The sequence below is a fragment of the Heteronotia binoei genome, chromosome 1 (genome assembly GCF_032191835.1).
Source record: "Heteronotia binoei isolate CCM8104 ecotype False Entrance Well chromosome 1, APGP_CSIRO_Hbin_v1, whole genome shotgun sequence".
Taxonomy (NCBI): domain Eukaryota; kingdom Metazoa; phylum Chordata; class Lepidosauria; order Squamata; family Gekkonidae; genus Heteronotia; species Heteronotia binoei.
In genome coordinates, this window is record NC_083223.1 from 234,424,720 (window position 1) to 234,496,808 (window position 72,089).

Sequence of the window (72,089 nt, forward strand, 5' to 3'; positions counted from 1 at the left end):
AACAAGCTGGCCATACAGTAGGAATAATCACTGCAGTCCGGTTCACCCCCACCTCTCTCTCTCTCTCCTCTCTCTCTGTACAAGGCCCCAGATGATTCTGACTGCATCCTTCCATCCATAAATCATTCCCCTTATTCTATTGGTTACATGCTACATGGCAAGTATTGATTTTTTCCGTTGCCTCATCACTGGAGAACCCATGTTTTTTGTGAGGCTGTACACACACACAAAATACACACATACTACATATATATATAGTGTGAAAGTGCATTTATGCATCTGTGTGGTGTGCAGACATGCACGCATCCTGCGCACACACGTGTGTATTGTTAAAATCTTTTCAGTCAAAAAAGAAAACAATGTAAAAGTGCAGCCTATGTCACACATGTTTCTGGATGGCAAAATGCAAAAAGTGACTGAGTATACAGACAAGCGCTTCATGTTCAGACAGTTCCCATAATACAAAATGGAAAGAAGTGGCAGGGACTGAATTGGCTGATATGACAATCGGGGAACGCAGAAGCCTGGGATCCTTCTGCTGGGAACAGCAAAGGAGGGACTCTGTAGTAGAGCAGCTGCTTTGGATGGAGAACTAGACATGAGGCTGCCATTGAAAATGGTAGACCTGTGGCTAGTTTTCCTTTTTATCTCCTTTCATGCAACACACCACATCCTTTGAAATGTGAGTTCCTCTTTCCTGGCAGCCATTGCCGGTGAAGTTTAGAATAGGCAAAGACGCCTGCTGTTTAGACATGCAGTAAGTTTTATTATTTTTTTATTTACATTAGACTTTTATCCCGCCCTCTCCGCAAGCGGACTCAGATTAGACATTACAGGGGATGGGGAGAAGTAAATGTGAGGATGACACTGTTTACATCAATGATTACATCATTGTTCACATTTTCTAGTGCTGCTCCTGATATGTCTAAGGTCTTGGATCCAGATCTTGGTTTTTCCAACTGATTTATCTCAGCTAGCAAATTCAAGAAGGACCCTTGCTTGTGATCTTGGGTATCTGATGCCAGTTGAAATAGACAGTATGAGGCTCTGTTTTTAAACAGAGGCTAGATGGCCATCTGACAGCAATGAAGATCCTGTGAAGTTAGGGGGAGGTATTTGTGAGTTTCCTGCATTTTGCAGAGTTGGACTAGATGACCCTAGAGGTCCCTTCCAACTCTATGATTCTATAGATGGACAAGTGATTTGGCTTAGCACAAGGCTTATCTTCTTATTGAGCTTGCATGAATTGAGATGCTGCAACTTCTTCTAATTTCCCTGTTTGCAAAAACACTGAAATCAGTTCTCAGGGAATCCATAAACATTAAATATTGCAGAAAGACAGGGCAGCAAACAAGAAGAAAATAATCAGAAAAACAAATCTTGGGGAAAAATAGATTTCACCAGGCACCTAAATCTTAAGATTGGCTTAAGGCAAACAAGCTATGGGAAAAACATTGCAGAGTTGAGGCACCACCACAGTGAAGGCCCTGTCTCTCGGAGCCATCTACCTAACTGCTGAAGTTGGGGGCACACAGGGTATGGCTTCTGTAGATAGGGCTGCCAAGCCCCTGGTCCAGGCGGGAGTTACCTCGCCCGGAAGGTTCCCAGCCTGTCAGCCCACATTGGGTCGGCGGGGGGAACCTCCCCCGACATCGCCAGCATGATGACATCACCCGGAAGTGATGTCATTGTGCCATTGCGCAGCGACCACTCTAGGCATTTCTGGGGAAACTCTATGGTTTTGCATGTGCAAAAATCCCCCACCAGACAACACGGGGAACTTGGCAACCTTATCCGTAGAAGATCTTAACTGAAGAACAGGCTCATATATTAGCAGCCAGTCTTTCAGCTACCTTGGGCATAGGCCGTGTAAGGCTTTCAAAGTAACAACTGGCATGTTCAGTTGTGCCTGGAGGTGAAAGTGACAGATCAGCACTGTCCACAATGGCAGCACATAGCACTAGTGTGACTGAAATAGAAAGAGAAAACAAATTGTTTTCTCCTGGAAAAGCCCCCCAATGCTGTAGTGATTTAGTGATTAGTGATCGCTTGTAGTGATTAAGGAAGAGAACAAAAGGGCTGATTCTGCACATGGTCAGATACGTCATTCTTTTATTAGTGAAATTACTATCAGTAATCAATAACATAACTAGAATTAAAACAAATTTCCCCCACTCCCAATTCTCTTTAAACTCATCTTTGATTTGTAATGTTGAATATTCTTCAGATTTCCCATATTTCAGCATTTGAGTATATTTGAAAGATGACATGAAACAGTATGTAGGATTTGACAACTGTTTTTGACAGTTTTCATATTGACGCCTGCCAAATTAATCAAGAGGTGACAACAAGTATAAGGCACACAAATTTTGAAGTTAAATATCACAGTCCAAATTTCACATTCCAAAATGTAAATGTGAATGTGAAAGTCTGCATTCAGATTTTGTGGCATCCTAAGCCCCATGGTGCAGAGTGGTAAAGCTGCAGTACTGCAGTCTGAACTCTCTGCTCACGACCTGAGTTCGATCCCGGCGGAAGCTGGGTTCAGGTAGCTGGCTCAAGGTTGACTCAGCCTTCCATCCTTCCAAGTTTGGTAAAATGAGTACCAGCTTACTGGGGAGAAAGTGTAGATGACTGGGGAAGGCAATGGCAAACCACCATGGGTCAGTAATGACCTGGTGCTTGTACAGGGGCTACCTTTACTTTTTTAAGCTAAGTTACATCGTTGTACTAACACCAACTTCAATGGACTTAGAAGAGTGCAACTCTGCATAGGATGGCACTGTCAGGGACTGAAAATATCTGTCTGTTTACCATCAACATCTGGTACACAGAGATATACTGCCTCTGTGCATGAAGGTTCCATTTAGGTATCATGGCTGATAGCTGCTGATAGACCAATTTACCATGAAATCGTCTAACCTTTTTCTTGAAGTCTTTTAACCTACTCACCTCCACCACATCTTATGAGTGTTGTTGATGTTAGCAGAAATCACTGGGGAGCAGGCTGAGTGCATGGCCATAATAGCAGCTCTTGTATTTTGGATGCTGTGAATCCCTTGGAAAAACAGAGTGTTAGGCCTATTGCTAGGCATGTGTCACACTTTTAAGACATTTTGATTTCATGTTGTTATGTGGAGGAGATTTTTTTTTCAGAAATGCACTTTTTAAAATATAGCCACTGATTCCTCTTAGTCTTTGTTTTTCCTCTTTGAAAACTGGGATTTCTCTTTCATTTCTCTTGCAGAGGAATTAATGCACCCTTTTGTAACTTCAGCCCTTGCAGTTGTGTTACACGCCACAGGGTGGTGCTCTAGCAGGAAGATAGGAAGAACTGGGAAGACATTTTGTGCCTTTGAGCCACCACAGAGTGAATTTCTGGAAGTCTGCAGACCCTCCCTTCCTGCTGCTCTTCAGATTTGTCTTTGATCAAAGTGGAAATAATTAGAAACTGCCTCCAAATTCCTAAAAAGAGGAAAATGAACTGATTGTGGAATGTTAGGGAGAAACTGCATAAAGAGGGATGATGATGATATTGGATTTATATCCCGCCCTCCACTCCAAATCTCAGAGTGGCTCACAATCTCCTTTATCTTCCTTCCCTACAACAGACACCCTGTGAGGTGGGTGGGGCTGAGAGGACTCTCACAGCAGCTGCCCTTTTCAAGGACAACCTCTGCCAGAGCTTTGGCTGACCAAGGCCATTCCAGCAGGAGCAAGTGGAGGAGTGGGGAATCAAACCTGGTTCTCCCAGACAAAAGTCCGCACACTTAACCACTACACCAAACTGGGAATTTATCATAGCAACTATTTTCATTCCATTTTGCCCCATTGTCATAGCTTGCCTTATTTTAGCCAGTACACAAATCTATGTGGTCACTCTAGGGTTGCCAAGTCCAATACAAGAAATATCTGGGGACCTTGGGGGTGGAGCCAGGAGACATGGGGGTGGAGCCAGGAGCAAGGTTGAGACAAGCATAATTGAACTCCAAAGGCAGTTCCGGCCATTGCATTTAAGGGGACCGTGCACTTTTGAAATGCCTTCCTTCCATAGGAAATCATGAAGGATAGGGGCACCTTTTGGAGGGGCTCATAGAATTGGACCCCCTGGTCCAATTTTTTTTTTGAAACTTGGAGGGTTCTTTGGGGAGAGGCACTAGATGCTACACGGAAAATCTGGTGCCTCTACCTCAAAAAACAGTTCTCCCAGAGCCCCAGATATCCGCAGATCAAGTCTCCATTATTCTCTATGGGAATAAATCTCCATAGGGAATAATGAAGTTCCCAGCAGACATTTCCCTCCCCTCCCCCTGCTTTCTGATGACCCTGAAGCGGGGGGAGGGTCTCCAAACCGGGGGATCCCTTGCCCCCACGTGGGGGTTGGCAACCCTAGGTCACTCTCTCAGCCCAGCCTCTCACAAGGTTGTGTGGATAAAATGGAGGCCAATGTTGTAAGTTGCTTGGGGTCCTGGGCACAAGCAATATAGAAATAACAATTAAGCACGATTGGGCACCCCCATTTACAAGAAAAATCTCTGTACTGGTTACACTGAGATTGTGTGAAGCCCTCAGCATGATAAGGGATTTGGCATCCACCTAAGAGTTCTTACATCTCTGAATAGACAGCCAGGCTGAATAGACAGCCAGGCTGTCCAGAATAATGGACAGCTCTGGAGGTTTCCCAGAATTACTGACTGTTGTTTCCCACCCACCCCCTCCAATTTGGAATAGTTATACAATAACTATGCTAACAACTGGGGCATAGTTCATTCATGTTTTGATAATTTGACTTCTGAATGTACAGTCCTAACATGCGCCTCACTTCCTCCAGAAACTGGAGGTGCTAAACCAGCACTATCAGATCACCCACAAATATGAGATGTACTTCAAGCTTCTGTCTTTAAGATAGCTGGGCACCCGAGGACAGTGTATTTTGAAACCTGAGGAACTAAGAATTGATTGTCTCTTATATTTCCTGATCTCTGAAGAGGGAAGGCTACTAGATGGGCTGGGGGAAAGTGATAGAGCCAAACCAATCAGATGCAAAGCATTCTTTAAAAGATCCATGGAATGGATCCTTGGGAAGTAAAATGGCTGAGAAAAACAAAGAATTACTCCATTGACTTCTGGTGATGAAATGAGAGGGTAAGAGTATACAGCTGATTGTCAGTAAATGGGACTCCTTTGATTCTTGATCTCCTGACCTAGTCAATTCACACATGGGGGGTGGGGGGGTGGGGGGAGGGAGATGTCCAAAATGACTTTGAACTTCCTCTGGTAATGTTCCATGGCTCCCTAGGGTGGCCTGCCTCTCATACTGGGAACAGTTGTTCTGAACACCTGAAGGTCAGACCCCATTCAATTAAGTCATAAAATGGTGTAGTCAGGGCTGTCAATAACCACCAAGGGCCCGTGGTCAAAGATTGCCACATACCATCAACCTAGATATAATTCTGAAACAAATCACATGACTTGCTATTTTCCACAGACCCTCAGGATGACCATGTTCTAAAATGGAAAAGCACCTGGGCCAGATGGATATACAACTAAATTTTTTAAAATCTTCAAAGAGGAATAAATACCAAAGTTGCAGAAGTTGATGAATACGATAAGAATGAAAGGGAAAATACCAAACACATGGAAGTTGATACCTAAGGAAGATAGAGATGTCACGAATGTAAAAAATTATAGACCAATTTCGCTATTAAATAATGTCTATAAAATTTATACAAGAATCCTGGCAGAACGGCTTAAACAGCATTTGATAAATTTTATAAAGGAAAATCAAGCAGGTTTTCTTCCCAAAAGGCAAATAAGAGATAATATTAGAACTGTTGTAAATATTGTAGAATATTATGAAAGACATCCAGAAAAAGAAGTAGCATTATTCTTTGCAGATGCAGAGAAAGCATTTGACAATTTAAACTGGGATTTTATGTTTGCAGTAATGGAAAAAATGGAGCTTGAAGAAAGCCTTATAAGAATGATAAAAGCAATATATTCTGAACAAAGCGCAAAGTTATGTATAAATGCAGATCTTACAGAAGATATGAAAATCAGCAAAGGTACTAGACAAGGTTGTCCACTTTCACCATTGTTGTTTATAATGACTCTTGAAATATTATTGATGCAGATACAAGAAGAAAAAGATATAGAAGGATTAAGAATAAAAGGATTTACTTACAAATACAGAGCTTTTGCTGATGATATAATGTTTATAAATGAAAACCCCATACAAGTTACACCTTTGTTGTTAGCTAAAATACAAGAATATGGGGAGTTGGCGGGACTTTGTATTAATAGAGAAAAATCCAAAATTCTGTGTAAAAATATGCAGATAAATAAACAACAAGAATTGTAGAAACTAACGGGCTGCGAAGTCACCTCCAAGGTAAAATATCTGGGGGTGGAGATAACAATGAAGAATATTGATCTGTTCAAAAATAATTATGAGAAGTTATGGCATAACATGGATGAAGACATGTTAAAATGGAACAAGCTTAATTTGTCATTGTTGGGTAGAATAGCTGCAATTAAAATGAATATTCTACCAAGAATAACGTATTTGTTTCAAACTTTTCCTATTGTGAAGGATAGTAAACAATTTGATAAATGGCAAAGAAAAATTTCAGAATTTGTGTGGGTGAGGAAGAAACCAAGGATTAAAATGAAAATTTTGACAGATGCAAAAGAGAGAGGTGGATTTCAACTACCGAATCTAAGATTATACCAGGAAGCAGTTTGCTTAGTGTGGATAAAAGAATGGATAATGCTGTTAAATAGAAAACTTTTAGTGTTGGAAGGTTACGGAAATAAATTTGGCTGGCACCCATATTTGTATTATGGAAAAAAGAAGATGGACTTTTTTCCTCTCACCATTATATAAGAAATAATTTGTTAAGTACATGGATGAAATATAAGAAGTATGGAGATAAGAAAAGACTGTTAAAAATTTGCAAATCCGATGAAAGATTGGAGCTGTCTACATGTTCTTGGGGATTCCCAGTCCAATACTGATTGGATTTTTACTGGGTCCATGGCTAAGCCTTTTCCCGACACCCTGAAACCCAAGTAGTCTAGTTCTTTCTGGTGAAATTCACATTTTGACAACTTAGCATAGAGTTTGTGCTCTAGTAGGGGGTTGAGCACTTTCCTCACCAACTTTACGTGGGAGGGCAGATCTTTCGAATAGATAAAGATGTCATCCAGGTACACCTTTGTACAGGTACTCTCTCAGTGTTTCGTTAATGAAATTCATAAACACTCCTGGGGCCCCCTGTAGCCCAAACGGCATCACTAAGTACTTGAATTGTCAAAGGGGGTGTTGAATGCTGTCTTCCATTCGTCTCCTTCCTTAATTCTGACTCGGAAGTAAGCGTCCCTCAGATCTAGTTTTGTAAAGATGCACCCCTCTGATACTGTGCTTAACAAGTCTTTGATCAGGGGGATGGGGCAGGCGTTTGACATGGATATGACATTTATCCCACGAAAATCTGTGCAAAGTCTAAGCCCCCCATCCTTCTTTCTGAATAGTACTGGGGCCGCGTGCGGTGCCGTGGCTGGCCGGATGAACCCCCGATTTAAGTTTTTGTCCAAGAACTTCCTCAGTTCAGCTTTCTCTGCCCATCCCATTGAATACAGTTTTGCTTTGGGTAACTCTTGCCCCGGGATGAGCTCAATAGCACAGTCTGTGCTTCTGTGTGGGGGAAGTTTGTCCGCCTCCTTTTTGCTAAACATTTTACGTAAGTCTTGATACTCTTGTGGGATGGACCGTACTTCTTCTATGGTTAAGCACAGTCTCTCATTCTGAGGGGGAGGCAAGGGGCCCCATTTTACCGACCAGTGGTGGTGGGTGCATTTTTTGCTGTCAAAGTCTATGGTTTGCTCTGCCCACTGGATATTTGGTTGATGCCTCGCCAGCCACCCTACCCCCACTACTACGTTGAAGGATGAGGAGGGGGCAATTACAAACACTTCCATGTCCCAGTGCTCTTTGATCCCTACTGGGAAGAATTGGGTTTCTTCTACGCACGGTTCCCCCCTCATTACTGTCCCATCCATCTGCTCGAATTGTAGCGGGTGGGGTAGGGGTGTCCTGGCTAACCCTAGTGCTTCGACTAACCTCGGGGTGATGATCTCTCTAGTACACCCGGAGTCGATTAGCACCCGGGTGTGCATAAAACGCTTGGAATTGGGATTTAATAAAGTCAAAGGGACTAAAAATAGTTCTCCGGATATTCTCACCCGCAGTGGTGCCGGTGTGGCATCGACCTTAGGGCAGGTTGTGCTCGTTTCCCAACTGCTCCATCTTGTCTCCCGACTCATTCTCCCTGGTAAAATCCTTGTCAAGCACCGCCAACAGTGTGGTGTTGCCCCGACTGGGCTCCTTTGGTCTCCCCAGTGTCTTCTTCACCTTGGGACCCGCTGTCTTCGGTGCAGAGTGGGGGGGCTCGAGGTTTCTCGGGGCATTCCCCGACTAGGTGCCCCGGGTCACCACATCGATAGCATCTGCGGGTGGCGGATCCCTTTGCGGAGCTGCTCGGGGGGGGGGGTGTAGGTTTTTGGGGCTCAGTCTTTGCCCCTGACCAAGCCTCATGTCCCCCTCTGCTCCCCTCTCGCTGTCGCTGCAAGGCCACCCGATCCATGTTGGTTTCCACTTCGCCCGCTAGTTGCACCCCACCCCACCAGCGTGTTTGGCCATGCCTGGTGGAGGGCCCGATCCAGGAGGGCAGATTTGACGCCGCTCTGGTAGCCTTCGATCTTCATCACTTCGTTCCATTCTCTCACCCGGGCACAGTGGGTCTGGAATTCCGCCGTGTACTCTCTCACCGAGCAGGTTCCTTGCTTCAGGTCTTTCAGCATGTTGAGAGGGGATCCTCGTACTGGCGCAGCATAGCTTGCAAGAAGGCATGCACTCCCCAGTTCTGGGCCTCTCGATTCGTATAAACTCACGTACCATCTCCGGGCAGCTCCTGTGTGTTTCGATCCTAGATAATCCACCCGGCTTGGTTCATCTGGGAAGGAGTTCCCCCAGTAGTGCATATAGCTGGTCGCCTGGATGGTGAAGTATTCTACTTCTTCTGGGTCCCCGTCGAACTTGAGATCGAGTTCACGGGGTTTTCCTGTTTCTCGAGGTGCTGGACTTCCCGGAGGTGGTACTGGTGGTGTTGGGGCTCCTCCACTGCTGCCTCCGCTTGGATTCGGTGGTGGTGGCACGGACGGCCCCGATCCCCGAGGTTGCCGGCGTTCCATCTCTCATAGGGACTGCATGCGGTTGATCTGCCTCCCTACTTCCTGGGCGATTGCCTGGGTGTTGCTCTGGATCTCGCTTCGGAGGTCCCTTGCCAGCCCCTTCATCTGGGTTTTCACTTTCCCCAAGATTTTTTCTTCCAAGCGGGCGGCTTCATCTTCTTTCCCCGGCCCCGTCGTCCTCATCCTCCGAGTCGGGCAGGCTCACACGGGACACGTCAATTTCTTCTCCTGGCTCTCCCGTCGTGGGCCTGGTGAGGAGGGTCTTGTGTCGGGCCGGGGCTGCATCCATCAGTGCAGTGGAGGTCCTCGGTTTCCACTGCTGCGGGCTGATGAATAGGGTTTGGATATAGGACAGGGATTTGATTCCCGCGGCGCGCCTATGTCCAAGGACGTGCCAGGGGGGAGTTTTTGGTTCCCCTGGAGGTTCTCCATTATCCGGAACTTTTTCAGCCATTTGACTTCAAAGATTAGTCTCAAAATGTCAGGCGATGGAGACTCAAGGCAGTATTCATTGAGACAATACAACAAAAGGCTGTGGGTTAGTATGGAGAGTCCATTTGGTTAGTATTCTATAATTTCAGTATTCTATAATTTAGTATTCTATAATTTCAGTATGATAGAGTTACAGAGCCTGACAATAGCCAGAATTAAACTTTGTTGGTCTTAAAGGTGCCATTGGACTTGAACTTTGTTCTGTTGCTTCTGACCAAAATGGTTACCCACCTGAAATTTGTGTCGTTTTTGTGTCCCTGGTTTGTTTTATAGCTCTTTATTGATAGTTCTTATGCTGTTGCTTGTACGACTTTATTGTTTTTAGTTTTTATTGATAGTTCTTATACTGTTGTTTGTATGACTTTATTGTTTTTAGGTTTTGAGCTGCATCAAGCATCTCTGTGGAGAGGTGTCATGTACATTTTCTAAATAAACAAAATAATAAAGTTATCCAGCACTTTTGCTCATAAGGAAAATAAAATTTAAAAAAACACATAGATTCTGAGACACGGGGCTGACCTACAACTTTAGCATTACCTTTCCCTTTAATTTTATGTGTTTCATCATCTCCCATATCTAAAAGTGCTTGTCTGGCTGCAATGCTATGCAGGAGTCTGTGTGCTCCATGCCCATCTGGCTAGATGGAGTCTGATCATTCACAAGGACTCAATTTGTGCAGCAAAACACTCCTCCTGCCCAAAGCAACAGAGTCTGGAGACTCATGAGGTCTTCGAGGAGACAGAAGTTGGCTCTTCTTGTCTTGCATCACGTTGTCTGACTTCTGTCACACCTATGATGGATTGACCTCTGAGCAGATGTACAAAAAGGAAAGGATCTTGCCAACTCTGCTGAGGTTAAGGTGAGAGCTGGACTCAGAGTATATATATAAAGGTAAAGGTAATCCCCTGTGCAAGCACCAGTCATTTCTGACTCTGGGGTGACATTGCTTTCATGTTTTTACAGCAGACTTTTTACGGGTTGTTTTGCCATTGCCTTCCCCACTCATCTACACTTTTCCCCCAGCAAGCTGGGTTATATATAATGTGTGTGGGTAGGGAGGGGGAGATGGTTGAGGGAGAGAGTTCATAGCTGTGGCAGTGTGACCTCTGAAAAGCTGTCAAGGTTGGGAAGAGCTTAGTAAGCAGTTGTCATCAAAGGCATCTGAGACATCTCTAAGCACTGAATTTTCCTTGAACACTAATGCAAGAACAAACTTCTCAATGGAGGCAAGCCATTACACTTGCTTCATCATATCGGCAGAAATTAGCGTCAGAATGCCACCACTGCTGCCAGATGAAATTAAATTATGAATTTTTAAATACATTAACGGGTTTTTATGATGTTAAGTTTAAGTTTTATTGTTAAATTTAAAGTTTTTATATTTATTACTGTATATGTATAAGATGTTGTTAGCCGCCCTGAGCCTGCTTAGGCAGGGAGGGCGGGATACAAATAAAATTTTACCTTACCTTACCTTACCATCATATCTTAGATTGATTCCATGTCCCCTCTGTTCTAATGCATTCCTACAGATGAACTTCTCTGTTTATGAAGAATCCTCATTGTGCAGTCCCTCTCTGATTTTTTTTGTAGAGGAAGGATTGCGACTCACAATTTGTGAAACAGACTTCTGTCAATGGAACTCATCCTTTAGAATTTTCCCTTGAGAGACAGAGTTGGTACCTTCCCTACATAAGGTCTAATGCAGGGTTGTAGAACTCATTTGTTATGAGGGCCAGATCTGACATAAATGAGCCCTTGAGGGGCTGGGCCATGCTGGGTTGGGCCAAGCCATGTTGGGTTGGGCCATGTGTGCACCTATTTAAGATTAAATTTTATAAAGAACACAAACACAAATATATTTTTTAAAAAACTTAAAACAGGCTTAAAATGTTAGCACTTATTGGTCTTAAGGATGCTTTCTTTGTTTTTTCCCATGGGATCCAGGGAACTGGGCGAAGGAGGCTCCGGCTCTTTCCTTCCTTCCCCAGGGGACTGGGGGGTGGTGGGGGGGAGGAACCTCAGCCAATGGAGAAAATAGAGGTTTTGCTCTGTAGCTCCTGAGCAATTGAGCAAGCCTCACAAAGCAAGCTGTTATGCAGAAGGAAGCAAGAAAGAGGGAGATGGAAGCAGATGACAGCCAGTTGCTCGGGGGGCTGAAAGGAGCCTTCTGGGGGCCTAATTCAGCCCCCAAGCTGCATGTTTGACACCCCTGGTCTAATGTTTGTGAGAACAATTCTCTTTCCAAAGACATTTGGCAGTGTTTGCTGATTTGATGTCAAAAAGTTTTAATAACTTTTGTTAGGGGGGAAACCCTTTGGTTTAAATTGTAGCATTACCAACAGCCCAGGAGAAAAATGTCTTGTCCTTTTGGTAGAGGCTGAATCTGGGGGAAATAAATGGTTGAAGCCAAATGGTTCTAAATAGATAGCTAAAAAGACCAGGCTGACAAAACTTGTTATTTTAGATAAATTTTATCCCCTGAGCTGGAATAGTCCAGGCTAGCCCTGTCTTGTCAGATCATGGAAGCTAAGTAGGTCAGCCCTCATTTGTACTTGGATGGGCATCCAACAAGACGGTCTAGTGTGGCTACGCAGAATCAGGCAATGATAAACCACCTCTGTTCATCTCTTGCCTTGAAACCTCTATGGAATCACCGTAAGTCAGTTGTGACAAGTTTTCTGTTGCTTTGAATGTTCCTGGGTGAGTTAGAAATACATTTCAAACAAACCAAGCAGCCTACAATAGAAATATTCAACCCATGGGTGGGGACCCTCAAGTGGTTGTGGAACTTCAGCTTGGTGGGCTATGATCCCATATAGAGCTGCCATTTTTAGAAGGACCCTCTGCACGTGTAGAGAGCTAGGGCTCAGTGCTTCCTGCCTATTATTGAACACATGCGGAGATGATAGCAAGGCTACTCAGCAAAGGATTCCTTTTTTTTAATCAGAGGCAGGCTCAGAATTTTGAGCTCCTCTTCTTCCTTCCAGGTGTTTCCTACTATGTTGATCTCATACTCCCACATGGGGTTCCAGGTGGGTCCCACATCCAGAAAGGTTGAAGATTAGTGATCCAGTGGTCTAGACATCCAACTCGTGCATAGCAAAGGAGCATATGGGCTTAAGATTGATTCTCACTCCTGAATTTATTTACGTTTATTTATTTAGATATTTATACCACCCTGAGCCCGCCTCGGTGGGGAGGGTGGGATATAAATTGAATAAATAAATAAATATACCCTGCTTTTCTCCCCATAGCTGTTCTCTTAATCCATTTTGTCCTCACAACAATCCTGTGAGATAGGTTAGGCTGAGGGAGAAAGAGAGATAAGGAGGCTAAAAGGCAGAGAGAGAGAGAGGAAGGGGCCCAAAGTCACCCAGTGAGCTTCCATGGTACAGTGGGGATTCAAACCTAGGTCTCTCAAATCCTAACCTGACCACTACACTGTCCTGCAAAGCAGTAACAGCAGGGCACAATTACAGGGGGAAAGCAGAAGGTTGATGGGGTAATTGAATATTTCTCCCCACCCTCTGCAGCCCTTCCTCCTCAGCATTTCCCCATTTGGGCTGGAAAAAATCTCCATGATACCTGACTGCAGGGAGGGAAAGGTTGTAGGGGTGTGTGTGTGGAAACATTGGATGAGGGAAGGCTTGAGCACCAGTGGCAGACTGGGTCTAATAATATTGGTTGCCAGGAGACATAGGGGGCCCACCCACAACTATAAGGCTATCATTTAATTTTTGTAATAAATAAATTTTTCAAAAAATACATAAGTGGAAAAAAGGTACAATTAATACTTTTGAGAAATATATATATTTTTAATAATTACAGTGTACATATATTGTACATATTACTGGCAGTATACAGTAAATACTAAATGTAAATACAGATTGCATTTTCTCCAGGGGAGCTGATCTCTGCCAGCTGGAGATAAGTTGTAAAAGTGAAAGATCCCCAGGCCCCACCTGGAGGCTGGCAACCCTAAATACAACATAAATTTTAGTTGCATTACAGTAATAATACTGGAATTTCTATTATATTTTCAAGCTACTAAAAGGTCATTAACATTTTTAACATATTGTCTATTGTTTAGGGGGCCTACTTCATCAGGGGCCCACAGGGCCCACTCGCCATCAGGTAAACTGACACCCTGGCCAGTCTGCCACTGTTGAGCACATACCTTACCTTTCCTTGGAGAGCCAGTTTGGTGTAGTGGTTAAGTGTGTGGACTCTTATCTGGGAGAACCAGGTTTGATTCCCCACTCCTCCACTTGCACCTGCTGGAATGGCCTTGGGTCAGCCATAGCTCTGGCAGAGCTTGTCCTTGAAAGGGCAGCTGCTGTGAGAGCTGTTGTGAGGGAGGAAGGTAAAGGAGATTGTGAGCCGCTCTGAGACTCTTTGGAGTGGAGGGCGGGATATAAATCCAATATCATCATCTTCTTCTTCTTCTTCTTCTTCTTCTTCTTCTTCTTCTTCTTCTTCTTCTTCTTCTTCTTCTTCTTCTTCTTCTTCTTCTTCTTCTTCTTCTTCTTCTTCTTCTTCTTCTTCTTCTTCTTCTTCTTCTTCTTCTTCTTCTTCTTCTTCTTCCTTATGGCTGCCTCAACAGCAAGCATGGAATTGGTTGGCTGCTTTATATATAGTCCTGCCAGAGGTAGCAAAGATCTCACAAAGTTGTTTTCACTGCCTCTTAAAATTCTTCCTGAGTATGGGAAAAGAATATGCTAGAGCCATATTTCTTGAGTCAATACTTGCACAGAGATTGAGGAGGCTATTTTACCTGAATTTATCACTTAGCAACCAAGATTTCTACCTCTGGAGGATGCCTGAGCTCTGGGTTACAAGGAATGATGACAACTGCTAAACAGCTGCCCCTCTAATCTACATAGCCTTTAACCCCAGCCTGCTGAAGGATGAGCCTGTGGTAGTCAACAAACAATAGAAACACACCCTAATATTTTATTTAAGAGCTCTGGCAAGCCGCAGCTGTAGGGATGATCCAACCGGCCGGATTGAACTGTTTTGACTCAAGCCTCTTTGCTTTCAGGAAGAAAACTGGTCCTTAGTACAGCTGGAGACAATTGTGATAAATCACTGCACAGTTCCTGATATCCCCCCCCCCCCCCCCAGTCTTCCTCTAAGCTTTGCAGAGCCTGATTCAATACAACCCACTGAAAGACGGTGAAGCACATGGCTGCATTTTAAAACTGGGATGCAAAGCGTCTCTCTCAAGAGAGCAGATTACTTGCATAAAAAAGCAATAAAGGATGATCTGGAGGAAGTGGGATTTGCCCTCTTGATTTCCAGAATGTTGGAGCCCTTTCCTCTGATTCTGATCTCTCTGTTTCAGAGAAATTATTGCAATGGCAAAGTGTCCAGGAGGAGGCAGAAATTAGCATTAGGCGGGGAAAATGGGGAAAGGAAAAGAGGAAAAGAAGCACTGGTACTAGGGTTGCCAATCCCCAGGTGGGGGCAGGGGATCCCCCGGTTTGGAGGCCCTCCCCCCCCGTTTCAGGATCGTCAGAAAGCGGGGGAAAGGGAGGGAAATGTCTGCTGGGAACTCTGTTATTCCCTATGGAGATTTATTCCCATAGAAAATAATGGAGAATTGATCCGCGGGTATCTGGGGCTCTGGGGGGGGGGTTGTTTTTTGAGGTAGAGGCACCAAATTTTCAGTACAGCATCTAGTGCCTCTCCCCAATATATCCCCTAAGTGTCAAAACGATTGGACCAGGGGGTCCAATTCTATGAGCCCCAAAAGAAGGTGCCCCTATCCTTCATTATTTCCTATGGAAGGGAGGCATTGAAAAGGTGTGCCGTCCCTTTAATTGTGATGGCCAGAACTCCCTTTGGAGTTCAATTATGCTTGTCACAGCCCTGATCTTGGCTCTACCCCTAATGTCTCCTGGCTCCACCCCCAAAGTCCCCAGATATTTCTTAAATTGGACTTGGCAACCCTAACTGGTACACAGTGAGATGTATGAGGCTGTGGTCTTGCAATACGTTATGTACAGCAACATCATTCATTGAAAGCAGAGATGATGCAAAGCAATAGAACATGCAAGGTCAGGAGTGAGAGTCACAAGGCAGTGTTGACAAAAACCTTTGCAGGGACTGGAAATTTATGCAGAGAGATAAGCCTCTTTCAGCCATTTTGTTTGTGGAAAGAACATGCACAATTGCTATTTTGTGAAACATGTACATGTTTTCCAGCCATGCTTTGATCTACCTGAAACCTAGATTTTTGAAAGTACAAATTTGTGCTCACCAAAGCTGCAGAACACATATATTTGCCCTTTTCACTTAAATTGGCCATAATGTGTATTGAGGAGATCATACACAGCTTGGGCTGCTGTCTCCAGATTGGGAAATACCTGGAGATTTTGGGGGTGGAGCCTAAAGGAAGTGGGATTTAGGGCTGCCAAGTTCTTCCACCCTGGAGGGTTCCAACCCACCAGTCTACATTGGGCCGGTGGGAGAAACCTCCCCCGACGTCGCTGGCATGATGATGTCACCCGAAAGTGAAGTAATTGCGCTGACAACGTTGCTTGCATGATGATGGCAATTCCTGGTGACGTCATTGCACCATGCGTGCATTGCATGTGTGGAATAAGTCCCCCGCCAGAGCTCACAGGGGACTTGGCAACCCTAGTGGGATTTGGTGAGGAGACTTCAATAGGGAACAATGCCATAGAGTCCACCTTCCAAAATGGCCATGTTCTCCAGGTTAACTGATCTCTGTTGCCTGGAGATCAGCTGTAATAGCAGGAGATCTCCAGTGACCACATGGAGGTTGGCAACCCTAGCATATTCAGCCAGTCCATGAGATAGGACCAACCAGAAACAATGCCTGAGAGAAACTATAGAAGTGAATCATACACACAATGTTCTCCCCTAATTAAAAAAACTTGTCTAGGTTGAGTCCATCCTTGGAGGCTTTCAAAAGACTGAAGAGCAGCTTTGTGGTGGTTGACAAACAGTGGACAAGCCTCAGTGTGAGGGGGCTGTAGGCAGTGCTGTGGGCATGAGGGGCTGCACCTTAACACAGGGAGCCTGGCTCAGCAGCAATCTGGAGCTGCACAGAGTCTTGCATTGCCCATTTTAAGGTTACAGCAGTTTTATTTTGCTCAGGATGTGAACTGCTCCGCTCAGCAAGGGGAATTAGAGGAAACATTGGCTGTAGGCAGTCTATTTTGTTCCTTCCCCATGTAATCCATATTCCATTATTGACCTCCATCCATCCATGAGGAAGGCTGACAAGACTAATGGAGGTGGGGGTCAAATAGGGCTGAGAGGGGTCTCTACTGTCACTGGCAGGAGAACCTTGAGCTAAAGTCTGAAATGCCTACCCCTCCCTCCACTTACTGTACCCCACTAACCTCAAAAAATGCCCTCAGAATTAGCTTTGCTTGCAAGGTGCCACCTCACAGCCAAGTTGAGTACACAAGAGCTGTGAAGTTTGGCCTGTGAGGGTGTCTGAGTGCCTTTCCCCCGCCCCATGTTCTACTTTCCCTGAAAAAGCTCCTGTCATTCTTCTGGTGTCATTTCTACCTAAGAGGGATTGTAATGCAGCCTTCCAAGCAGGAAGTGTCCCTCATTTTTATTTTTAGAAGGTCCTAGCATGCATTTGGTGCCATGTGAATATTAACAAGGAGTAAATAAGGGGATGACATTCTAAAAACCAGCATTTTAGCAGCATTAACATTTCTGCTCTTGGACCCATGCTTTCTCACAGTGTGATACAAACATATAACAGATCTCCAGCCTAGCCCATGTCCATCCATAAAATCAAATGAGTCATGAAAGGGAAAAAAAACCGTTTTGTTTCTGAAATAGAAGGGAAAAGTCTGATTTAGGGTTTGTGCTGTAGCAGTGCGATTCTTCCTCAATCTCCTTTTGTTCTCAAGACCAGCTATGCGTGCGTTCTCAAAGGAAGAGACAGCCTGGTGGATGGTGTGCCTCCATGCTTTGCGATCTGAGGCTAGGTCAGACCACTGGTGATGGTTGATGCGACAGGTGCTAAGGGATTTCTTCAAGGAGTCCTTGTACCTCTTCTTTGGTGCCCCTCTATTTCGATGGCCGGTGGAGAGTTCGCCATACAGGGCAATCTTGGGAAGGCGGTGGTTTTCCATCCTAGAAATATGCCCTGCCCAGTGCAGCTGCGTCTTCAGCAGTAGTGCCTCGGTGCTGGTAACCTCTGCCCGCTTGAGGACATGTACCACCATTTTTATCTTCACAACAACCTCGTAAAGTAGAATAGGTAGAGAGATAGTAAAGCAGAACGGCCACTGGATTCATAGCTGCATACTACCAGAACCCAGCCTGGCTTCCCTGGACCTGTATTCATTTCCCTCCCCATGCTTGGACTCTGCCAGTACCTGTGCTTTCTCCCTTGGCTTTTACCTTTCCACCAGCCCTTTCTTGCTTTAATGTACCATGAAACTCCTTTGTCTTCCTCTCATAGTTACCCTTTGCAATGAGTTTTTGTGGACAACATTGCTGGGTATCAAAGTAAAGCAATCAGCACACATAGGTCTTCCCTGGCACTTGCATGTGATGGAAACCTTGCATGTGAGGAAACCTTCATGCAAAAATAGACACTTATTTAATTGCTACCTAGTTTCACATCTGTATGCTTTCCAAAAACCCTGTTCGGTAGGCCTGTATTGTTATTCTACTACTGAATACTGGGGGTTGTGAGATACTGGTTTGCTTGAGGCAACCAAGCAAATTCATGACCAAGCTTCCATTTGAAGCAAAGAGTTCTTGGCTTGGATCTTACACTCTCAGCCTCAATATTACACCTGCTGTCACCACACTGAGAGAACTATTGAACAACACTGAACTCAATCATTCGAGGAGAATGTAAAATTTGGCAGAAATCATGGCAGTTAGGAGCTCAGCAGCCTGACAGCTGGTGCCCAAGCCGCGAAGTTTTGCTGCAAATGGGTGTAGGTTGTTCCCCCCCACCCCCGCCCTGTTTTGTTTGAAAAAGCTTTCAAGGATTCAGCTGCCATTCATGCAATGACATTTATTCGAGTCTCAAGGTAATAACCACAGATGCACCCTATATAGATTCTCTCAAGATGACCTTATATTCTCCAGGTCCTACGTTTATTATTGCTAGAATTCTGAAAGCTTCTCAAGTACCCTGCGGAGAAAGGTAGCAATGAATAAACAAACAAATAAACAAAAGCATTCAATCAAGTGGGGTGCCTGCTTTTAATCTTTTGGTCTTCGTTGCCCTTGTTTATTGAGGGGAAAAAAGAGAATATTCTGCAGGAATTCTTATTGTACATGATATACCTACAGAATGACACAGCTCTAGTTTCTCTACTTGAATTATGAAGCCATAAATCAACTGTGAGATATTTACCCAACATTCAATATGTAAATAGATGTACATATGTGTTCCCAAGTTATATTTTTGGCAAATAACTCCATTTATTGTAAACCTTCTTACAGCCTTTAAAAAAACAAGAAGTGAAAAAAAGTCCTCAGTCATATTTATTTAGACATTTGTACCCTACTATTCTCCCAAACTGGTATCCAAAAGTGGTTTGTAACATCACTTTCCCTTTCTCCGTATGATTCTCATAACAACAATAACTCTGTGAAGTAGGTTGGGCCATGTGAGAAAGTTTGCCAGGCTTCCCTTTCCTTGGCCCTGCTGTTAGCAGTGGCAGCTGCTCCAAACCTGGCCTGGGCCACTCTCCAAAACTGGGGAAGGGGGAAGCAGTTGGGGGGAATTAATTTTTAAAAAGAATTTAAAAAGGACTCCCTTTGATAATCAAAATAATGAAAATGGAAATGATTTTCTCTTACTGAAAGATGGGGCTGGCTCTATAATGAGGCAAAGTGGTGTAGGGTCGCCAGGTCTGACTCAAGAAATATCTGAGGACTTTGGAAGTGGAGCTGGGCGCAAGCGTGTGACCAGGGCTTTCTTTGTAGAAAAAGCCCAGCATGAACTCATTTGCATATTAGGCCACACCCCTTGACATCACCATTGTTTCACATAGGGCTTTTTGTAGAAAAAGCTCAGCAGGACCTCATTTGCATATTAGGCCACACCCCTGGCACCAAACCAGCCAGAACTGCGTTCCTGTGCGTTCCTGCTCGAAAAAAAAAGCCCTGGGTGCGACAAGCACAACTGACCTCCAAAAGTTGTTCTGGCCATCACATTTAATGGGGCCGTGCACCTTTTAAATGCCTTCCTTCCATTTGGAAGTAATGGAGGATGGGGGCACCTTAGAATCATAGAGCTGGAAGAGGCCTCCAGGGCCATCTAGTCCAACCCCCTGCACAATGCAGGAGATTCACATATACCATACCTCCCACTAAATTCACAGGATCTGCATCATTGTCAGATGGCCATCTACCCTCTGTTTAAAAACTTCCAAGGAAGGAGAGCCAACCACCTTCTTTTGGGGCTCATAGAATTTGATCCCCTGCTCCAATCTTTTTGAAACTTGGGGCTAAAAATGTAGTGCCTCTACCTAAAAAAACAGGCCCCCCCTCCAAGCTCCAGATACCCACAGATCAATTCTCCATTATACCTTATTGGAATCAGTCTCCATAGGGTATAATGGAGTGCCCAGCAGACATTCCCTCCTCCCCCACTTTCTTCTAACCCTGAAGTGGGGGGGAGGGCCTCCAAACTGGGGGATCTCCTGCCACCAACTGGGATTGACAACCCTATGAGTGGCGTAAGGCAGTGGATTGGGAGAAGGTGGCAGGTTCCCGCCTCCTCTGCCCCTTGCCTTCATCACCTTCAGCTCTGCCCTCCCACCCTCAGAACTACAACAGCTGATGCTCTTTCTCTCCATATTCCCCAGGCATCTTTAAATGCAGCGCAGCAAGCCATGTCTGGTCAACAGGGCTTTGTGACCTATTTAGAGGCATTTCTGAGCAGGCACAGCTTGCCACACTGTATTTAAAGGTGCTCAGAGAACTTGAAGGGATGGGACCTTGACTCTTCTGGCTCCTGGAGGGGAGCAGTTGGGAGTGAGAGAGCTAGTGGCAGCAGCGGGTGGCAGTCTAAGGTGGCACCCCCTTTTTAGCTGCCACAATTCAGGATCTACTTTGGTTTTGAGTCTTGATGCCCTCTGGTTTTTCTGCTGACAGTTTCTCTTGGTGAAACTGTCATTTTCATTGCTCTAGGAAATATTCTCAATGAGATGTGAGTGACATCATAAAAAATGGCCGCTTTAGATCATGGTGAGCAAGTCAAAAGGCATGACCACAGGCAGAGGAACCCAAGGATCTTCTATGGAGAGAAACTGTTTTGGCTGTTTGTTTTTAAGCTGTTTGAGCAATCTTGCATATACATTTCCTTGCATACACATTTTACTTGTACATTGCTGTAGGTACTCCATAATAGCCATAGAGTACAAGAAGCATTCCTCTGAATTTTTTCACATCATCCCTATTTTAAACATATAAAAGAAAGATTGCTTCATATTAAGTTTTCTGGCTTTCAAATTTAAAATGTTGTGACTTTGAGAATATAACCATGCATTTGTGTATACAGAATAAATTCTTTCTTCAGGTTGGGTGAACACTGACAACCAGGATTGTATTTTCATATTTGATATTTTAACTCCTCCATTAGCTAGCCTTGTGGAGGTAATGCCTGTTTTGTGCTTCACCCCAGATAAATTAGACAGACTTCAGTCCTTTGATAAAAGGTTTGATTTTCACATCCTATTCAAATCTCATTCTGTGCACTTAATAAGATTTATCACCAGCTCTCTTCTTTAAGAAACAATAAATATCGTCTCATAAGATCACGCTCATTTTACAATGACAAATTCAGGATTCACAAAACTTAATAAAGGAAGCAAGCAGAAAGCATCTAAATGGAGAAAACTGCATATATATATATTATAGAGGAGCTACTGTATTTTTTTAAAAGAGAAACTTCACTGAATATGGACAAAAAAACCCTATCACATTTTTGGTACCTGGAGATGAGGTTACCATTCAGCCCAACAGTCTTTAGTGGCTGAATATACAGGTATGTTTAAAACTGATTGCATTCAATTCATAAATGTGCATCAGAAAAATTGATTTTAATTGTTGGTATTTGGTTCCAACCAAATTTCAGCAGCAGCCGTGGAGAAAAAAGTATGGAAAGCAGCACAGTAACCTCACCATCTGTTCCTCAGCTTTGGGTTTTGTTCCTGGAGTTCAACTTGAAATGAATTACTGGAAAATAAAGGACTAAGTCGCTGAAATTAGTGAGAACCCCTGCCGTCTTAATCCATAGGAACAGACTGATGCTTTCTGGGCTTCCCAACTTTGATTAGTCGTAGTGTAATTAAAGAAATTACTGAAGAAGACTTCTGCTTCTATCTGATTAATCCAGCTCAAATTCATACCTACCATCTCCTCAGAATCCAGTCCCATAACATTGCCAGGCTCAGTTTGCATTGATTAATTAAGGAGACAAACTGAGAATGTGAGGAAGGTCTGTAAGTGCAGGTGTGATTCATGGCCAACAGCCGGTATTCTGTCTTTTGCTTTTCCAAGGAATGTGCTGTGTCTAATCATTTATAACAATGCTTGCTTTTCAATTAAACACAGCAAATGGGATTTACATAGGACTGCCTTTCAGGAAATAAATGAAATGTAGAGAGAAAGGAATCTCAACAATACTTATTATTTATATGATACTTTTGCAAAATGTATTGAAAGTCTTTCCTATGAGTAATTTGTTTTATCCAAATTGTAACCTGCCTTGCGTCCATGGATCTTAGGGTATGTGTATGTACATTTGGCTTTGTCCTCATAGCAACCCAGTGAAATAGGCTAGCCTGAGAGATAGTGACAGATGGGCTAAGGTCAGATTTAGTAAACATTGTGCTTACTGAGAAATTTTAGACTCTGGACCTAATGATCTTATGCCTTAGATGATAATGTATACTTCAGATAAACAATCAAGTTTGTTTCTTTCCTTCTCACCATCACAACTGATAAGCACATATCCTATAACCTGATTCAGTGTATATTTACTCACACAAAAGTCCCCCTGTGCACAATGTGAGCTACAGCCTGCATTTGGGGTCCTTCCTGTTGAATTCCTGAGGTGGGACCCCTGGCTTCTGCCATCAAATCTGGCCCCAAATCTGGTTGTCAAGTCTTACCTTGGCTGTGGTGGAGGACTCCTGGTACCATAGAGTTTTTACCTCAAATGTTAGAGCATCCCCACACATGTCCAGCACAATGATGTCACTTCTAGGTGACATCATTATGATGGGCATGTGTGATGATGGAGCTCTTTGGGGGTGGGAATCCCCCTGGTGGCTCGCTGTGCTGGTGGGTTGGGGCTCCCCAAACTGGAGGAATCCCCACCCCCAGTGGGAGCTTTGGCAGCCCTACCCCAATGACACCACCAAGTAGGGGTTGGAACTCAGTCTGGTGTGCCACATGGGTGCTCACCGACTTCTGCAACAGCTCTGTAATGTGGGCCAGTATGATTCCCTTCATTTTCACAGAAGAAGGGCATAAGAAATGCAATGTTACAATTTACCAATGGCCACTAAGTGAAGTCATGCAATGACTGCAAGTGTTAATTGATTAACGATTCCCTTTGGAGCATGGAAGTAAAGTTTCTTCACATACAGTTAACTTTTTTTCTTTGTCTCCTGATATGGGGCTAACCACTCAAAAAATTTTGAGGTTGGGATAGTGGAATCAATGAATTTGCCTCCTGTTGGATTCCTGCATTTTTCTAAAGTGAAACAAGAACCAAGGCTGTCTGAGGGGGCAGCTCATTCAATTACAGGTACAGCTTAACAAATCTGAACTTAACCTTGAGTAGGGAGCAACGGGGAATGGGTGAACCCTTCACAAGGAATGAACAGGAAAGGATCAGTGCAAAAAAACCCTCTAGCAGGGTGTAAAAAAAAAGAGAGTAGATTTGGATCAGGTCATTCATTCACGTATTCTATCTCTCTAGGAACCTGCCCAAGAAGTTTTACAATATAAAAATAATAAAAATAAAACATTCAAAGATGTTAAGTAAAATCCAGCATTGAAAAGCCAGCCTACGGATAGCTTAAAATAACACCTCAACACTTTAATTAAAAGCTTCAGTGAACCAAAATGTTTCAGTCTGGTGCCTAAAAGAAAGCAACGTAGACACCAGGTGAGCATCAAGGGAAAGGGCGTTCCATAAAGAAGGCACCATTACTGGAAAAGCCCTGTCTCTTGTTGCCACCTGCTTCACCTCTGAAGGCAGAGGCACAGACAGCAGGACTTGTGAGGCAGATCTTAGCTAACAGGCTGAACAGTAGAGGAGGAGGTGGTCCCCTAAGGACCTTGGGCCCAAGCCATTTAGAGCTTTAAAGGTAAGAATTCTGCCTGGAAACAAATAGGCATTCGATGCAGTTCTTTCAGCACCAGAGTGATACGATCCCTGTATCCTGTCCCTAACATTTTGCATTTCAGATAAGCCCCAGATATAGTGCAGTACAATAATGAAATCTGTAATCAGAGTCAATGCTCCCTCTAAGCCGTGGAGTCTTGTGAGCAAAACTCCTGCTTTGTGAGCTACTGACATTAAAGTTGTGAGCTACTGCACAAATTAGTTTGCTCTGGGGCCATTTTTCCTGAGCTTGGACAAAAATGTATGAGCTGGATGCTAAACTCAGCTTAGAGGAAGCACTAATCAGAGCATGGACAACCATGGCTAGATCATGCTTTGTGAGGAACTGCTGTAGCTTGAATATCTGCTGAAGCTATTGAGAGGCACTATATGTCACAGAGGAGATATGGGCCTCCAACTGTAGGCCAGGATCCAGCAGTCCTGAATAAAGTAATGGGTTGGATGAGTGCCAATAAAATTAAGCTCAGTCCTGACAAGACTGAGGAGCTGTTGGTCAATGATGAAACTGCTCAAGGACTGAGACGTCACCCTGTCCTGTAGAGGGTTACACTCCCTCTGAAGGAACAGGTTTGTATGTACTGTAGGGTTGCCTGGTCTGACTCAAGAAATATCTGGGAACTTTGGAGGTGGAGCCAGGAGCCTTTGGGGGTGGAGCCAACAGGTGATGGCAGCTATATTGGCCACTGTGTGACACAGAGTGTTGGGCTGGATGGGCCATTGGCCTGATCCAACATGGCTTCTCTTATGTTCTTATGTTCAGTACCCTAGGATTGCCAATCCCCAGTTGTGGGTAGGGGATCCCCCGGTTTGGAGGCCCTCCCCCTGCTTCAGGGTTGTCAAAAAGTGGCGGCGGGGGGGATATCTGTTGGGTACTTCATTATTCCCCATGGAGACCAATTCCTATAGGATATAAAGGAGAATTGATCTGTGTATCTGGGGCTCTGGGGTGGGGCTGTTTTTTGAGGTAGAGGCACCAAATTTTCAGCATAGCATCCAGTGCCTCTCCTCAAAACATCTGCCAAGTTTCAAAAAGATTGGACCATTCTTCAAACCCCTTCATTATTTCTGAACGGAAGGAAGGCATTTAAAAGGCATGTGGTCCCTTTAAATGTGATTGCCAGAACTCTCTTTGGAGTTCAATCATGCTTGTCACACCCTTGTTCCTGGCTCCACCCCCAAAGGCTCCTGGCTCCACCTCCAAAGTTCCCAGATATTTCTTGAGTCAGACTGGCAATCCTACAGTACCTACAAACCTGTTCCTTCAGAGGGAGTGTAACCCTCTACAGGATAGGGTGACTTCTCTGTCCTTGAGCAGTTTCATCATTGACCAGCAGCTCTTCAGTCTTGTCAGGACTGAGCTTAATTTTATTGGCACTCATTCAACCCACTACTTTATTCAGGACTTTCACAGACCCACATGGCTCAACCATTAAGGAGAAGAAGAGCTAGTTGTATTATTGGAATGTTTTAACTATAAAGAATTTTCTCCTAATGTTCCACCCAAATTTAAGTCCTGTGATTTAAGCCCCTTAGATCTAATCTTCTCATCTGTAGCAGCAGTCTTTGCCCTTCTCTGTGTGACAGCCCTTAATTTATCTGACAAACCTGATCATGTCTCCTCTCAGTCCTCTCCAACATACCCAGTTGCTTTCTTCATAGGGCATGTTTTTCACATTCTCCAACCATCTCTGTTCACCAATGGCTATATCTCCCTGATATCAGCACTATGTCTGCAGAGAGTGCCATGAATGTAAAAGGGCATACATGTAGATTGTGTGTACATGTCACTGGACCCCTGCTTTAGTGCAGCTAGTCATGTGGAAAAACTGACATACCTACCATGTGGTTGTAAGATTCTCTATAGACATTTGGATGAATGTGTCAATACCTGAGGGCAGGGATTGTAAGTAACTGTATAAAGGGTAAAAGCAATGATGACTGTCAGTGGGAAAATGCCAGAGCAAGAAAGGATTAAAATCCCTATTCTGATCTAGTCTCCTTCTTCATATGAACTCATGTCCACATATAGCTGTCTTAAACTAAATTAGATCATTGGTCCATCAAGATATTATCTTCTCAGATGGGCAGCAGCTTGCCAGATCTTCAGGCAGAGTTATGGCCAATTTTTCCCCCTCAGATGGAAGAAAGAGGCATTCATGAGGGCAGATCACACAATCTAGACCTGGGGCCAATGGCTCTTAATGACTCTGAAGTCATCCTTGGCCTGCAGCACAAGGGCTTTTCCCTTGAGCAATCCTAGGTCATTTGCCCCCAAATGTACCACCACAACATGTGGTGGCAAAACATGAATGTTTTCAAACAATAAGGGCAACAGGCCCGACCAATGGAAACCCCGCTGTCCACGTCATTCAATGGTGGCCCACTTGCTTAGCCCCAGCTGTGACCCAGCTGAATTCCTCCTGGCCCGATGGGCAGTCCAAAACACGAAGCTGTGTCCACATATGAGGACGCATCGTCTCTCCCCACGGACCACAGCACCTGAGAAAAGAAGAAGTAAATAATATCACCTCAATAACCTGAAGTCAGCTACTGCAGCGCAAGATGGCGGACATAGCCTTTATAGGCCACGGAACGCCACCTACCAAGCTTCTGGATGGCCATCGGGGAGTATCCCAGGGTAGCAGCCGTTGATGCTGCACCTATGCAGAAAGAGTGAGTGCTGAACTTCACCGCTGACAGGCCCAGCCTAGTGAGGGCTTTGACCATCACTGCCCAAAATTGATGCTTCATCAGGGGACTGCCGTCGCCATGACGGAAAAACAGGCCAGCACCAGACCCGTGGGCTGCAAGGTAGTGTGTTACTGCCACTATGGGACAGAGCTCCTTGTCAGAACAGGAACCCAAACTAATAATGTTCCCCTGTTGCAATTGGTTGGTCTTGGAGCGACAAACTGTGATATATACAGATCCGTCAGCCAGGCAGATGTCTTGAGCCATCAGGGCCCTGCCCAAAGAATCTTTTTTTGACTGAGCCACCAGCTCACTCACCCTGAGGGCCCCAAAAAATGCCACAAGGGAGGCTGCGTGAAAGAGCAGTGTTTCATAATCTGACAAACACACCTGGCCACAGACTGACCGTAAGCCCTTCAGTGCCCGGGGGAAATCAGTTGCCTGGCATCTGGGCTGGCCCCCGCCTCTCTGGACCAGTCTTTCAGCATCTTCTTAATGCAGAAGTCACCGGTATGCTCCCGGAACCCCATGGCCTTACTTGCGAAGGCCAAAGCCGATAGTTAGCCCCTAATAGATCGGACTGCTAGGCCCCTGCACCTTAAAGACACACTGTAATGGAGTAATTGTTCCACTGGAAGAGGCCATTCCCTGTGGTAACCGGCTTTGCTCCTGAAGCTTTCAAATTGGCTTACTGCCCTGTTGTATGATTTTCTGGTGCTAGAAGCAATGGCAAGACTTATTGCCCTGCTGGCCTCGACCCGCCAATCATCCATATCTCAGGGGGGCATCCTTGTTGGAAGAAGATCTGCATCTGGGGCAAGCTGGTGAAACCTCCACTTCTGTTTGCAAGAGAGAGCATCAGCCACCCCGTTAGCCACCCCAGGCACATGCCTGGCGAAAAATAAAATATTCAGCCACAGGCAACAAAGGGTGAAAGCCCACACGAGCCTCATAACCCAGGGGGATTTGGAAGTGAGGGAGTTGATGACGTGGACCACAGCTGAATTGTCGCACCAAAAGTAAACTGTGTGGTCTGCCAGCTTGTCCCCCCCCCCACAACCAAATAGCTACCAAAATCGGGAAGAACTCCAAAAATGTCAAATCTCTGTTCCATTCTGCTGCTACCCATTCCAGAGGCCAGTCCTCCGCGCACCAGCGTCCGCAAAAGTAGACGCCAAATCCTAGGGACCCCACGCATCGGACATAATTTGAAGCTCGGCTTCCAACTGTAAATCAGTCCTCCAAAAGGAGACACTATTAAAAGACAGTAAAAACTCCTGCCATAGTAAGAGATCCTCCCGCATACTCCTGGAAATCCTAACTCTGTGATGAGGCTGGCATAACCCAGCCATTGCATCACACAGTCTCCTCAAGAAAGGGTGACTGGGAGCTACCACCTTACAGGCAAAGTTTAATTGCTGCAGTTCCCTCAAGGTTGCCTTCTGCCTCAGCACAAACTGGGCAACCACCCCCTGGAGGCCTAGAATTTTGTCCCTTGGAAGGCGCGATGTTTGCTGTACAGAATCCAGTTCCACCCCCAAGAATGTCAATTGCTGGGTAGGGCCCTCGGTCTTTTCATGGGCCAAGGGAACACCCAGCTCCTCAGACTGTGCAGCGAAGGCCACCATCAAGTCGGCACACTGACCAGAGCCCAAGGTGCCTGCAAAAAGAAAGTCATCCAGGTAATGCACCACATTGCTCAGATGAACCCTGCAGCGCACCCCCCACTCTAAAAAAGAGCTAAAGTGCTCAAAGGCAGCACAAGAAACAGAGCACTCCATGGGCAGGGCACTGTCTATATAGAACTGTCCCTCAAAGTGGAAACCCAGCAATTCAAAATCCAAAAGGTGAACCGGGAGAAGGCGAAAGGCTGACTTTATGTCGCATTTTGCCAACTCAGCACCTACCCTGCAGTACCTTACCATCTGCACTGCTTGGATGTGTACTGTACCGTGCATAAATTTTTGGGTATGGCGTCATTCACTGATTCCCCATGAGGGTAAGATAACTGATGGATCAATATGTACACCCCCAGAGTCTTTTTTGGCACAATGCCCAACAAAGAGACCCGCAAATTACTCACAGGGGGTACAGGAAATGGCCCCATAACCCTACCCTTGGCCAATTCCTTCCCAATCTTTTGGCATACTATGTGCTCCATTCCGATAACTGACTTCAGATTATTGGGCATAAATAGTTTCCTGGGGCCTTGGAACAGAATTCTGAAACCAAACTTAAAACCATTCAACAAATAAACCCTATCCTAAGCCTTCAGGTAATTTTGTAGCCAAGCCTCAAGCACTGTCACCCTTATTGGGCTGGGGCCCTTTTCCAAATGGTTTATCTGAGCCGCCTGGTCCCTGCTTGTGCTGTCCCCTCCTGGGTTTACCCCTGGAACAATTTGTAAAGGAATGAGACCCCCCGCAGAGAGGCAGTTCTTCTTACCACACACCCCCTGTGACTCAAACTCCCAGCAGACCAGGCAGGGTTGAACTGCCTGCCCCACACTACTGTGGGCACCGGAAGTAGTGGCTGCGCGCTGTACAACGTGTCCATTATCAGATCTATCTCCCAGATTCGGTCTCGCTGGAGACATAACGTGCAGCCACAGCTACGGCTGAATCTGGTTCCATTAGAGGGCGGGGTTCAAAGCCGCCCTCATCCTGAACTCTTTGTCATACTGAAGCCAGGCGGGGCCAGTAAAACTGATGTAGCTTTTGTATATTATGTTGAAATACTGAAAGAGGGAAGTGGCCCTCCACGGTTGTGACCTGGCAATAATAACAGCATAAATAATGAACCTGGGCACCCAATTTGCCCAGGTCCTATTGACCTTTCATCACTTGATTTTTTACTTTTCTCTGTCATCCAGGTCCTCCTTATTCTTCTTCTCTAGCTCCCTGTAGAGCAGAGAAAACAGGTCCACGAACTCCCCTTTCAGTATTTTATCCTTAGTGACCGCAACAAGTGGTCTCCCAGGGGAAAGGCCAAGTCCCCAAATGGTAAAGCCTTAGCCGGTACCGACAAGTATGAGGGTAAGAAAACCCCCAGCCGCCATAGGGGGCTGAGGACACTCCCGAAAACTGGCTGGGCATTCCTCCCCAAGGCCCAAAGGGGTGCCCAGGTTAAAACCCCAAGCCCAAGGCTGAGTATTATTAAAGGCTGCAGGCTGGCTATTGGGAACTGGCCCAAATGTGGCTGACTGCCCCCACGGCCTCCAAGGCCAAGCTGTGTTGGTGTACTGTGAAAACTCACCCCTACCCAATAGCGAGCCTTGCAAAGCCTACACATCAGGAACCTCTGGCGGAAGAGGTGACCCTCCAACTGTCTCGTCAGTGGCAGACCTGCTTTCAAGGGAAGACAGTCGGTTAAGAATCTCCTCTTGGAAACGCTTCTTAGCAGCCTGCTTGTCTGCCTTGGAAGCTGCACTCTTTTTACCCGCCGCGGGAGAAACAGGGTGCCCCCCCCCCGAGAACCCTCCAATGTGGCTAACCTAGCTAAAACAGATTGCTCAAAAGAATCATCCTCATCATCTGAGGAGGAAGGCTGAGGCCCCGGACGCTTAGGCACAGGTTGCTGAGGCTTTGGTGCAGGGCTTTTGCCCTTTGGTTTGCCCTTCCCCTTAGGCATGGTTGGCCCATACAAGTCACAGGAATGCCTGCCGCTAGAGAGAAAGTGAATGCCAATGCCACCCCCAAAATGGCCACCGCAGCAACAACCACAAAATGGCCTCTGAGCTCCTCCGGCAACAAAGGCAGAAAAACCCAAGCCCTTAAGATGGCCACCTGAGACCAGCACCAAAATGGCTGCTAGACAAATTCAATAAGGAGGTCCCAGAGCTGGGTAAACCCTCTCACACCCAACCACTTGGCCGGGGAAAGCCCTGGGCCTAAAAAATGAGGTGGGGGGAGAAGGGGTGGCAAACAGTATCCCCTCGGCAAAGAAAGGGGCTGTGCCTTAGTGAGGCCGGGCCGTGAGCTGAGGGGGGGGGAATTACCCAGACTCTGGCCACCCGAAAAAACCCCATGACCGAGCAGCCACTGCTCCCAGCAAGGCAAGTGCAAATTGGGAGGGGAAAGGAAGGTGGCTGGGCTGCTAACACCGGCTGTGCGAAGACGCAGCAGCCGGCTGCTGATCCTGTGGCATGAGACACGGCTGCTGGGGAATTGGGAGGGGAAAGGAAGGTGGCTGGGCTGCTAATACCGGCCATGTAAAGACGCAGCAGCCGGCCACTGATCCCGTGGCACGAGACATGGCTGCTGGGGAATTGGGAGGGGAAAGAAAGGTGGCTGGGCTGCTAACGCTGGCCACATGAAGATGCAGCAGTGTGAGATGCGGCCGTCAGGGCTCCCGCTTTCCTGCGTGGGGGAGGGGCCCCAATGCCAGCCAAGCTAAATCACCTGGACTGGCAGCAAACTGCAGCATTGGAAGATGCTCCTCCAAGCTGCCGTCTCATGTTGCTCTGCTCCCCCAACTCGCCCGCCACTGCTACTCACTGCTGCGGCCCGCCTGAAGGCAACTGCGGCAAAAAAGCAGCTTCAGGAGGCAAACCTCCCAAGCCAAAGTGGGCGAGACACGGGCCTCATGTCGGGAAGGAGCTAGCTCAATTAGCTCCTCTTCTCCTGAACACAAGCCACCAATTGGAGAGCGGGAGCGGAGCCAGCCGTTAGGGCATGGAGGCTCCACCTTCATCTCCCATACAGCCTGGCCCCCTCCTCCTCTTTTGGGGGAGGCAAAACGGCCCCCGCAGGCAAGGCTGCTGGCCTGCCTCTGGTGGGAGCCACATTATCCCAAAACTGGGTGCGTGTAGGTTAATTTTAACCTGGGTGAAAAATAGTGTTGTGGGCAAGGAAGAAGGAAACTCCTCAGCACCCTCCTTGCCTTCCCCTTGGCACTGGAATCTCAAAAGAACCATGGAACCGAGCATAATGTGTCGTTCTGCCATGGAGATTGATGCTTATTCAGTATCTCCAAATGATTCACATGATGTGAAGGTGCCTTATACCAAGTTAAACTGTTGACCTATCAAGGTCACTGTTAATTATCCTGATTGGCAGTGGCTCTTCAGAGTCTCAGGCAGAGGTCTTTCACATCATAGCCTGGAGATTGAAGCTGGGACCTTCTGCTTACAAAGGAGATGCTTACCATTGAACCATGGCCCACCTGCAGAATGAATATACTGACTGAACAGGAATGTGATCCTAGGCCTCTGTAATCCAAGGTCATAATGGCAGTCATTCTTTGTACCACATTGGCACTACTTAAAAACTCAATGCAACAACCAGTGAACACACAAGAACACACATGAAGCTGCCCTTTACTGAATCAGACCATCAGTCCATCAAGTTTAGTATTTTGGCTATCTTCTGGGTGTGGAGCAGGTGTCACTGTGTGTGTGTGTGACAGAGAGGAGGCGTGAGGGATTGAAAGCAGTTTGCCTGAGTGAGTGTAAAAAAGCATGGATACAAATGTAGCAAGTGGAAGGAGGCTAGCCGGGGTGGGGGGTGCGGAAATTGCCTCACAGGGGAGTTCAGTTGGAGATCGACTGAAGAAAGGAGCTGAGAGCAGCCTGTCAGCTCAGTTCCTTGAGGCAGAACTGGTTTGGTAGTTTCTGTCTGAGAGAAAGTTCATTTGTGAGAAGGGGCAAATCAAAGGCTCTTTCTGAGGGAAAACTCTCTGAGTTATGGCACTCTGTGTCACATAGCAGAGGAAAATATTGAGGCTCTGCTGAGGAGTCCTGTCGGTGCTAAAGGACAGATTCCTGGTTCAAACAAAGAACACAAACACACTGGGAGAGATGCAAAAGTTCTTGTGGCTGTGAAGAAATCCAAGAAGTCAGACAGGGATGTTAGCTGTGTGGGACTGAACACAGGGAATAGGACTGCCAAGCCCCTGTCTGGGCGGGGATTCCCCTGCCCGGGAGGTTCCCAACCCACCAGCTCACATTGGGCTGGAGGGGAAAACTTCCCCCAGTGTTGTCAGCGCAATGACATCACCCGGAAGTGACATTATTGCACTGGTGATGTTGCTTGCAGTCACTCTAGGTGTTTTTGGGAAAACTCTATGGTTTTCCCGGACGCTCTAGCCATTTGGGAGGGGAAACTCTATGGTACAATAGGTACCACAAAGTTTTTCCCTCCCAAATGGCTAGAGCATCCGGGAAAACCAGAGTTTTCCTGGAAATGCTTAGAGCAGCTGCAAGCGACATTGCCAGCACGATGATGTCATTTCTGGGTGATGTCATTGCATTGCGCACACACTTTGCACGCGCACAAAAGTCCCCGCCAAGGAAGGCTGGCTACTTGGCAACTCTAACAGGAAATTGAGGTGCTGGTGTGATAGCACTCAAGGTTGTTAGTTCCTAGGTATTACTCAACATCTGGAGTGTACTTGTATGCTAGTGAAAAGTGTCCATGTGGGAATAGTTCTGTCACAAGCTCAGACAGTCCTTTGAGTGAATGAAAAAGAGTGTATGGATTTTTACATATTTTAGAAAGCCTGAACCAACTTTAAAATCTTTCTCTGCCTAAGAGTGTTTTCCAGAGTTAAGGAAACACTGTTTGTTTATTGTTTATTTTATTACTTCAGCCTGCCAACATCTCTAGTGTTCAGAGATCATCAATTATTTGAATTTCTGCTTGCCAACTGATTAATAATCAAACAATAGTTATTGTTTTCCTCCCTTCCTTGCCTTCTGTATTTAATAAACATAGTATTTGGTTTTTGAATTTAAAAACATCTTGGTGCTTCGTTAATTTCTGACAAGATTTTATTCTGTGTGCCTGAGGTACTGGGTAAAGGTGACAAAAAATCACAGTGGTCACTTTTACCATGCTGACCCTGACGATTCCTCACAGAAGGTGTTTGTGAATTTCCTGCATTGTGCAGGGGGTTGGATTAGATGACCCTGAAGGTCCCTTCCAACTCTATGATTCTATGACTCCTGTTTTTTGTGTTTGTTTGTTTTTTGTGATGATCACATAAGAAACAGATAACAGTTAGTGGTAACTGGTTAATCACATTGAGAACTGACTGTGATCCTTGATGCAAAAAATTCTACAAGAGTTTGATATCCTTATGGAGGAACAGAACAACAACTGCATATAACAGCTGATATTACAGTGCCAATGTTTGGTAAAGGGATATTAAACCTTTTGGTTGGTGATTAAGCTGATCTTTAAGTATCAGAGATTAGGGTGAAAGAATTCTGGAGACTGATGATCCCACATCTGCCTCCTGAAGAATTTCTAAGTCTTCTTCCAAGGCACTGGATAGTGACCACAGTCCTAGGAAAAATATGTAATTTGAGCTGACACTTGAGGATGGTACTTTAGATATAATTGAATGAGTAGATACAACCACAGAGTTCTAGAGTTGAAAGGTATCAGAAGGCAATCCATTATACAGATTTTTGTAACTCTCGCTGAATCTCTGTAATAACAATGAAAAAAATCCAGAATAAATTAATTAAGTAAATTAATCCAGAAAAGACAGAAAATGGCCTTGAGATATAGAAACTCTGGATGGTGTGCTGAAAGTGCATGGCTGAGAACTACCTAATATGTTCATGGCTGAGTAAGAATTTGAACCACCAACATTCTGGCTCATGCTTTTTAGCTGTGAGTTTACACTTGCTTTCTTAGGCCCTCCATCTTCACACTGTCCCCATAAAATAAATTATTAACATACAGGCAAAGAGCTGGATCCTAGATTTTCTTTCACCAAATCTTCCTTCCACAGATAAAAAATTCCTCCAGTGGAGGATTACTTTTTGGCTGGAGAAAATCTTCCCCAGATGAAGAAAAGTTTTTCTTTGCTGAAGGAATTCTTATCTGTTGGAGGAAAACTTGGTGGAAAGGAGTCGTGGGATCCAACCAAAGAATTTAAAATGCAGGTTCTCTTGTTTCCTGCCTCACTTCAGAATGAAGTCATGCATTAGACTACGTTTTTAGTTATGACTAATAGGCATCATCTACAACATTCAAAGAGAAGATTATCTCATATTTACATATGTTCCCTGGAAGAATCATGTGGATGGAATGCTGTGGAAACATGGAGATCTATTTTTCCCATAGTGTGTAAAACAGCCTCGAGAGAGGACTTGGAACACCAACCAGTGAGGTAGGACTATTCCCCTCTTCAGTGTCCAACCCGCCCCCCCCCCACACACATTTGCCCTAACCTGAATAAAGCAACTTTAGGTATATATGTCTTCTGACTCCATAAAAGACTTTGTTATTGTTTCTTATTGGAAGATGGGAAAAGTGGTATACAGATTTCTTACCAAGAAATACATGGTGGCAGTTATTATGTAATCCGTGTATAAAATGCTTTACAAATAGCTAGGATTATCAACCTACAGAGATCAGTTCCTCAGGAAAAAATGGCAGCTTCAGAGGGCACACTTTATGTCATCAGATTGCTGATGAGTTCCACTCTCACAGTCTCCAGGATTTTCCCAAAATTGAGTTGGTAACCCTACAAATAGTACATAGCTAATGGAAAGTTCTCTGCCCAAATGGAGTTTATAATTTAAATTTGGATAGCAGTGAGAGTAGGCTTGCCAATTCTGGGTTGGGAAATAATTTGAGATTTTGGGAACCTAGTCTGAGGAGTGTGGGGTTTGGGAGGGGAGGGACTTCAGTGGAGTATAATGCTATCGAGTCCACCTTCCAAAGTGGGCATTTTCTCCAGCTGAACTGATTTCTATTGCCTGGAGATCAGTTGTAATAGCAGGAGATCTCCAGTTACCACCTGGAGGCTGGCAACCCTAAGTGAGAGGAAGGGGAAAACAATGAAGGGGATGGGGGAGAGAGTGATTGAGGGAGGGAGAGAAAGGCAAAAGCAAAAGGGAAGACCAGGAACAAATGTACTAGGGTTTAATTTCAGCCAGGGACAATGAATTCAGCAAAGGCTTCACAGAAGATATAGTCTTTGAGCGTGGGTTTGAAAGAAGTGAAAGAGAAGGGACACCATGCAAGAATTGTAGGGAAGAGTTCCACCCATAAGGGGCCTCAAGCCTAATGAACTCCAGTTACTCTCAAGCTCAGCGTCCTTCAAGCTTGATGAAATACCCAGGTCAAAGGCCAAGAGAGGTCAAAGGGCAATGGAAATGAAACGTATGCATAGAAACTATCAGCTCTCCCCCGGGGTGTCACAAAGACAAATGGCATTTTAAAAAATCTACCCCCCCCCTCCAAATGAACCCACATTAATTTTTTGAGGTCTCCTGGCCTGCTGTTTCTTAATGAGTTGAAGGCCTCATTGCCTCTAAGCCTGATAGTTTGAAACTAGTCCTGATCATCAGTGCAAGAGGGTGGCAAAATAGATTGATTTCCAAAGGGAGTGGACATGAGGAAATGGAAGAAGCTCTTTTTATGTATAAAGGCCACTAGGTGGGATAAGGGAGTTCAGGTGGGAAATGCAGTGAAAAGGGAAGTGGAAATTAGTAGGAGGCAGAAAAGTAACCAAATACTCTTTAAAATACGAGGAATTCTCTGCTTTCTGTTGCTTTTCTTATGATTACAATCCATTTGTATTTTAAAACTATGAAGATTCTTTCAGGGTCCCACAAGATTTTCTCATTGAGGGAAGCTTGCACAAGTTGCCAAGAAACCCCATGATTTCCTCGAGCAGAACTTGGAAACCACTAGCACAGCAGAAGAACTTTGTGTGCTTGGTATTTGCGTAGGAAGCAAGGTTTTATTGCCAGGCCAGGAAATATTAATACTGGGCATCTAAAACTGATGCTGCAGTGTTGATATCAGCAAATCCATGGTTCATAAGACTAATGCTATACTAGAGAAGGAGCAGTGTGAATGAATTGGATTGCTAGTGGCAGCTGAGTCAGAAGGATGTTGGACAGGCCCACCAATACCCCTGGGCATAAATGTCACTATGTCTAAAATGAATGACTGGTGAGTATCTCATTAGAACTCCTTCTACCACACAGCATCTTAGAATACTTGTGTCACATACAGGGCTGACAAACTGGGTTTTAAGAAGTAAAGAAGAGATGTGCTTGACTGGCCCAAAGGTCCATTTTAGCTGTCATTCTCTTGGGTTTGCCCCTGAAATCTGGTAAATACATTTATTTACAGAACATGAATATTCCATTTATTTATTTAACTTTGTTAATATCCCTCCTTTCTTCCCCAATGGGGACCGAAAGTCTCTTACACTCTTGTCCTCTCTTCCATTTTATCCTCACAACAACCCTGTAAGGTAGGTTGGGCTGAGAATGTCATCCAGCAAACTTCCATGGAGGAGTGAGGATTCAAACCTGGTTCTCCTAGATCTTAGTCTGACAGCACACTGGCTGATCATTGTTGATAGACCCCTCTTATTCCATTAAATGGTCTAATCCAGGGGTGGCCAACGGTAGCTCTCCAGATGTTTTTTGCCTACAACTCCCATCAGCCCCAGCCAGCATGGCAAATGGCTGGGGCTGATGGGAGTTGTGGACAAAAAACATCTGGAGAGCTACCGTTGGCCACCCCTGGTCTAATCCATATTTAAAAGCATTGAAATGCATAGGCATCACCACATCATAAATCTTATAAATCATTGCATGATGGAATATGGGTTTCTTTTTGGTGCATCTTGAATTTACTGCATATAAATTGAGTTGGGTAGCTCTGAGTTCGAGTACTGTAGAAGAAAAAAGGAACTAACTTGATTTATTCTCTGTATCCCAGCCTGCTTCATAGGAGGGCAAGGGGTAGAGAGGAGGTGGATTATGCAATAATCCATCTCCTAAAAGAAGGAAAAGAGGGCCAGCATTGTGACTGAAAAGAAACAGGTTTGAATGGAACAAGCTGCACATTAATGCACTGTAAAGTTGTGGTAGGGAGCCATCTGCTGGTCCAGGGAAGCTGTTGATGTGGAGGTTTATCTGTGTGCTGACAGGGACAGACTGCCCATTTACCTCACAGAGAAATTTCCCAGTGGCTCACTGCCTTTGAGGGCTGCTGGTGGCCTGGGGAAGCAGAGCCAGGTTCCAACACCTCTGGACAAGGTGAGCCTCAGGGGCTGCTTGGCTGAGACCTCACATCGGCAATGGCAGTTGGCATCAGCTCTACAGTGTCTTGTTCTACACTGCTACTAGTTTGGGGATGAAGCAACAAGTGGGCTAATGCTCATTTTTGGTCCCACTGAGACCTGTGGCCCTGCAATGCTAGCTCATAGTACTGCAGGTCCCACTTAGTGTGACTTCCACCAGGGACTTTTTCCCTTCCTAGTCTACTCCTGGTCGTAACATTTGGAGAAGTAGAAAGACAACAAGTACGAGAAACACATGCATTAGCTCAACATGCATGTTGCACTGCACTCCTGAGAGGAGACTACTGGTCTGACTAGCTGACCACAGCACTCTGTGCTAGTGTGTACGAAGCACTATTTAGAAGTTCTGTGTGAGAAGGGCAGAAAAATGATGGAAATGATGCTAAAAAATCACAAGATTCAAGATGTAGCTCAAATCTTGTCAATATTGACAGCGTGACTGGTTAGTGAATGGTTTATTGGGGGTTATATATGGCTATACCTGAAAGAGCAAGAAGAGCCCTACTGGATCAGAGCAATAGTTCATCTAGTCCAACTTCCTGGTTCACAAAATGGCCAACCACTTCTGGACGGCCAACAACAGGGCATAGATGCCAAGGCCTTCCCCTGATGTTGCCTCCTGGCTCTGGGGTGCAGAGGATAAATGCCTCTGAATCTGAGGTCCCCCTCAGTCACCATGGCTAGTAGCCATTGATAGATTTATCCCCCATTGATCTATCTAATCCCCCTTTAAAGCTGTTTAATTCTGTGGTCATCACTACATCCTCTGGCAACAATTTCCACATTTTAATAATCTCTGTGTAAAGCAGTATTTCATTTTGTCCACCCTGAACCTCCTGCCCATCAGTTTCATTGGATGCCTTTGAGTTCTAGTATTGTGAGAGAGGGAGAAAAAATTCTCTTTGTCAACTCTTTCCACTGCATGCATAATTTTATAGACCTCTATCATGTCCCCCTTAGTTGTCTCTTTTCTAAACTGAAAGTCCCAAACTCTTCAGCCTTTTCTCATAGGATAGATGCTCCAACCCCTTAATCATCTTGGTTGCCCTCCTCTGTTCTTTTTCCAGCTCTGCAATGTCTTTTTGAAGATGTGGTGACCAGAACTGTGTGCAGTATTCCAAATGAGGCCACACCATAGCTATAAGCAGAGGCATTACAATATTGGCTGGTTTAGTCTCAATCCCTTTCCAAAGGATCCCGAACATAGAGTTTGCCTTTTTCAATGCTGCAGCACACTGGATGACACTTTCATTGAGCTATTCACTATGACCCAAAGATCGTTTTCCCTCTCAGTCTCAGCAAGTTCAGACCCCATAAGCCTATACTTGAAAACTATTGTTTTTTTTGTCCTAGTGCACATCACTTTACACCTACCAACATCAAACTTCATTGTCACATTGTTACCCACTCACCCAGTTTGTGGAGGTCCTCTTGGAGCTCTTCATAGTCAGCTTTGATTTTCATCATCCTGAATAATTTTGTGTCATCTACAAACTTGGCCGCTACTCTACTCAGTCCTAGTTCTAGATCATTTATGAATAAATAGTACTGGCCCCAATACTGATCCCTGTGGGCCTCCACTGCTTATTTCCCTCCATTGTGAGAGCTTTTCATTGATTCCTACTCTTGGTCTGAAAGGCTAGAAGTGGAGCCAGGCCTTCACAGTGCTGATTCTGTCCCTTGCTGAAGCCGTGACACTTTCCATCACAACATCTTGCATCTGGCCTCTTCCTCCTTCCATTGTGGCAAACTGGCTCCTGCCCTCCATCAGTTCACCATGGAGAGTGGTAGGAACTGCATTCTCAAAGAACTCCCAAATTTGGTGAGGCAGGACTTCCCTTTGCAGAAGCCATGCTGATTTTTCTTTAGCAGGCTTTGTCCCTTTATGTGCCAAACAATTCTATTTTAGATTTAAGCTTCTAGCAATTTGTCTGGAACAGATGTTAGCAAAACTATAGGATCTTAGTGTACAGCTATGTAAATTAAAAAAAAATGCTAAGAGATACCATAAATTTTAAACAACAGAACAGTGTAATGTAGAGGTCAGTGTTGTTCTGACAAAGCTTGCATGTAGAACTTCAAATAGACAAACAGCATGTAGCAAAAAGACATTCACAGAAGACAGTTCAAAAACAGTCTTTCCAAGGAGTAACAATATCCCAGTATTTAGTTTGTGGAACTAAAAGAAGCCCTTCCAAAGATGTCTGTTCTAGATATCAAGATGTTTCATCTGTCTTTCTTCAGTTTGGAGAACCTGGAAATCTAACAGACGTGTTCTGAACCTTGCTGGTCTCCTGTGAATGTATTGTAAAGATTGGGTTCCAGTGATAAATAAGCCTCCAAACTGAAGAAAGATGGATGAAACGTCTTAATATCTAAAACAGACATCTTTGGAAGGGCTTCTTTTAGTTCCATAAACTAAATACTGGAATATTGTTACTCCTTGAAAAGACTGTTTTTGAACTGTCTTCTGTGAATGTCTTTTTGCTACATGCTCTTGTCTATATGAAGTTCTATGTGCAAGCTTTGTCAGAACACCACTGATCTCTACATTACACTGTTTTGTTGTTTAAAAATTACGGTGTCTCTTAGCATTTTTTTATTTACATGGAACAGATGTTAGACTGATTGGCCTGTAAATCTTGGTTCCCCTCTGGAGCCCTTCTTAAAAACTGATGTCACATTTGCTACTCTCCAGTCTTCTGGTACAGCAGCTGAATTTAGCGATAGGTTACATATATGGGTTAGTAGATCAACAATCTCATGTCTGAGTTCCTTAAGAATTCTTGGGTGTATGCCATCATACACTGGAGACTAATTGGTTTTTAATGTCCCCAATAGGTCTAGAATTTCATCTCTGGTCACCTCAATTTGCTCTATTCTTCAAACTCCCTTCCTAAAAACAGGGAATGTGGCATGGGTGCATTCCCCACACTTTCCACAGTGAACACAAAAGCAAAAAAGTCATTGAGCTTCTCTTCCATCTCCCCATCTTCCACTTTTAAAAAGAAGCCTCTTTGCTTTTTCTAGCTTCCTTGACTTGTGTTGTTAACTTCACAGGCCTTCTTTTAGACTTGAACAGTAATAAAACATAACACAGTAGAAAATACAAACCAAAACAACAAAGCAACTGGGTGGCCAAAAAAATCACTGAATCTTGAACAAATTTACTGCAATAACCTTCTATACAAAAGTATCTTATGCAATACAAAGTGCCACAAGGCAACACATAAATAATCTCAAAGTCCAAAGAGTCTTGTAAAAAACCATTAAGGTGTGGTCAAACCAAGATAGTTCCAAACATGAACAGAGCTCACGCTCAAGGCAAACACTCAAACAACCCAAACAAATGCCAGCAATTTACAGCACCTGCTTGGTGATTCCCACATGATCTTAAAGAAATATCAACCCTGCATCAAAGCCTGTATCTCAAATTTCTATAAAAAACAGGGTAAATCATTTTGTACATTGCTTCTAGAGATTGTAATTTGTAAATCCATTCTGCCTCCTTCTATAAAAGAATTTTATGAATGTCCTCACCAGAGGGTCTGGGTTCAATTTTTTGTAACACAAAAAATCTAATGGACTCTGGGTCATGTTTACATATTCTAAAGTGATCAGTAAGTGGAGCACCTGGCACATCATTTCTAATGTGACAAACATGCTCCAAGACCCTGGTCTTTAAAGGTCTCATTGTGCACCCAACATGGGTCCTAGGACAAGAACAAAGAGCACAATATATGGTGGCTCTAGTGGAACAATTAGAAAAATATTTAGACCTAATCCTATATCCAGTTCTAGGCTCTATGAATAAATAAGAAACTACCATATATTTGCAAGCTTTACAATTCCTACAGCAAAAATGTTCAAAAGGTTTATTGTCAACATGTATCCTGCTCCTTACATCTGCCCTTACTAGTTGCTCCTTCAGGTTCCTAGTTCGTTTGAAAACCACTAAAGGCAGAAGTTGACAACCCAGTATATGCTGGACCACATGCCAATGTTTTTGCACAATATTTCTGATAGCCGAAGCTCTAGGGGTAAAATCCAAAGACCACATGAGTCTGTTATCAGTATTCTGCCTTTCTTTGTACATAAGTAAATCAGAATGGTTCTTAACTCCAGTCCTCAATCTGGCTTGCCTCACAATTGTTTGAGGATATCCATGTTGGATAAAAAAACCACTAATCCTTCTACACCAACATCAAAATCTGCAGGTGAGGTGTTATTCCGTTTCAGCCTCAGAAAATGGCCATAAGGAATGTTATTGCACAGACCCGGTGGGTGAAAAGAAGAATAATGAAGGTAAGTGTTTACAGTCTTATGAAAATTTTTAACTGCTAAAGTATTATTAGTTGTCCTATAAATTAACGTATCAAGAAAACTAATAATGTCTAAATCATATTGGGCAGTAAATTGATGTCTCTATGAAATGTTGAGTTTCTCTTCTATCTCCCTATCTTCCACTTTTAAAAAGAAGCCTCTTCGCTTTTTCTAGCTTCCTTGACTTGTGTTGTTAACCCCACAGGCCTTCTTTTAGACTTGGCAGTGTCTTTTCCTAAACTGTGGAATGCAAGAATCTTCTAGGAATTTGATTCTCAGTTTCCTTTTTACTATTCCTCTCATTTTTGTAAAACTTACTGAATTGAATTACTGAATTGAATCTGACAATTTTGGACTGTAGGGGTAAGATTGACCTGAATGCTGAACTTAATAGCATTGTGGCTGCTTTTCCCAGTCGGTGTAACAATTTCTGCATCTTTCACCAAGTCTTGAGATCTACTCAGAACCAAGTCCAAGATGTCTTGGAATCTCATTTCTACAGCATGACTCAAGCACACATTTATCCAGTCAATATGAGAGTAGTTGAAGTCTCCCAGTATAATATGATCTGCTTTAATCACCTCCCTTATTTCCTTCTCCATCTCAAGATCAGCCTCAAGAGTTTGATCAGGTGGATAATAGGACACCCCCATTTTTAAGTAACCCTTAGGTTCTAGTATTTCCACCCATATTGTTTCTGTTGGGGAATTAATTCCCTTGATGCTAATTATTTGATTCTATGCCCTTTTTGATGTACAACACCCCCCCCCCAACAACTTGTCCTTCCCTGCCTTCCTATAGAGCTTATACCTGTCATGGACTCCTTTGCTTTGACATTGCCTGCATGCTTCAATTTCCTTTAGTGTTTGGAATGCCATGGCTGGAAACCCATAACCCAGTGATTGACTGGGCCACCAAGGTCCCAAGTCCTTATGAGTTGGGAGCTGTGAATCTCTTGGCCCCATCATTACCAGAAGAATATGTGGAGTTCCAGGATGTCTTTGAGGAGAAGGCAGCAGATTGGCTGCCCTTACATCAACCTTATGGCTGTGCAATCCATTTAGTGCCAGTGGGGTTTTTATACAACTATCTACCTCCCCAATTTCTGCCCCTGTCCTGTTTGTAAAGAAAAAAACCCTGGAGAATTGCAGCTGTGCAATGATTACCGGGGTCTCCAAATCCACCCATTTTTTCACCCTCATGGTCCTCACTCCTCATGGTATCTTCAGATCTGCTCTGGCCACCAAATCTGGCTCCTCCCCCTATCTTGGTGGATGGGCAGAAAGAATATGAAGTGGCTCAGATCCTGGACTCCAGAAGGCAATGTGGACAGCTCCAGTACCTGGTGGACTAGAAAGGCTATGGACCAGAAGACTGAACCTGTTAGCCTCTGAACAATATTCATGCATCTCCTCTGGTATGGTGATTCCACAGAACATATCCCCAGAAGCTGTGATTGACCCCATCTTGAGAGGGGGGCCCTGAGTGGGCGGATGGTGTAATGAGTCAGCCAGGGCTCAGCGATAGCAAGGACTCCTCAGGAGAAGAGGAGCCTCGTGTAGCCAGCTTTGAATTAACAGAAACTGACCAGCAGGAAGAGGAGCTGCAGGCTTATCAGGATTCACAGCCAAAAGCTGTTGCAAAGCCACCAATACCCTCCAGCCCTGAGTCAGCAGGTGAACTTCAGTTGGCCATTCCCAGCCCACTAGTATCACCTGAACCCTTAGAGCAAGGGTGGCCAACGGTAGCTCTCCAGATGTTTTTTGCATATAACTCCCATCAGCCCCAACCAGCATGGCCAAAGGCTGGGGATGATAGGAGTTGTAGGCAAAAAACATCTGGAGAGCTACCGTTGGCCACCCCCGCCTTAGAGCACTGCAGACAGAGACTGAGAACCGAGCTACAGACAAGTCAGCAAAGTGCACACCTCCTGGCCCAATGCCAGCTGCTTGCTGATGACAAAGATAAATAGTTTAAGGATTGCTTCTGAGCAGCTGGCTGCAAGCATGGCCCTTAGGCTTGGGGCTATAAAAACCAGCCAAGAGAGACTGTTAGGTATGGATGCAATGTATACAATAGATGCTAAGCCACTGCCTTGCCTGATTTCTGGACTGATTTTTGATTGAACAACTCTGCTCTGCCTGACTTCTGGACTCCTAATCTTGGACTGAACAACTGTGTTTTCTGGTACCTGACACTCAGAGCCTGCAAGCCAGTACAATATCCAGGAATGACTGTATCCCATAGATTTTCCCCATACTACCATGCTTCTGAGATAGCTACTATATCTAGATTGTCACTGAATGCTCAGAGACTTCTAGCATTGGCATACAGACACATATATGTTTCCCTCTCCGGTAACCCTCACCTCCCTCAGCCCCTTAGTTGCCCTACATGGCCCTCAGTCACCATCATGCCTTCACTCCCAAGGTCTATTGTGTTCCTATTATTATCTTGAGGGTTAACTGAGTCATCCCTTTGGATTGACTTGTCCTTAACCAGAGACTCCCTGGCTCCTGTCAGCTTCCCACCCTGGATTAGTTTAAAACAGGTCTCTGTGGGAGCTCACAGGAGCACAGCTTCTGAACCTTTCTGAGAGTTCCACCTCCTCCTTCTGAGAGTTCCACCTCCTTGTCCATTGAAGAAGAAGATGATATTGGATTTATATCCCACCCTCCACTCCGAATCTCAGAGTGGCTCACAATCTTCTTTATCTTCCTCCCCCACAACAGACACCCTGTGAGGTGGGTGGGGTTGAGAGGACTCTCATAGCAGCTGCACTTTCAAGGACAACTCCTGTGAGAGCTATGGCTGACTCCAGGCCATTCAAGCAGGTGCAAGTGGAGGAGTGGGGAATCAAACCCGGTTCTCCCAGATAAGAGTCCACACACTTAACCACTACACCAAACTGGCTCAGCTGCATAGTATGTTCAGCTGCATAACAATCCCTGGATAAGTTCCACCATCTATTTTTCTACAAAATGACCCCTGGTTTAAAAGCTGCTCTGACACCTTTTTGATATTCATCACCAGCAGCCTGGTTCCATTTTGGTTCAAGTGAGGAACACATAACAATGTCTCAAATTCAACAGAAAGCAATGTGCATGCAAAGGGATACCAATTATGTATTTCCCCCGGGGCTGAAATGCATGAATTGGAAGCCCTCATTCCCCAGTTCTTCAGCAGTGCCAATCATCTGTTTGAAAAGAAGGATATGAGGGGGCGGGGGTAGAAATGAATGTATGTTTCCCCTTGAATATATAATCCAGAATCCCTGTTCACTATGCATGTCCACTATGCCTGCACATTTGTACATCCATTTGTAAGAAAGAACATAAGAGAAGCCACGTTGGATCAGGCCAACGGCCCATCCAGTCCAACATGCTGTGTCACACAGTGGCCAAAAAACCCAAGTGCCATCAGGAGCTCCAACAGTGGACCCAGGACACTAGAAGCACTCCCACTGTGCCCCCCCAAGCACCAAGAATACAGAGCATCAGTGCCCCAGACAGAGGGCGTTTTCGCACTGACCTTCTAGTGGCGCGACCACCCTCTTCACACCGGAGGATCTGCCCGGATTTCGCACAAGAAGCGCCGGCGCACCCAAAAGAGCCGGCGACTTCCGTTGCGAAACCCGCTCAAATGGAAACCGCCAAGAAGCAGGAAAACGTTTGAGCGGGTTTCGCGACGGAAGTCGCCGGCTCTTTTGGGTGCGCCGGCGCTTCTTGTGCGAAATCCGGGCAGATCCTCCGGTGTGAAGAGGGTGGTCGCGCCACTAGAAGGTCAGTGCGAAAACGCCCAGAGAGTTCCAACAATAAGCTGTGGCTAATAGCCACTGATGGACCTCTGCTCCATATGTTTATCCAATCCCCTCTTGAAGCTGGCTATGCTTGTAGCTGCCACCACCTCCTGTGGCAGTGAATTCCATGTGTTAATCACCTTTTGGGTGAAAAAGTACTTCCTTTTATCCGTTTTAACCTGACTGCTCAGCAATTTCATTGAATGTCCATGAATTTTCGTATTGTGAGAAAGAGAGAAAAGTACTTTCTCTACCTTCTCTATCCCATGCATAATCTTATAAACCTCTATCACGTCATCCCTCAGTTGACGTTTCTCCAAGCTAAAGAGCCCCAAGCATTTTAACCTTTCTTCATAGGGAAAGTGTTCCAACCCTTTAATCATTCTAGCTGCTCTTTTCTGCACTTTTTGCAATGCTATAATATCTTTTTTGAGGTGTGGTGACCAGAAAAGCCAAGGCACTTCACAACATTTTTTATTTATTTTGCATTATTTGATTTGTATCCCACCCTCCCCACCAAGGCAGGCTTAGGGAAGCTGTTTTGTTTGTAAGAAAGAGCCAAGGTACATTACAAATGGAACTGAGGACCAGTACCTGGATATGCATGGAGTTTGTAATGGCACTCAAGCAACCAACAATAAACATACTTATGTGAATTCATTTCCAAAACATGTATGTATGTATGCAGTGTGAAGTACAAAAAGTATAAAACTCTGCTTAGGAGGACAAGAAGGTTCACTATAAAACAGAAGTTATTCTTAAGAAACCACACAATAGCAGTGATATAAGAAGATGAAAGCAACTGAAATGATGCAGAGAAATGTTTGCTGTCTCCATTGTCTAGAGGTCCCTTGTTGAGCACTTGTTCTCATCTCAAGCAGACTATCAAAGAGCCAAGGGGTGGGGGGGAGAAAGTCCTTACAAGATGTTCATGCTGGGTTGTTGACATCTGCTCATAGTGGAGGACAAGGAAAAGCTGGGACACAAAGTCTCAATCCATAAATATGCAGAAGAAAATTCACTGCACTTTGCATAATTCTTCTAAAACAGGTGTGCCCAGCAGAAGGAAGAGGGCAATATGCAACTCCCAGTAGACTCAGCATGTGTAAATAAAACTAATACTCAACAGAAAAGTGGTGAAGTCTCAGAAATGGTGAGCAAGAAGCTTTTTCCAAGCCTAAATTAAAAGAGAAATGCAATAAAATCTCTTCTAAACCCATTGATTTCAATGGACTATGAATGTAACTGATAGGCATCCCTGTACCAACAAGCAGTCATTTTCATGTGTACTCTGCTGAAATTGACAATGCATGAACTGTGGCACTGTGATTTGAAATGTGGAGTGCATAGTTTGCATGCAGAGAACCCCAGTGAACCTTATCCTTGGCATCTCCTATTGAAAGGACAGAAGAGTTGATAATGACCTCTGCCTGAGGCCTTGGAAAGGACCATACTAGGCAGGGGTCTAATGACCTGGCTCAGCGTAAGATAGGTCTGTGTGATTAAATAGAGATCACTCAATATAAATTGATAAAAAATGAACACTAATAACTGAGATCCATGCTATTTTAGCCAAATGGCAGCATGGCCCTGAGCAAGACTGAATCACTGACTATTCTGAAAAAGGACTCTGAATACAAGTCATAAATACTCCATAGAGAAGTGCAATGTTACAAATTCTAAGGAAACTAGCAGAGCTGGTGATATCTGTCTGAGAATTAGGTGGGATCTAGAGAAATAGCTCATCCTTTGGTAAAAAGTACTACTGAACTGACCCAGATGTAGTGTTTGTGACAAATTTATATACTGTACAGCCAAGGAGGTGAGGAATGAACATGGTCCTAGGAATCTAGTGTCCAGATGCAGCAGTTTGTAGGATGGCAGAAGTATGTGGTGAAAAAAGAGGCAGGTGCTACAAAGTAACTAAGTAAATTAGGTGGACAAGAACATCTTAACTCTACCTGCTAGCAGTAGGGCAATTAACAGTTTTTATTACCTTTTATTGGTTTCCCACACAAATACTGTCCAGACCAAATGTTCTTTCAATGTCTTAATATTTTGCCATTGGATTTTAACTTTATGCCATTTTGCATTCTAAACCACTGCCCACCACACTGCTCATTGTACCCCATTTCATTGTCTGATGAAGTGTGCATGCACACAAAAGCTTACATTCTGAATAAAACTTTATTGGTCTTAAAGGTGCTACTGAACTCCTACTTTGTTCTAAAGTTCCAGAACTGGAGTGTTCATTGCTGGCTTTTGCCCCATTTAAAGGAATGCTGAGGGAGAAGCATGGGATTTGGATGGGTGGGGAATTAGGGATCTAGGAAAAAAACAATGGAAGCAGGAGACTTGTCTAAACAGCTCTGGGCAGGAACAAGACATCTCAGCTGAAAGGCAAGGGGAGCCTGATGTATGCCAACACATAAGACAGATTTGATCCAATGAGGGAAGCTCAAATCATTTTAGGAGGGTAAGGAGGGTACAAGCACCCTATCTGAAACTGGGGTATTGCAAGAGACTGAGGGTACTTTTTGCTAGTCCTAATGAAGCTTCAATGGTGGAAGGAGCAGTTACAGTTAACCATGCCCACCAAAAACTCTGGCCAGGGAAATGGTATGTTTCATCACAATGCAAGATGGGCCCTCAAATCAAGTTACTGACTTTGCTTGATACACATCTTCTGACCTTGCTGACTAATGAATAGGGCAATGAGCCCATGGAGGACTGCTTCTCTAATCTAACATTCATATCCTGCTTTTGAGAAGACTATTCAGAAGTATTGGGAGAAAGTGATGGATGTGAATTATTTGAGCTGGCCGTGTCATGATGCAGCAATATGCAAAACTAGAAACCTTTCCAGATCTGAGAAGCATAATTTAAAAAAAAAAAAAAAGTGGGCCTGGAAAGACCATAATGTGGAATATGAAAATTGCCCAAGATTCTGCCAGTTATAATTTCATGGATCTTCATTTCAGATTAAAACCAGAAAAAAAACAACCCCCCCCACTGTTTAACCCAGGGGTGTCAAACATATGGCCCGGGGGCCGAATCAGGCCCCTGGAGGGCTCCTATCTGGGTCCCAGGCAACTGGTGTCATCTGCTTCCTTCCCCCTCTCTCTTGCTTCCTTCTGCATCTCAGCTTGCTTTGCAAGGCTTGCTCAATTGCACAGGAGCTACAAAACAAAATCTTGATTCTTTCCATTGGTTGAGGCTGCTCCCCCTCCTGGTCCCCTGGGGAGGGAGAGAAAGAGCCAGAGCTTCCTTTGCCCAGTTCCCTGGATCCCATGGGAGAAATACAAAGAAAGCACCTTTAAGACCAACAAGTGCTAATGTATTAAGCATGTTTTATTTTAAGTTAAAAAAAATCTTTAGTTGTGTTTGTCTGTGTCCTTTTAAAAGTTTATATCTCTGCTACCTAACCTTAAATAGGTACACACATGGCTCAGCCTGGCCCAACAAGGTCTCATTTATGTCAGATCCGGCCCTCATAACAAATAGGGAAATTCTGGGCAAAGTTAAGTTTGAAGATTGTAAGCTGGCAAGGGCAACCTTGTCTACCACAGCCTGTTGTTGAGCCCATGTACTTACAGGACTCATCAATGATACTGTAACAATGAGTAATTTAATATATTTGTGCAAGTGATCAACCATTTCATTCGGAAAAGGTCTGGTTCATGCATGTAGGACAATAAGATAGAAATACAGTATTTCATTGTTTGTTTATGCCCCTGACTTGCTTTTGTATCAATGATTTATTATGTTTTTATGGTGTTTTTACTTGTAAGTCACCTTAAGCAGGACTTTGGAAAGGTGGCACATAAATTTACTAAACACATAAATAAATAGATTATTAAGGTGATATAATTTTACTTACTTAGTTACATACTTCATTTAACCCTGTCTTTTTTTCCAGAGGTCCCCAAAAGTGGCTTATGCCATTTCCCAATGGACTTTACCATTTCATATTAAAATTGGAGGATTACATTTTGGATTCCCCACTTTGGAATGGCTCCCTTCTGTCAAAAGCTCCTTGCAAATAAAAACATTGTTCATAAGGTAGAAGAAGAAGAGAAGATATTGGCTTTATACCCTGTCCTTCACTCTGAATCTCAGAGTGGCTTACAGTCTCCTTTATCTTCCTCCCCCACAACAGACACCCTGTGAGGTAGGTGGGGCTGAGAGAGCTCTTCTAGAAGCTGCCCTTTCAAGGACAGCTCTGAAATAGCTATGGCTGACCCAAGGCCATTCCAGCAGCTGCAACTGGAGGAGTGGGGAATCAAACCTGGTTCTCCCAGATAAGAGTCTGTGCACTTAACTACTACATCAGACTGCCTTTGTCCCTGCTATACTACTTTTCTGTTTGCATTAGTTTTTTAAAATGTAAAAGAACATTCAATGCCAAAATCCACTGAGCATACGTGAACCTGGTCTTAGTGATATATTTCTCTTCCTGTTTATATCTCTGCACGAGACTTTCCCCTGCTCTGAATCTCAACTGCTTAGTTACCCCTTGCTCTCAAAACGAATCTGCCTGCACATTCTTCCTTGGATTTATCAAGCCTGCTGTGTAACGTAAGTAGTCCTTTTTGGAGCAACATTGCTTCTGTGCATGGAGCTGTCCCAGGTGCTGTACTTCTTGACACTTCACCAGAACCCTAGAATACTACCAAACTCACCATTTGGATACCTGCTTCCATGTTGTTTATTTATGTAGGGCATTTCTTATCCCCAGTGGAGACCCAAAGTGGCATATAAGAAGATATTGATACTGTTTAAACAGGCTGTGTCAACCTGGCTAAGCCTGATTTGCATACTTTCCTGTATAGTTGGTTTCCTCTCTGACTGAGTACTTTTTGAGGGTCACAACAAAAAGAAATCCATGAGTGGATCTTCCCAGCACCCTTTCAAGCTCAATTGTTTCTGCATGGGGTCTTGATTCAGATCAGAGCCACAAAGGGAGCAGAAAGGAGATTTAACACATTTCCCCCTTTCATAGCTTTACAAATCAAAACAAGGACTCCTATACAGCTCTTTAAAGAAAAAGCCAGTACTTGATCTAAATCACAGCCCCACATGGCTGTAATTTTCTTTCAAAAGATTAATAGGGATCTATCATCTCTTTAATGTTTATTTTGTCCTTTAGTGATATTGGGGCTCCCATCCCAACTGGCAAATGGCACAATTGACCTCAGAAGAAAAAGGACTATCAGGAGATACCAACATTTGATGTAAATTTTAATTGCAGCAAAATGATTGGAAGGAGTTTAAGCAAAAGCTGTAGGCAGAAAAAGAGGCTGGCTGAGTCACCAGTTCTAATCATACGCTGAGTTCATGCCCTGATTTTTAAGCTCCTTCTCTTTATTAATTAGTTAATTCCCATAAAGAGCTTTGAGGATAGAATGCTAAGTCCTCATAGCACTATCATTATCCACTGGGTTTAATTAGTACTCTTTTACTGTAATTGGATTAAGAAGATGTGATCTGAGAGATAGCAGGGGTGGACCAAATTCTATCCTCCAAAGTGCAATGAAATGAACAAGCGAAGCATCCATGCCCAACAGAAGGAGGAGTCAGTGCACAGATAGCGTACAGAATCTGCTAAGGACAGAGTCAACCCTGCTTGCAGTGGGCTTTGCTTGCAATAAGAAATGTGGGCAACATGACTCTTACTTTTTCATGAAATAAAAGGATTGTATACATATTATACTGAGACAGACTACTGGTCCAGTTCATTCCATAGGGGTAGACACATGCTAGCCTGCAGTACAAAATAAAACTAGTCCAGGGGCACCTTAAGCACTTAACTACATTTGTTTCAGCATGAGCCTTCAAGCATCCATATTGCCCTGTACTATCTACCCTGAGTAGCAGCAGCTTTCTAAGGTTCCAAGCAGGGGTCTTTCCAAAAACTTACACCAAACATTGTTTAACTGATGTGATCCAAGACTGAACAAGGAATCTTCTATATGCAAAGTCTCTCTCTCTCTCTCGGCTTGGCTTCGCGAACGAAGATTTAAGAAGGGTGCAATAGTCCACGTTTGCTGCAGGCTCGCTGGTGGCTGACAAGACCAATGTGGGACAGGCAGGTCCGGCCACAGCGGCTGCAGGGAAAAGTCTGATTTGGGGTTGGTGCTGTAGCAGTGCGATTCTTCCTCAATCTCCTTTTGTCCTCAAGACCAGCTATGCGTGTGTTCTCAAAGGAAGAGACAGCCTGGTGGATGGTGTGCCTCCATGCTTTGCGATCTGAGGCTAGGTCAGACCACTGGTGATGGTTGATGTGACAGGTGCTAAGGGATTTCTTCAAGGAGTCCTTGTACCTCTTCTTTTGTGCCCCTCTATTTCGATGGCCGGTGGAGAGTTCGCCATACAGGGCAATCTTGGGAAGGCGGTGGTTTTCCATCCTAGAAATATGCCCTGCCCAGCGCAGCTGCGTCTTCAACAGCAGTGCCTCGATGCTGGTAACCTCCGCCCGCTTGAGGACTTCAGTGTTGGTCACAAAGTCACTCCAGTGGATGTTGAGGATGGTGCGAAGGCAGCGCTGATGAAAGCGCTCAAGGAGTCGCAGGTGATGACGGTATAAAACCCACGATTCGGAGCCATAGATGAGGGTTGTCATCACAACCGCTTTGTAAACATTGATCTTTGTGCCTTTTTTCAGATGCTTGTTGCTCCACACTCTTTTGTGCAGTCGGCCAAATGCACGGTTTGCCTTTGCCAGCCTGTTGTCAATCTCCTTGTCGATCTTGGCATCTGAGGAGATGATGCACCCTAGGTAGCTGAACTGCTGGACTGTCTTCAGAACTGATTCACCCATATGCAAAGTAGTTTCTGTCTTAAAAAGCTGTAGAGATTTGGACCTAGAGTTTTTGAGAGCCATGAATATTATCTTAGAATTGTAGGGTAGAAGGCATACGAAGGTCATATGACACATTCTATTTCATCTTAATAGGTTCTCTGAGGTGGCCTGAGGGGGTCTTCAACATAAATACTGGGGCTGATTCTTCAATCCTAGATCAGGACTTCATAGACTTCAAGGTCAACTGGTATAGTCAGATTACTATTTTCTGAGGACACAGATTCCAGCCCTCCTGGAGAGCCAGTTTGGTGTAGTGGTTAAGCGTGTGGACTCTTATCTGGGAGAACCAGGTTTGATTCCCTACTCCTCCACTTGCACCTGCTGGAATGGCCTCAGGTCAGCCATAGCTCTGGCAGAGGTTGTCCTTGAAAGGGCAGCTGCTGTGAGAGCCCTCTCCAGCCCCACCTACCTCACAGGGTGTCTGTTGTGGGGGAGGAAGATAAAGGAGATTGTGAGCCGCTCTGAGACTCTTCGGAGTGGAGGGTGGGATATAAATCCAATATCTTCTTCTTCTTCCTTTCTCTTCATTGGGGTGCTGGGACAGTTATGTTGGTTTAGCCCCCAACAGGTTTCCAGAATTCTTGGGGGGGGGGGAGTTCCAGTAATCTAAAGTTATTCTACTGACGGCTACCTGATGTGAGGAACAAAGGCCTATAGCCACTGATTCATTTACTGCAAGTATGTCTTCTCCTGTCATGTTATCCATACAGATCTTGCTAGCCCTGCACCCCCTCTTCCTTCATAATGGACTATAGTTCTCTGGCTCTGATGCCAGACCCCTGTGAACTTACAGTTATAATAGAGATAAGGAGTGTGAATTTCACACGTGAATGTAGAATTGTTTATAGAACCTTTGATGTGCCATTTTAAAGCTTTATTCTGTTGTTACTAAGTATCAGTTCCAATACCTAGCTCAACTGAGCCACATGGATTATCAATAAACCAAACTTTGTTTCAAAACCCAAGGACTGGTTATTTTGAAATCTCACACTTGACAATTGCCCACTTAATTTTCTTTATTTTAACAATGGTTTGTCCTAGTAAAACCATCATCACCCATTAATCTTTTGTCAAACTCCTGAGAGTCATCTCCAGGGTGGTGTCAGGTACCACAGGTACCTTAGGACACAAATTTGGCTATAAGAAGGCCAGTTTTTGGCCAGTTCAGTGTCTCTCAGATGGTACCCCTACCCTTGCTGTCTGACCCACCCCCAATTACCTGATCAGTATTGGGCCCATTACTGCGAGATATGCTGGTCATTTCTTGCTCCCCCTTCCCTTATCATCTTCGCTATTGGACCATTCCTTCTGGAATCTTCGAGACGTATTGCCCTGTCTGTGTTTTTCCTTTATATGTTTCCCTGTCCAATCCCCCCCCCTTTTTTACTAGTTCTGTGTGATTGCTTTGTGATTTATTTTTTTCTATGCCTGAACAATTTTCTTAATAAAAACTCATTCTAGTTTATAAAAATCCCCTCGTTATTTGAGAGGGTTCCGGGGTAGACTGACTCCTGTTTACACAGGTTATTGACCTGGCTCACTTGCCATCTTTGCCCACCTAAATTAATTCCCCCATATCTCATTCAAGGGCAATTTGGCTAACAATTTTCCTGTTTTTAGAAGACCTGAGACAGATGAAGCAGTAAGAGAGACTATTAGAAGAAAGATGATTTATGACTTGTTCTTAACCAGTCTTGTTAATCTTTCAAAGATAATGCTATAGGACTCTTTCACAAAAGAGCCATCAAAGTCAATGTTTATATATTGTTTTTAAGCATTTCTGGGCATGTCTTTGAACTGGTATTGGGAAATTTTATTTTCCATATTATATGTATTTATTCATTTAAAGACTGCTTCGCCAGTACAATTAGTCAAAAGTACTGCACAATTAAAACTTTGCATTGGGAATAACCTGTTTTATTATATTTCTTCAACTGTTGCTAAAAGGCTGGAACCTTGGGAAAAGGTGGGAGATAAATGGAAATAAACACAATGTTCATTGACTAAAAGGGTTACAACAGATTCCAGGCTGCATGGCATTGCAATTGAAGCAGGCAGACAAAATGTTCTAAATGAATAAATAATGAATGCCCCCCCCCCTAGATCTGTGTGGGCTTAATTATCATATGGTTTTATTGTAGCAGATCCACATCACCTTTTTGGTACATGGAATGTATGAAGTAATAATGATGATAGTACCTATGAGCATGAGTAGAGTACATTATCCCCATCCTGAGTATCCATAAACAATTTCTGGTATTAGGAAATGATGCTTCCAAGTTAGCTATGTAACTTCTAGCCAGGCCTGAGTTCCGTAATCTCTGTAGAAACAAACAACTGAGAAACAAATACTTGTATATACTGTTCTTTTGCTGTGTGGATGAACAATATGCTATTGGCTATCCCATAAAGTGCAGAGTATTAAATAGAACCTCCATAGGGTCCAAAGCCCTGAGTCACTGTAGCAGATATCAATTCTGACAGCTGTCATAGCCACACACCTTCTAAACCTCTTTCCGTGGCCCCACTTGCTTACTTAGGAGAAAAATGGAAGTGACAATACCAGCTTTCTAATTTGCCTGTGAAGGAGGATCAAAGTTAGGACTGAGAGAAGCATTGAGGGCCACTCTCAGAGGGTGGCTGTAGCAGCTGTCAGAACCAATAGCTGCTACAATCACATGGAGGCTTCCATCAACATGGAAATTCTAATCAAGACTTCTGTGCAAACAGGACCCAAGATTCAAGGCACGCAGTAGCTTTATAATAGGATAAGTATGATAAAGGATTCCTTTGCCATGAACTGGCATGGGTTAAACGTTCCATTTTCCATTGACATTAAGGGCATGCTTCTACTTAATTTCTTAAACCTCTGAAGAATGACCCCTAATCTTCTTGGGTTGCCGATAACTTGAAGGTCGAAACCTGCAATTGCAATGTCAGCCTAGAGAATCAGACTTCTGGATGGGATCCACTTTTTATTTTCCGTAGTGCTGCTGTGGCAAGAATCCCCAATCGGGAGGTCGTGCTTTGTGTGCATTATTTATGATTGTCTGCTACAAACGCAGCAAATATTGGTCCCCCTTAGAGCTTATTTTTCTTTGCTCTTAGATGTTTTCTTGGGTGGAACAGTTGTTTGTATTGTACAGCCTTCATTTCTGTCTCATCCTGCAGCTAGCCATTGATGATCCTTGTGCAAGATATGGAAAGAACAGAATGTAACACAGTTGCAAAGGTTGATGAGTCCTACTTTCCTAATTTTGGAGGAAGACAAGAGGGGCATTTGCAAAGCTCCCCAGAAGTGTGAACCAGATGTAGCTGGGGTATTTGGGGATGGTAAACAGGATTTTATATAACTCTATAAAAATACCCTGTATAGCTCTGGCTGCCCCATGTTGAAGAGGCTGTACATGCATTTTCATTGCATTACTTTTCTTCCTATCTAGGATTCAAAGCTACATAGAATGTTGTCTCCCTCCTGTTTTCTCACTGTGAGGTTGGCTAGGCTGAGAGTTTGTGACAAGCCCAAGGTCACCCAGTGGGCTTCTGTGATAGAACTGGGAATTCATGCCCTAATCTCCCAGGATCCTAGTCTGCCACTCTATCTATACACCACACTGGCATTCAAGTACTGTTTGTGCAGCTGCAGCTATGCTGCCCCTTTTGGACTGGGCTGCCCATGTAAAAAGAATGGGCAGGGTGATTCTATAAGACTATTTGCAGTCTTGAAACCCTTTACCTGCAGTCATCACATCTGTCAGTTTTATGTTATTTATGTCTCTGATCTATTGCGGCCCATCCAGGAATGTGAACTCTGTGCTCAGTTTTTCTAGAAGCCATGGATTCCCCCCCCCCCCTTACCTTAATCCCTCTGAGGCTGTATTTTTCACTCTCTACAATGCCCTTGTTATTTAAGACAGCACGCTTGCTTTCCTCAGTCATTTAACATCACTAAAGCTCCCCACGAATTCTCTGATCTCCAGCATGGGTTCCTTTTAAATGTCATCAGCTTGTCCCTTATTATCTTGGTGGCAGCTGGAAAGCCCAGCAGCCACCACAGTCCCTGCCGCTTCCTGATCGCCTCCCATATTGACAGTGGCAGGAGGAGCTGGACTTATTTCTACAAACAGGCCTACTGAAGTATTTCTCTTTTGTGTAATTGGGAAGCCTGTAACTCCTAGAAACTAGAGATGCTGCTGAAATTCACCTCAGTCAATTTTCTCCTGGGATTTTTGGAGCTCATAATGAGCTGGCCTTGTTTCAGGACTGAGAGTGATGTGCTGGCAACCTCACAGTCCATTTATATTTCCATATATTCTAAAGAGCTCAGGAGTGGAAAAAGTTCAGAAGATACGTAGAAAAAGAGTGGAAAATAAAAGGACATTGGACAATTTTTGATAATGACTAAGTACAAGAGGGAGGAGGATATTAATTTTGGTTTTTATTAATTAAGGGTACCTTTAATATTAATATTTTAAGTATATAACACTGGCGGGGGTCAAGTAATGAGGGAAGGGGTGGGTAGAAAGTAATATATGGGATAGATAAAAAAGTAGTTATTAATGATGTAAGAAATTGAAATTTATTACCATATGTTGCTAATAAAATTGTTTGAAACATATATTCTAAAGAGCTCTGGTCATGTGCTCTCTCTCTCTCTCTCTCTCTCTCTCTCTCTCTCTCTCTCTCATATAAGCACATATAAACTGATTCCTCCAAGGAGCTCTGTTCAGCACACGATTTCCCCCGTCATCCTCACAACAACCCTGTCATGTGTGTGAGTGAGTGAGTGTGACTGGCCCAGGTTCACCCAGCAAGCTTCCATGGCAGAGTGAGGATCTGAAACTAGGCTTCCTAAATTCTAGCCTGATGCTCCAACCACTGAAATCACACTGATGTGCATGTACACATTAATATTACTGACATGCATGTACACATTACTGTACACATTATTAAAACACTGCAAAATATCAATACAGAAACTCTTTGCCATGTGAATCAGCTTTGATAGGATGGCATGTATAATTATAACAGGATTCTTTGTGTGCTCAACAAGCAACGCTCAACTACAATCTTGACGCAATCATGTGTCAAGGACTGCCCCCTCTTTGCAGCATTTTACCATCAAAACTGAGTATGTCATAATCTTAGAAATCCTCCTAGCTGAATCAGTATTCAAGATGAGTGAAGCACAGGGCAGAGCATCTGCTGAAACAGAACAGGGAACATCCTTACTATGGTGGGGTGCACAGGCTTCTCCTGCCTCTGCCAGATATCTTGCATATTCTTGTCCCCATGTCAGATTCACCTGGTTTTGAAAGATTATTAAGAATTGGGAGGAAAAGCATGGAATTAAGCACCAATTTAAGTTGTTGCTTTGGGACTGGCTCTGAGTGGAAATAGAACAGTAGCTCCCTTAATGGCTGGTCCATGCCAACTCAGGTTTTTTCCTGGATTCTACTGCTGAGCTATAGCCGACTCACAAAGCTCCTCACCCCTTCTGCTGATTGACAGGGACTGCAAGCCCACAGAATCTGAAAGCAGATGCAGCTCTTGAAGATTCTCTAGAGACCAAGTTCTGTCTGTGTCATTTCCTGAACAGTTTCCTGTTCTGAGTGGAGCACTTAGCATAGCTTGCATATTGCATCTCTACAACTTCCTATGGAGCAAATCAATGATCAGTCTGAATCAGAAGAGAGCTTCTCTCCCTCTTGCCTGTGTGCCTCTTGAATACCCTCCAAAGTGGATGATTTGAGGGACCTGTTGCCTGAAAAATCCTCCCAGGAGGCTGAACTGAAACTGATAATAGCTTTGGCTGCCTCAAAGCTGCCTGTTATGTGGTGCCCTTCAGGTGAACTTTTCCCTGGGTTATCTGCTTACTGCAGTTTGGGCGATGATGATAAACAAGGACATTAGCATTTCTGGTTGGCATTTTTAGGAAAGCAGAGTTTACTTGCACAAACTCTCTGAGGAAATATGACTTGGTGTCAGCTGAGGAGAGGTACAGCTTGATGATTCTTAGCTGAGTGGTAATGTAGGCTGTTTTATTTCAGCCATCTATCAAGTGAAAGCCCTCACAACAAATAATACAAGTATCATCCGTGCCAGGCCTCAGTTTCAGCAAGAGCTCACAGGACTGCAGCTCCTGAATCTTTCTGAGGGTTTCCCTTCTTCCTTCCCACATAAGAACATAAAAGAAGTCATGTTGGATCAGGCCAATGATGCATCGAGTCCAACACTCTGTGTCAGACAGTGGCCAAAAAACTCAAGTGCCATCAAGAGGTACACTAGTGCAAGCACAAGAATACAGAGCATCACTGCCCCAGACAGAGAGTTCCAACAAAATCTATGGCTAATTGCCAATGATGGACCTCTGCTCCATATGCGTATCCATTCCCCTCTCAAAGCTGTCTATGCTTGTAGCTGCCACCACCTCCTGTGGCAGTGAATTCCACATGTTAATCACCATTTGGGTGATTAACCCGACTGCTCAGCAATTTCATTGAATGCTTACGAGTTCTTGTATTGTGGGAAAGGGAGAAAAGTACTTCTTTCTCTACCTTCTCTATACCATGCACAATCTTGTAAACTTCTTATCATATCACCTGCAGTTGACGTTTCTCCAAGTTAAAAGAGCCCCAAGCGTTTCAACCTTTCTTCATAGGGAAAGTGTTCCAACCCTTTAATCATTCTAGTTGCCCTTTTCTGCACTTTTTCCAATGCTATAATATCTTTTTTGAGGTGCGGTGACCAGAATTATACACAGTACTCCAAAAGAGGCTGCACCATTGATTTATACAGGGGCATTATGATACTGGCTGATTTGTTTTCCATTCCCTTCCTAATAATTCCCAGCATGGTGTTGGCCTTTTTTATTGCAATCACAAACTTTCTTGACATTTTCAGTGAGTTATCTACCATGACCCCAAGATCAATCTCTTGGTCAGTCTCTGCCAGTTCACATCCCATCAACTTGTATTTGTAGCTAGGATTTTTGGCCCCAGTGTGCATTACTTTGCACTTGGCCACACTGAACCTCATTTGCCACGTTGACGCCCACTCACCCAGCCTTGACAGATCCGTTTGGAGTGCCTCACAATCCTCTCTGGTTTTCACCACCCTGAACAATTTAGTGTCATGTGCAAACTTAGCCACTTCACAGCTTACTCCCAACTCCAAATCATTAATGAACAAGTTAAATAGAATGGGACCCAGTACTGAGCTCTGCGGCACCCCACTGCTTACCGTCTTCCACTGTGAAAATTGCCCATTTATACTCACTCTCTGCTTCCTATTAATTAGCCAATTTTTGATCCACAAGAGGACCTGTCCCTTTACTCCATGACTCTCAAGCTTACTAAGGAGCCTTTGATGAGGAACTTTATCAAAAGCTTTCTGGAAGTCAAGGTAAACAACATCTATTGGGTCCCCTTTGTCCACATGTTTGTTCACCCCCTCAAAGAACTGTAACAGGTTAGTGAGGCAAGATCTTCCCTTACAGAACACATGCTGAGTCTTCCTCAATAACTTGTGTTCATCAATGTGCCTACTCATTCTGTCCTTGAGGTTTCTACCAACTTTCCCAGTATTGAAGTCAGACTGACTGGCCTGTATTTTCCCAGATCTCCTCTGGAACCCTTTTTAAAGATGGGGGTGACATTTGCTACCTTCCAGTCCTCAGGAATGGAGGCAGATTTCAATGAAAGATTACATATTTTTGTCAAGAGATCCACAAGTTCACCTTTGAGTTCTTTCAGAACTCTTGGATCCATGCCATCCGGACCTGGTGAATCAGTTGTAGGACCTCCTCTGTCGTCACCTCAATCTGACTCAGGTCCTTCAACATCCCTTCCAAAATTAGCGGTTCTGTAGTAGGCAAATACTTCTTATCTTCCGCAGTGACAATGGAGGCAAAAAATGCATTCAGCTTCTCAGCCATTTCCCTAGCCTCCTTCAGTAATTCTTTTACCCCATGGTCATCCAAGGGCCCCACTGCCTCTCTGGGTGGTTTTCTGCCTCTAATATATTTGAAGAATTTTTTTTTATTGTTGGTCTTTGTTTTTTGCAATATGCTCCTCTTAGTCCCTTTTTGCCTGCCTGATCACAGTCTTGCATTTGATTTGCCACAGCTTGTGTTCCCTTTTATTAACCTCACTTGGACTAGATTTCCATTGCTTAAAGGAATCCTTCTTACCTTTTACAGCTTCCATTACTTTGTTAACTATGCAGGCTTTTTCTACCTTGTCCATTGTCTAATGGACACTAACTTTGTCCATTGAATAGTAGCTGCAGCTGCATAACAATCCCTGGATTAGGAGAGTGAGCAGCCAGCCAACCACCAGGAGCTTTGCCACACCCCCAGCAGCCCTCATTAACCCCTGGAGAAGCCCACATCACCCTTTATCCACTTATGTGATTTTGGGTGGTGGGTGGCTTACTGGCCTTTTGACTGGGGGTAGAGAGCTCCAGGCGAGCAAGGCCTGTTTAGGCTGGCTGGATATCTAGCCAGCCCAAGCAGGCCTTGCTTGCCCAGGGCTCTCCTTTCTTGCATCGGGTTGCTTTTGGTAACCATCTGGTCCAGGTGCCTTTCCAGATTTCATTACATTAATTGCTGCTTCAATTTCTATTTTTTCAATTGGATCATTCAAAATTTTTTCCACATATTCAGTTAAGGGTGTTATTTTGATCTTCTGCAAATACGTTTCAATCCTTTCTTTCTTTACTTTAACACCCTTAAATAAATTAGCATAATACTTAAAAATTTCTCTCTTTATTCCTTGTTGGTCCACCATCTCTTTTCCATCAACCACAATTTTGTTAATAATTTTACTTTATCTCTTTTTCTTCAGTTGCCAAGCCAAGTACTTTCCAGGTTTGTTTGCTCCCTCAAAAGATTTCTGTTGTAATTTTTTCAAATTCCATTCCATTTCCTTATTTAACAAATGTCTCATTTGTGTTTGCAATATTGTAATCTCCCTTATCATTTTCTTTTTCCCTGGCCTTTTTCTTAATTCACCTTCTTTTTTCTTGATTTCATTCTGAATGTCCAAATCTGTTTATCTTTTGCACTCTTATCTTTATTATTCAGTGTTATTAATATTCCTCTCATTACTGCCTTATAGGCATCCCATACTGTCTGAAATTCTACATCTTCTCTATCATTAACTTGGAAATAAGCTTTAGTTTCATTTTCTAAAGATGTCACTATTTCTTTGTTTTGTAGTAAATATTCATTTATTCTCCATCTTCTCGACTTCTTAGACAATTTTGTAATCCACATTATTGGGTTATGGTCAGCTCCTATTTTGGGTAAAATCTCTATCTTCTTCATTATAAGTTCCAAATCTTTGGTACTCCATAACATGTCAATTCTGGAAAAAAAATTATGTTTGACTGAAAAAAAGGTATAGTCCCGTACTTCAGGATTGAACTTCCTCCATATATCCTCCAAACTCTCTTGTTTAACCAGCTCAAAAAAAGATTTTGGCAATTTCCCTTCTTTGTCAATTTTTTTCCTCCCAGATCTATCTATTGTGTTCTGAATTGTTCCATTAAAATCCCCCATCAACAAAATTTGCTCATAAGTCACTTCATCAAGATGTTGCGTAATATTTTTAAAGAAATTGTCCTTTGCACCATTTGGAGCATAAAGTCCCAACAACAAAGTTTTTTTTAGCATTCAATAAAATTTCCACTGCTGTGTACCTTTCATCTTTTATCTTTAAAAACCAATTTCGGGTCTAATTCTTTTTTAATATAAAAATTACTCCTCTCTTCTGTTCAGCCAATGTATAAAATTCTTGTCCCAATTGCTTATTCCATAAAAATTTATAATCCTTTTGTCTAATGTGCACTTCTTGTAAACACTATATTACAATTTTGTTTTTTTATCCAATGAAATGTTGCTCTTTTTTGTGGTGAGTTTAGTCCATTTACATTTCAAGATATTAATTTGTAATCCATCATGGTGCAAATTCTTTATTTTCTCCATAAAATCTACGCAGTTCCTGTGTGTTTGTAATTGTAATCCTTTTTCCTTGAAATTCAAAGCTCAAATCTTCAGGTATTATCCATCTGTATCTCATTCTGTTGTCACGTAATTTTTCTTTCAGTTTTTTATACGCATTCCTGTCAGTTAACACTTGTCTTGGCAGCTCTTTCATAATTCTTATCCTACTACCTCCCACTATCAATGTCTTTTCAAAAATTTTGTTCATGATTTTTCCCACCATTTATTTTGTCATAAATCTTATGACCACATCTCTTGGCAGATTGTTCTTTTTTACATAGAGTGAATTCACTCTGTACATATAGTCATACATATTTCTATTCCCTCCAGGATCTTCCTCCAAAAATTCTGCAATTATTTTTATTATGTATTCTTTCAAATCGGATTCTTCATCTTCTGGTACACCTCTCAGACAAATCTGTGTCTCCATCAACTTGCAGTCATGTATTATCACCTTTTTTTGTAATTTTAATAAGGTGGAATCATGTGTTTTCACTCTCTCTTCCACCTCTTGTACTTTTTTTTGTTATTACTACAGTCTCATTTCTGAGATTCTCTACCTCTTTTTTAAATTCTTTTTTTGAATCCTCAATATCTTTTCTTATTTCTTTTTTAGAAACAATTATCATTTCTTTCACCCCCTTCATTATCCTGGCTTCCATTGCATCTAATTGAGCTTGCATTTTCTCCATCGAAGCAGACTTAGTACTAATTTGCTTCGAGTCTGACATGTAAAAAAGATCAAAATTTTTTATCTCACCAAATTAAATTTGGACCATCAGATTTAATAGAGAAGCTTGCCCTTTCCAATGAACCCAATTTCGCCGTCCTCTGAGCCTCCCAGGCTCAGATATTAATGTTTAAAATTTTTATTTTTCCCAAAAGGGTGGTCGCGACTTTTGTTTCACTTTAATTTTTTCTTCTTCTTTTACCTTTAACCAATTTAAATCTACTTCACCACTATCCATAAGAACATAAGAACATAAGAGAAGCCATGTTGGATCAGGCCAATGGCCCATCAAGTCCAACACTCTGTGTCACACAGTGGCAAAAAATGTTATATACACACATACACTGTGGCTAATAGCCACTGATGGACCTGTGCTCCATATTTTTATCTAAACCCCTCTTGAAGGTGGCTATACTTGTGGCCGCCACCACCTCCTGTGGCAGTGAATTCCACATGTTAATCACCCTTTGGGTGAAGAAGTACTTCCTTTTATCCGTCTTAACCTGTCTGCTCAGCAATTTCATCGAATGCCCACGAGTTCTTGTATTGTGAGAAAGGGAGAAAAGTACTTCTTTCTCTACTTTCTCCATTCCATGCATTATCTTGTAAACCTCTATCATGTCACCAATAGTCCTTATTTTATAATCCAATAGTCCTTATTTTATAATTGCCAACTCAATTAACTCCACCAATTTTTATTGTCCCAGTCACTTTAAATACGTTGTTAAAACTTTATCCTCCCAGCAATGGCTGCCGATGTTTCTCTCTGATCTTATAATCCTAGAGTAGGCTGTTTACTTCTCCAACTTCCTTCTTCTTCCTCTGGTACTTCCTGCTTTTCCTGCCACCAAATCTCGTTTCACTGGTAGAGAAATCTCACGATGTCTGACGTACTTCCTGTGTTGACTATGAGTGCTGCAGATCTATGATGATGGGGCTACCTCCGTAACCGCACATAGACTAAGCAATAAATTCCTTTCTCCTTTTAGCACTGTCTTTTAAATTTACAAAGTTCAAATTTAGCCCCTTTTCTTCTCCTCCTTTCAGGTTTCCATTATTTCCAACTTCCACCTTTTAATTTTGTTTTTTTTAGCTTTAAATAGTCCCGGAGTGAAAAGATAGCAATCAGTACCTCTTTTTTTGTAGTTTATCCAGATCAACACCAGTCTTTTGCAAATTAGATGTTTAAAGTTGTAAAAGAAGATTTGGATCCTGTCGAGCTTATGTCAAATAAATGACTCTGGAAACTTCTGTAGGTGATGAATATGCAACTTCTCTCCGGAGATCCCTCAAAGGAGCCCCCCCCCCCGGGACTTCTTTTCAGCCAAGGTAAGTCTCCTCAAAGTATCTGTGCATATCTTGGACAATTCTCTAGCTGAGAAAAGTAGGCTGTAGACATTAATTTGCCTTTTACTACCCTGAAAAGAAGTGCCAGCCTGCCCCCGTTAAGGAAAGCTGCTCAGCTCACCATTTTCTGACCCCGGAAGTCCCCTGAGAATCTTAAGAGTCTAGGGTTCTAGCCAGGCATAAAATTTCATCCAATATTTTCTTGCTTCTTCCTTAGATTTCCCAGCCAACAGCTGGGGCAAAAAATCCAGCTCTGCTGTTTCCAGAATTTTCCCCACCAAGTCCATTCTCATGGGAATTCCCTGAGATTTCCCTCTCTGTGCCAAGAGAATCCTGGCTGCTGTATTGAAATGTGCCAACAAATGTCTCATTTCTTTGGAATGGTCCTCAGGAAAAATGGTCCTCAATAAAAACAATTCTGGTTTGAATTGAATCTGTGTCTTCATAATCTTTTGTAGTAGTTCGTGAACCATTTTCCAATAATCCTTCACCATCTCACATGTCCACCACATATGATAAAAAGAACCAACGTTTAGTACATTTCCAACATTTGTTAGACATATTAGTATAGATCTTACACAATTTCTGTGGAGTCAAGTACCATCTATAAAACATTTTGTACAAGTTTTTTTTAAAAATTTAACATTGAACTTCCACAATCTCTCCCACTCTTCTAATGTAATGTTATGACCATACAATCATTTACAACTTTGTCTTGCGTCTTCATCTGTAGTAGATATGTATATAGTTTAGAGATTTTAGAGTTTAGAGATTAGTTTTTCTTGAAGGCCTAGGAAGATTTTGTCAAATGGGCATTGTTCTGTGTTGAAGCCTGTCATCTTGTCTTTGGCATACCTAGATTCAACTTGCATTCTCAACCACCAGTTCATTTTAATGTCCATATTTTCCAACTGCTCTCTAGTTTTCAGCTGATTATCTTTTCCCAACAAGTCATCATATCTATAACTCTGATTAGGTTTTAAAAGATTTGGATGAGTAAGTGCTTCCACTGGGGAGACCCATCTTGGAAATTTTTGGTAAATTCTCATTTTTAACCATGACCACGTATGATACAAAGATTTTTGAAACCAATGGTTCTTAAAGTAAGAATGTCCTTCAAGTGTTTGATACCATAGATACGCATGCCACCCCATAGCATGTCCCTCTAACAACAGTTATCATTCAGTAATATCCAGTCTCTTACCCATAAAAGCACAGAAGCTTTGTAATACAATTGCCAGTCTGGGAAGCCCATACCTGCTCTTAATTTGGAGTCTTGCAATGTCTTTAGTTTGATTCTAGGTTTTTTGCCTTGCCAAACATATTTGGAGACCATCTTATTCAATTCTTGAAAAAACCCACTATTTAGAAATACTGGAAAAGTTTGGTATAAAAATAGTAACCTCGGGAGGATATTTATCTTTATTGAGGCTATTCTTCCTACTAAAGATAAGTTCAAATCATGCCATTTTTCCAAATCTTTTTAAATTTCTTTGAGTAGTTCATCATAATTGTCTATTTTTAAATGCTGCACTTGAGATAAGTACACCTAGATATTTGATTCTTTTCTCATACAAAACCCCTGATTTTTGCTGAAGAGATTGGATTTGTTCCATCGTCATATTCTTTGTCAAAAATTTGGTTTTGTGGTAATTGATCTTCAGTCCTGCCCAGTACCCAAATTGTGCAATCTTGTTTATAAGACAGTCTATTGAATCTATTGGTTGCTCTAATATAAAAACTAGGTCATCTGCAAAAGCTCTCCATTTGTATTGTTCACCTTTTATCACTAGACAAGGCTGTCCATTGTCACCACTACTTTTTATTCTATCATTACAGGGCTACGGTCTGAGATAACTCTTGTTTGAATTTCTGTCTCAACTAAATCTTTAACCAGATTTGTAGAAAGCCAGCACATGTCAATTCTTTACCACATTTGGTGACTAGGGGAATAGTAGGTAAAGTCTTTAGAATTTGGGTATCTTGTTTTCCATACGTCAACCAAGTAAAAGTAAGTAAAAAGAAGTAAAAACATCAAGGAATTATAATCCACCTTAGAAATTGGCGCAAATATTCTTTCAACCAAGAATCCTGTTATATTTTATGGATCAATATACAATGCCCACTAGAATTTAAAAGTCAAATTGGAGCTCATATAAATTTATTCAGAGCACTTCAGTTTAAGCTTCAAATTGCTTCTTAAACCAGCTGCCCTTCACATCCGTATATGCTTACAAACAACTTTCCCAAAGTCAGATCTTTTTCCCCAGAAGGGAGTTTAAAACAAATCAATTAAGTTCAGCCATCAAGTCTCTTCCATGTTTAAGGACTGGTGTGATTCTCCTCATGCAGGTATTATAGGTATCACCAAGATAGGCAGAAACTTTTAGAAGCCTTGAAGGAGGAGAGAGAGTTCCCCCCTCCCCGTCTCAATCTTTTGCCTCCACTTGAATTCCACTTCAGCCCCAGTTCTCCATTTTCCTCCTTGTCAAGAAGAATGCCTTAGAAATCAGCAAAAAGAAGAAAGAACACTTACAGTCATAATGGTAGAGATGCAGCTTGTCTTGCTACTGCAGAGTTGCTTAGATCAGAAAGGGGAAAGGAAGAAGCTGGCAGTTGACCCTTGAGCCATTTAAAAATGGCGATCAGAACAGCGAGGCTTGAAGTGAGTGGGATCGGAAGGCAACCGCCTCCGCTGTCTTCCCTGTTCAACCGCTCGAGCTCCCTGCCTTCTAGGACCCTTCCTGGGTCCCAGAGTTGAGTCACCCTTCGTGGGGGACCCTCAAACAGTCCAATTTAGAAGCGGCTCTGGACACGCCAGTCCGAGCCACTCCTAAGAACGCGTCGCTAAAACCGGAAGTCTGGCAACCGCACTCCTGTCATTCAGAAGACAATGCCAAAAGCAGCTGTAATAGAAGCCATGTTCCTGAGATGCCCCTAAAAGACAACACTCGTTCCTGCAGACCGCCATGCAGAGGAGATGTCCACATTATGTACTACATTTCAGAGACTGAGCATGCTTTGGAGATGTAAATGAAGCCAATGGTCAACAATAGAACTGCTGCAACATCTTTGCACCTAACAAAGATTCTTCCTGCCACCATCAAGGAAAGCATCTTACACAATAGAACATCAATGAAGATGATCGTCTGTCAACTACTTCATCTCCATTGTGTTAGCCAAGATGTCACAATCGGTAATGATTGACAACTCAGATTTCTTTGTTTTAAAGATGGTTTGCACTAGATAAAACCATAATCACCCATTAATCGTTTTGTTCAAACACCTGGGAGCCATCTCCAGGCTGATATCATATACCACATGACAATGTCTCAGGACACATTCCTATCCTGTAGATTTTTTATTTAGTTGATATGAATAGAAAGTCCTCATAGACAGCTGCAGTAAGATATGGGCTGCTGTTCTGCACACCACACACTTTATATCTTATTGATTTCAGTGGGGTTTCATAGGTTTCCACAACATTTACTGCCATGAAATGTGAACTGGATTGCAACCATCCACTTGTTTCCATAGATGGAAGGAGTTCCCCTTGCGGAGCACAACTTCCTTGCCTCTCACTACCATGGCAGTCCCAAATGCCTCCTGAAATTTTGTTTCTGAGGAAAAGGGGGGTCCCTGGAGCAGCATTTGGGGGGCAGTTTGGGTTGTCATGGGAGAGGGGAGGCAAGAAAATCATGCCACTGGATCCAAGCCTTAAAGTATAATCCTAATTTATTTAGAAGGAAATCCTAACCATTAAAATTGAACTAACTTCCAAATGAGCGTATATATTATTGCAGCCTTAATCTTAAAATATCTCTGGACAACATGCAACAAACACTGAATCTAACAGCTTCCCTGCTCAAAAATGCTAAGAAATTTGATTACAAATGAGAGGTTTTTGTATACATTTTAATTTTTTTAAAAAAAATACTCCAGTCCGTGATGTCACGCATTAACTGAACCCAAGAAGAGCAGCCACAGATTCCTTGCCAACAGCAGTCACTGATGCCTTGCCCATGTAGAGTGTGAATGCAACAAATATGTGATTGCAGCTATGTGCATCATACAACGACACTTGTCAGGAATCCCTGATAGGTGGTAATTCACCTTTAAGAGTACACCTATTCACAACTGCCATAGCACAGGATAAAACACACCCATAACTTGGTGACCTGTTATAAACCACTAACCTTCCTCTTTCCTTGGATTCAAATAATGCAATAGCTGCTTTAGTTAGTAGGAAAGCAAAAGAGACTGAGATAGAAGTATTTATACTGCAAATCAATGCAGTCATTTCAGGATTCGTGTTATCACAATCACTGAGAGTAAACAGAGGCTGGTCCCAGGTAAATTCTGTTTTGTAGAAAGCACTTAAAGGGCCTAGAGAAAACACTATGAAGATGACCAGAAGAGATACTGGTTATTATTTAGGCTCCTTCTGATTAGGGTGTGCACTTGTATATGGAAAGAAGGGAGGTCTTTTATGCTTTTCTTATTAGATTACAACTTGCTTTTGAAATGTCTTCTATCTATTATTAGACATCCATCAGTGCTTCAAAACTTTGTGTTGTTAAAACTGCAAATCAGACAGCAAGGAAAAGTCTGCAGCTCCTTTGTGTGCCTTTGGCATTCATGAAATTCAAATGGAACTCAAAGACCCCTTCACACATTTCCTAGGCTGGCACAAGTCCTCCTGTGATGGAACAGTTGTCTGGGGCTATCTTGGTGTTTGTGTGGGGAATGCTTTCGATGGATGGAAATGCCTCATATCAAAGCTTCTTTATTTACACTGAATGATTCCCCTGGTCAGTTTTGCTCTACCAGTAACTTTCCAGGGTCTCTGGCTAAGAAAAGTCCTTCAGAGCTCTTTTGAACTGGAAATACGAGAGTGTGAAACCTAGAACTTTCTGCATGCAAAGCAGGGATTCTATCAGTGACTTATGCACCCTCCACAATCATTTGGTAGCATTTTTGTACCCCATCTTTTTGTTTTGGGGGGGCGGGAAGTAGCAGACAAGTGGCATGTGGTGCAAGAGTTAAGCTCTACTTAACCATCCCCCATAGCTTCCCCATTTCACATCAGAAATGTTCAGTTCAGCTGGAGTCATCCTTGCACGGAAACAAAACATCCAATGGATTACTTGTATACATCTGAGAAGGTGAAATGAAAAAAAGACAACTCGACATGCTCCCTGCTTCTGCATAGACAGCTTCAAGAGGGGATTGGATAAACATATGGAGCAGAGGTCCATCAGTGGTTATTAGCCACAGTGTATTATTGGAACTCTCTGTCTGGGGCAGTGATGCTGTGTATTCTTAGTGCTTGGTGCTTAGGGGGACAATAGTGGGAGGGCTTCTAGTGTCCTGGCCCTACTGATGGACCTCCTAGTGGCACCTGTTTTTGATCACTGTGCGACACAAAATGTTGGACTGGATGGGCCATTGGCCTGGTCCAACATGACTTCTCTTATGTTCTTGTGTTCTCTGAGTGTAATCTTTTTCAATATCACTGCCACTTCATTGGGGGTTTCCAGGTAGGAATTTTCCAAGTTATTGGTTTATGTTATTTTGAATTGATTGTTAGATGGTTACTCAGGAATATTTAGACAAATACTTATGGTCCACCCATGAAATGTTTGTTAGTTTTTGTAATCCCAATAGCTGTCTCAGATTATACAGGCCCCCAAAGTGGACAATGGATCCACTATAGGTCATTGAAACAATAAGGCTTAGTCTACAGGTGCAAATATGGGGTAAAATGCAAGTGATCTGAGCTTAAAAAATAGGTTGCTTTAATGGCACAACCATGGGACTGAGGGAAGAGGGAGCTTGCCAACAGAGCAAACAAAAAGTGCCCATATATTGTTACACAGAGTAAAATTATCTAACAAGGCATGACTGAAGTATGACCCTGTAGCACAAGCAGCTTGGTCCTTTGGTTCTTAGCGTGAGGATCATACTCTAGAGCTCAGGGGAAAATTACCAGACATTCAGACCCCACTCCCAGCTTCTGTTTGTTTCTGTTGTATTTTTTTCTCTGCATTGTAGATTGCTTTGTGTCCCCACTGGGAACAAAAGTAGGATATAGGTTTTTAAAATTATTATTACTGCACAGCTGCAAGCTGGATATGGAATAGAAACAAGAAATGGATAAAGCAAGGTGGCTCAACTCATGTGAAAATGAGAAATTCACTCCAGATAAGTCTGTCTTGTAATTGTAGTCATGTCAAAACTCTCCATTATTTCTCCAAATCTCTCTTGTTGTAGGGGATGTCTATATAGCCCAGCCATTGAATTATCTGTTGGAGTGGCTGTATAATTAGTACAATCAGTAGGGCTGCCAACTCTGGGTTGGGATATTCCTGGAGATTTGAGGCCAGAGCCTGGGGAGGATGGAGTTTGGGGAAGGGAGGGAGCTCAGCAAGGATTCCAGGAGAACTCCAGGCCCAAGCTGGAGGTTGGCAACTTTTACAACTATATTTATTGCAGTTTTAAAATGTGTAGGGGAAATCCCTTGCCCTCCCTGTTTGTGTGCTGGATAGGATTGCCAGGTCTGACTCAGGAAAAATCTGGGGACTTTGGGGGTGGAGCCAGGAGCAGGATTGTGACAAGCATAATTGAACTCCAAGAGGAGTTCTGGCCATCACATTCCTTTTAAATTAAATTTAATGGAGGATGGGGGCACCTTTTTTAGGGGGGCTCATAAAATTGGATCCCCTAGTCCAATCTTTTTGAAAAATTTTTAGGAGACGCACCAGATGCTATGCTGAAAATTTGGGTTCCTCTACCTCAAAAAAAGTCCCCCCCCAACACCAGATACCCACAGATTGATTCTACATTACACCCCTTGGCAACCAGTCTCCATAGGATATAATGGAGTGCTCAGTGGACATTTCTCTCCCCCCCACTTTCTGATAACACTGAAGTAGAGGAAGGGCCTCCAAACCAGCAGATCCCTTGCTCCCAGCTGGAGACTGACAATCGTAGCTGGGAAGGAAGGGCTTGGTCTGCTTTTGTCTCAAAGTGGTCATTTTAGGGAGGGAATGTGTTTGGGGGCATGCACCTTCAGGGACCAATTTCTCCCTCCCTCACTGCAGATGCTTTGAAGCTGAAGGGAAGGTTCAGTCTCTTTGT